Genomic DNA, 69,271 nt, shown 5'->3' on the forward strand with positions numbered 1-69,271 from the left:
ACTGGTGTGCTGGATCTGGTCACCCATCACTCAGGCATCAAAGTAGTACCCATGCGTCTGTGGTGAGCATGGATATAGCATCTAGCTGATCGTGGGTAACAGCTGGGTGATGGGGACATCCACATGTTAACGGATTCTAACGGAGGGGGCAGAAATAATATGCAGGGTGTGTATGTAGGTAAGATCAGAGTGAGCATTGGGTAATACTTTTAGTCTTGGAGCTGCTATCTGGGTGGGTGAGAGTAACACATATTTCTGTAGGCAATATCTGGAGAAGGGTAACAGCTACGTGTCTATAGGTAGTATCTGATTGAGTGTGGGTTGCCTGTAAGTTTAGGTAATATCTGAGTAAGTGTTGTAACATCTGAATGAGCCAGGGTCTGCAGATAACATCTCATTTTGTAAGTAACATCTTCAGGAAGCATGGGTTACATTCAGAGGTCTGTATGTGAATAGGGGAATATCCAGCTGACGGTGATCATAGCTGACTGAGCAGAAGTAATATGCAAGTATATGTGGGCAATATTTAAGTGAGTGTGAATATGAGATATTAACAGATTAAGATGTTAATCTTATTGAGTAAAATAACTGAGCGCCTGAGCGAACATAGGTAGTATTTGAGTCTTTGCGGGTAATATCTGAATATGTAAGAGTAATATCTATGACTTTATGGGTAATATCTGGAGAAGGGTTACTTAAGTGAGCATGGGTAATATTTGATTGTACGTGGATAATAATAAAACAAAAGCGAGTGTGTTTGATGGGTGAGTAATATCTGAATGACAGTGGGCAATATTAAAGTGAGTGTGGGTGACATCTGCTTTTCTGTGGGTAGCATCTGAGTGAACATGGGTAACGTTCAAGTCTATGTGGATTATGTCAGAATAATGTGAGTAACATCCATATTTCTATCGGTAACACTGGAGTGAGCCTGTGTAAGATGCGTCTGTCGGGGTAACAGCTGAGTGAGTGTGGCTAACAGAGTCTCTGTGGGTAGCTTCTGACTGCCAGGTGTCACATCCAAATGTGTGTGGGCAGCAACGTCTAGATGACTTGTGCTCTGAATCACTTCACATTCTGCTTTCTCAAGGTCCCTTACTCTATTAGCTAGCCCTGCTATCTTCTGCACTTCAGCCTTTCTCTCTCGGCCCATTCCCCAAAAACATTTTTAAAATGGCCTTATCTCTACAACACATACACACTCAAAAGACAAACTATGCATGAGTGAGCGTGCGCACTCACACACACGCACATGCACACACACCCTTCCTCAACCCCATGTTATCTTCCTCAGCCCCATGTTATTTCTAGCACTATTCTGTTTTCTCTTCGTCTCTCTCTCTCTCCCTACCAAACTTCTGGAAAGTTTTATCTGCACACCTTGGTTCACTTCTTATAACCCCTCCCCCATGGCCCAAACTTCTACCAACTGTAGCCACCCCCCTAACACCCACAGCTCCTCCTAAGACTTCCTTGTTATTGGATCGGAAGGATGCTGTTATGACCTTATCTGACTTATATGGGCAGCATTTGACATCGCTTCTCCCACTCTGCTTGAAACTTTCTTTTTTCCTTGCCTTCTTGTCTCTCTGATGGTCTCATCTAGATCTACTTCATGGACTCTCCTTCCTCTGCTTGGCTTTTAAAAATTGGTCTTCCCATGCAGATGGTCAAGAGACACACGAAAAGATGCTCAACATCACTAATTATTAGAGAAATGCAAATCAAAACTATGATGAGGGGCTTCCCTGGTGGCACAGTGGTTGAGAGTCCGCCTGCCGATGCAGGGGACGCAGGTTTGTGCCCCGGTCCGGGAAGATCCCACATGCCGCGGAGCGGCTGGGCCTGTGAGCCATGGCTGCTGAGCCTGTGTGTCTGGAGCCTGTGCTCCGCAACGGGAGAGGCCACAACAGTGAGAGGCCCGCGTACCGCAAAAACAAAACAAAACAAAAACAAACAAAAAAACACTACAATGAGGTATCACCTCACACTGGTTAGAATGGGCATCATCAGAGAATCTACAAACAACAAATGCTGGAGAGGGTGTGGAGAAAAGGGAACCCTCTTGCACTGTTGGTGGGAATGTAAACTGGTACAGCCACTATGGAGAACAGTATAGAGGTTCCTTAAAAAATTAAAACTAGAACTAACCATATGACCCAGCAATCCCACTCCTGGGCATATACCCAGAGAAAACCATAATTCAAAAAGACACATGCACCCCAATGTTCATAGCAGCACTATTTACAATAGCCAGGACATGGAAGCAACCTAAATGCCCATCGACAGATGAATGGATAAAGAAGATGTGGTATATATATACAATGGAATATTACTCAGCCATAAAAAGGAACAAAATTGGGTCATTTGTAGAGACGTGGATGGACCTAGAGACTGTCATACAGAGTGAAGTAAGTCAGAAAGAGAAAAACAAGTATTATATATCAACGTGGAATCTAGAAAAATGGTACAGATGAACCAGTTTGCAAGGCAGAAATAGAGACACAGATGTAGAGAACAAATGTATGGACATGAAAGAGGGAAAGCGGGGCTGGGTGGTGGTGGGATAAGCTGGGAGATTGGGATTGACATATATATGCTAATATGTATAAAATAGATAACTAATAAGAACCTGCTATATAAAAATAAATAGATAAATAATTTTTTTTTTAAATTGGTCTTCCTCAGGGTCCTGTCCCAGGACCTCTTTTTTTTTTTTTTTTCCCGTCTGACACAATCTCGGTATGATTTAATCTATTCTCATGGCTTCCGTTACCACCTCTAGACAAACACCTTTCAAGTTTGTATTTCTAGCTCATACCTCTCCCCTATGTTCCAGACCCTTGGATGCAACAGCTTACTGGGTAACTCCACCTGGATATTTTACCAGCATTTAAACTCAGTGGGTTCCAAATTGAATGCATAATCTCCTTCAAACCTGTTTCTGTTCCTTCGTTATCCTCATTATACAGCACCAACATCCATCCAATTGTCTAAGCCAGAAACCTAGATGTCATCCCTTGACCTCTTCCTCCCTCTCCATTTCTAATAAATCATCAAGTTCTGTTGATTTCACTTCCAGAAGTGCCTGTCAAATCCACCCAATTCTCTCCATCCCCATTGCCAGTAGCTTAGTCTACGCCAGCATCATCTTTCATCAGGACCAATGTAATATAATAGCCTTCTAAAGGATGCCCTTCTCTCCATTGGATTGTCCTCCAATCCACCCTCTTTAATACAGAACTAATCCTGGCAGTACTACTGAACCTTTCAGTAATTCCCATTGCCCTCAGGATGAAATCCATACTCCTTAGACAAGGTCCATAAGGCTCTCTGGAAACCCTTTAGGCTGGTATTCATCTTGAGTGTTCATTATTCCTCTCTTATGGTACATGTCTCAGGCACACAGAAACTATGACACACTGAACAAAAGGGCCATGGACTTAAACTCTGGCTGTTTACACATACTGGTCCTCTGCTCGAGATGCTTTTTGCTTTTTCTGCCCCTTCACTTGGCTGGCTTTCCCTCAGCTTTTTAATTTTTATTTCAATTTAGCCTTCACCTCCTCAGGAGGCCAACTCTGATTCCTAAGCCTAGGCTAGGCTAGATAGAGGTGCTCCTCTTCTGTGTTCCCACATCCCTCTCAAGGCACTTCCCACTCTGTACGACAATTCTCTGCTTACTTGTCCTTCTCCCCCACTGAACTGTGAGCTCCGTGAAGTAGGAGCTGTGTCAGTTTTGTTCTACTCCTGTCCTTAGTGCTTAGCAAAATCTCTGGCTCCATAAATATTTGTCAAGTGAAAGAATCTGGGTGTAACAATGAGAGAGTGTGTGACAACTGGTCTGAGAATGCATGCAATATTTTATGGGGGAAAATAAATACTTGAATTGCAATTTATTCCCATTTTCCCTTATAAAGCTTGGAATAATTTCCTTCTGCTTAACACTGTTCCCTCTCCTGGAATCCCACTTCTTCCTTTTCTGCCTACTGAACTCCAAATTCAAGGTTCCCTCTGTGAAGTTTTCAGACCCCATCTCCTTTGGGTGCCCAGAGTTTGGTCCCTCTTGTGGGAATTCCAGTGCTGACTGTGATTTTCCCATTGGTTTTCGTCTCCCGCTTGCACTGGAGATGACAGTCCAGACTGGGTCTAGTTCAGCCCTGTGTACCCGGCACCTAGCCCAGAGACTATAATAGCAGGTGTCCAGTAACCATCTAAGGAAAGAAAAGGTATAGGAAGGGGAAAAATAAGACTTGAGCTGGGTCGTTGAGAAAATGTGGATGTTGGCTGATGGGAGGAATGAAAGTCACTTTGGGGACTGGGTGAGTGGAAGCAGTCTGGTGGTGAGGGGGAGAAGGTGGCACAAAGGGGTGGGATGATGAATGGGGCAGCCAGGCTCTAGGAGGCTGAAACCTAAGGAGAGGCAGGTTGGAGAGGGGCTTGGAAGGGACCTGGAGACATTACTTGGAGACAGCGAAAGAGGGAGGGTAAAGACCCTTGAGAAAAGCTCCAACTTGGGAGGCAAGGGGATCTGAGGAAATGGAGACAGGCAGCTCTAGAGAGCAGCCCCTCAGTCCAATGTCCAGCCTAATTCAGGTTAGAGGACCTCTTTTGGGAAGGCAGGGGTTTGGGTGGGGGACACAGGAAATTATAACGCTAACTTCCCATTCGGGTCTTCCAGAGTGCCCCTTCCCCAACCAGGCCCCTTCTTTCCCCCAATCTTGCCTTCCTTCCTTTCTTTCCTTCCCCACTGTGGCTCCGTGAACTGGCTGCAAAAGGAAAGGAGAGACCTGGGAGGATTGGCTAGGGGAGGTCCTTGTCTTCCCACCGTCTCTGTCTAGGAGGCGGCTGTGTGTTAGGGGTGATCAGGAGCTCTGGGGGTGGTCAGGGGACCAGGGTGTGAAGGGGCTCTGACCAGGTAGTGTGAAAATGTAATGGAGTTTTATGAGCTGTGGGGGACACATGCGTCGGGGGAGCTGTTTGGGGACAGACGGAGTATACTATGAAGGGACAGCGTGGGCGTTTGGGGAAGCAGTGGGGGCCTCTGTGAGTGTTGCGGGGTGCAGTGAGAAGGAGCTCGTGGACGGGGCTCAGGGAGGCACCCACCTCGTGTCCCGGCTCCGCGGACGCGCGGGGGCTCACAGCTGAGGTTGCCAGTGCCGCTGCCGTTGAGGACGGGGCCCCCCGGGCGGCACAGGGAAGCCGCCGGCCCGGGTCCGTATCCCGGCACGCTCCGGTTCGGCTTCAGCAGCTCCATGGCCCCGGCCCATCCGCCGCCCCCTGCGCTCGGCCAGGCCGGCTCCCCGCAGCGGCTCCACCTGCTCCAGCGGAGATTCCGGCTGAGGCTCCCGCCCCGCCTGGTTCCCGCCCCCAACCCCGGCCCCCGCCCCTCCGCTCCTCCTCTCCTCGCCCCGCCTCGGCTCGCCTCCCTCCCAGGCTCGGGTCCGCCTCGGTCCTGCCAGGTGACTGTCTGCCCCCCTCTCCTGCTCCGGACCTACTCGTCCTCCCACCCCCGACCCCCACGACTGTCCTCGCGCCCTCCCTAGATCTCTCCGGTCTTCTCTTAGAGATTTCCTTCCCGCCCACTCCCCTTCGCCAGCGTCCCGGTTCCGGAGAATTCTCGGGAGCCTCCGTGTGTGTGTGTGTGTGTGTGTGTGTGTGTGTGTGTGTGTGTGTGTGTGTGTGTGTTGGCGAGGGTTGGGGAGAGGTTAGGTAGGAGTGGGTGGAGAGGCTGGGCAAGGGGGGAGCGTAAGAGGGACGGGGTAGAGCCCGGCTGCCGCGGTGTCTAGCATCTTTCCCTGGTGGGTCGGGGAACGTGGAGACGGGGCCGCATGCTGGGATCCCTGGCTGCAGCGCTGATGCCTTAGCCCGCTCGGAGCGCCACGGGTTCCCTACTTTGCCGCAGTGGCCGCAGTGACCGCGACATCATCGCTGGTAGTTCCCTGCAGCTCCTCGCCTCGGGGCTGGGGTAGCTCCCGCATCCTCACCTCTTACCTCAGGCCCAGTACCCACGCTTCCACCCGAAGCCCTCAAGGAACCCTTCTCAGCGGGCAAGGATGGGGAAGGGGCAGCATTTCCCCCCGGGGAACCCTGGCAGGGGAAAAGGGCTGCCTGGACGAAGAGTGACTTGGGGGTTGAGGGGCGGCCGGGGTAGCGGTGAGAACTGCCTGGGATAAACAGGAGTGGGTATGGTTCGGTTCCCAGGCCAGCACAGGCATAACCCGGGAGGAGGCGGCTGGCTTTCTCTGTGGTCTCCAGGCAGCGCCCACCCTCACCCGACACACTGACGCTCCCTGTTTGTTCTCAGCGCAGGTGGAGCAGCCTGTGTAGGGCGTCAGCTTCCCACGGGAGGGGGCTGGAAGAGGGCTGGAGCACCCGAGTGCAGCGGGAGCAAAACTGAAGAGGGCCTGCGCAGGCCTGCGCTGGGTTCCTTGGGCCGGACTTAACTCCTCTAATGGTTCAGCCCTGCTTGAGGTCATTCTTCTCCATTCCAAAGAAACTCTGATATGACCTGGAATTCCATTCTCTGGCCTCCAGCAGTAGCTCTCAGAGGTGGAAGTTATCAGTCAAAGAGAACATTAGACTGGGGATGAGGTCTGAGTTTATGGGGAATTCAGAGACTCTTAGCCAATCAGTCTTTTGGAGAGAACCTGGTCCAGCTAGCACTGAGTTTATAAGGGATGAGACAGTGAAGGAGGATTTAAGCCTGAGGTCAGTGGGAATGTTGTCAACCGCCCCCTCCCCCCTTCTCCTGGCACTACCTGCCTTCCCCACCATAGCAGCCTGATTTTGCTGTTTGTTCAGCTCCAGCACAGGTGAGGCCTCAGATAACCTGCTGGACTTTTCCCACACTGGATGAGGGTAAGGTGTGGGAGCAGGGAAGCAAAGGAAATGTAGGGGAAAGGGGAGTGGAAATAGGAGAAGTAGACGGGCATTTACTCATTCAGCAAAGTATGTGCCAGGTATAGGGCTGTACACTAGCTGTCCGATACGGTCTGTGCCTGAGTAGCTCCCAAGCGAGTGGGGGAAAATGACAGGTAAGCCAATTATGGCAACATACGGTCATAAGTGCATCCATCAGGATGCACAAATCGGACATTTACAAATCATCCTGAATGCCCTACTCCCTTATGCTCCTGCACCCCTGTGGTGGAGGCTGTGATGAAAAGCCCAGACTCCTGCCGAAAAATGAAGGATTTACTCTCCTTCTTCACTGAGAATGCTGCTGGAAGATAGTCCACAACTGTCAGCCCCTTTGGGAGTTGCCTAAGCTGAAGAAAGCTGGCTCATTTAAGGTCATGTTCCCTTTCTGGGGCATCCTGCCTACAATGACTGATCAGCAGAGAGGTATAAAGGTTCAGCTCCCTCACCCCGACAGAGGACAACTCTGAAAGATGTTCACAGCTGCTCGTGGGGTTGACTGAGGTCGTTGTTGGGCTGCTCAGCTTCTCCCTTTGCCCAATCCCACTTTCATCCTCTCTCTTATACAGGTGTTGACTCTGAGAGCACTCCTTAGTAAACATCCTCCACAGTAATCTCTGTCTTAGAGTCTGCTTCCTGGGGAACATAACAGGCTCCCTCCCGTGTTCAATTCATCACGAAGTGCTGTTGATTTTAGTTACTGCTCCACTGACGTTGCCCCACTGTTTCTTGTACTACTCTCCCAGCCTCCTAAGTGGTCCACATTTTACTGATGCCTCCTTACATCCACCCTCCACCTTATAGCCAGAGTGATACGTTTAGAATACAGATCTGATTATGCCACTCTTCTGACCTTTGCTTTGGAGATAGAGAAAGCGTTTTAACAGAGTCTATGAAGCCTGCATGTCCTGACTCCTACTGATCTCTCTAACCACCTTGTTTTGAGTCACTGTTGTTCTTGGTCTCTCCACTGAAGACACTGGCCTTCCTTTAGTCCAGTTTTTGGATGTATATCCTCTAGTTACATGGTTTCTGGGCATTCTCTCTGGAAGTTTTCCTTCCTTATTTAATTAACTCCTACTCATCCTTCTGATCTCAGCTCAAGGTCTCAGCATTTCTCAGGGGTGTTTCTCCTGGCTTTCCCTCCTGGGTAGGCAGAATCACAAGATGATCCCTAATGACTCTCACTCTTGTATGGTCTCCTTCCCTCAGGTGTGGGTGGAACCTGTGAATGTGATGAGACTCTACTCCTAAGATTATGGTACATGGCAAAAGGGATTTTGTGGATGTAATTAATGATGCTAATCAGTTGACCTCAAGATACAGAGATTATCCAACTAGTCCTAACTAAATCATATGAATCCTTTAAAAGCCACAAATTTTCTCTGGTTGGCAGCAGAAGCGGCAGTCAAAGAGATTTGAGGAACAAGATTTGATACACTGTAGCTGGCTTGAAGATGGAGGGGGCCATGAGGCAAGGAATGGGGGTGGCTGTGGTTGGCTTGAGGATGGAGGAGGGCATAGAACAAGTACCTGAGAGTGGCCTCTAGCTGAGAGCCATCTCTGGCTGACAGCCAGCAAGAAACTAGGGACCACAGTCCTACAACCACAGGAACTGGATCCTCCTAATCACAAGAATGAACCTGAAAGCAGATTTTCACCCAGAGCTTCCAGAAGAGAACTTAGTCTGGCTAGCATTCTGACTTCTGCTTGGTGATATCCTCCCTGAGCAAAGAACCCAGCCATACTACCTGTGAGCTAGTAAGTGGATGTTTTTAAGCTACCAAATTCATGATAATTTGTTACCATAGAAATAGAAAATAACACACCTCTCATCTCAGGAGGTAGCAAATGCAGACCCTTGCAAGGCGTGCAAGGAAGAAGTGAGGGCATTGGAAATTTGTTAAAATTTAGAAAGACTTGGAAATATTGTAGTGGCAGCTGGTTTGGAGAGCAACTTAAGGAATGGGACCAACTGGGAACTGCATAGGAACTGTTTGATAATCACCTACTATGTTCCAAGCATATTATCTTTAATCCTCACAAAGAACTACAAATTTGGGCACAAGATTATTGATCACTATTTTAAATGAAAAAACTGGCTCAGAGAGAGTTTTAATAACTTGCCCCAAGCCACAAAGCTACTAGGTGAAAAAAGCCACAATTCAAAGCCAGGGATTTGGGAAGTCAGAATTCAGGTGCTCCTAGTATGCTGCTTCCCAGTATAAGTTTTATTGTTTCTCTGGTCACCTTCTTTTTCTCTCATTTTACAAAATATATTTTTTTCAAATTTTCTTGACTTATAAAATCTCTTATTTCATCTCTTACCCTGTTGACAGCCCATATGTACAAACACACACACACACACACACCGTCCTTCAGTCACAACAAGTAACACGGCCTCCCACTTCATAGAGAAAATAGTAGCTATAAGACAGCAGCTCCCACCAGGGAATCTGGTCCATTTTGGAAACGTAAAGTTTCAGATGCCTATTAGACATCTAAGCAGGAATTCTAGTAGGGAGCTGAATAAGCAACTTGTATAGGAAGTAACGTAAACCATAGAATTAATGAGAGTATGTTGAATAAGGAGAAATGAGGAACCAGGTCAGAAGTCTGGAAAAGACCATTATTTAAAGGCTGGATAGAGAAAGACCAGTCTGTAAAAGAGACCAAGAAGGAGCATATAGAGGGGTGAAAGGAGAACAAGGGGAGCAAGGCATCATGAAAGCAAAAGGAGACATGCTGAATGGAATCAAATACTGCTCCTGCACGAAGAAAACAAGGATGAGAAATGTTCTCTGAATTCAGGGACCTGGAGGTCCTTGGCCACAGAAAGAGCCATTTTGGTGAGGTCCTAGAGACAGAAGACAGATCAGATGTACTGAAAGCTGAATGTCACGGGAGAAAGTGGAGCAAGTGACTTTAGACAAGGATTTAAAAATAAATTTTATTTAATTTATTTTTTTATACAGCAGGTTCTTATTAGTTATCCATTTTATACATATTAGTGTATATATGTCAATCCCAATCTCTCAATGCATCACAGCACCGCCCCTCCCCACTTTCCCCCCTTGGTCAGACAAGTCTTTTTGAAGAATAGTTATTAAGGAAAGGAAAGAGGGTAGTAACTAGAGGGGGATGTGGAATGCAAGATTTTAAGATGGAAGAAGTAGAACATTTTTAGGGGCAGATGGAATTACTGCAATGTGTAGAAAAGACTGAAGATACGAGAGACAGACAGAGACAGAGACACTAATGCAAGGTTCCTGAGAAAAGGCAGGGAAGTATGGAACTCAGTGCATGTGTGGAGGGTTCTAGTTTTTGATGGGAGTACAGATTCAATTGTAAGAAGTTAGCAGAAGAGAATAATTATAGATGAAAATGTCGTGGCAACCAGATAACAAGTATATAGATGAAAATGCCATGGCAACCAGATAACAAGTATATTTCCTAGACTTTATTTTTTGCAGCTAAGTGTGGCTTAATGACTACATTCTAGACAGTGGTTGTGGATGGAAGTCATAAGTGCAGCTTCCAGATCAAGTTCTTAAAGGAAAAGAGTGAACTCTCTCATCCTCGTTGACTTTTCTTGCAGGTTGACTGTGGATGTGGATAAGCCACTTTCAGTCATGCAGTGAAGTGTGCATCCCTCACACACTAGGGATGGCAGAGTGACAAGATGGAAAGGGCCTGGGTCTCCTACATGCTCAAGTCATTTTGCCACCTCTGGTTCTCTTGTATGAAAAGGAAAGAAACGACAATCTTAAGGCTCTACAATTTTTTTCTCTCTTTTATCATAGCATCTTGATCTGTAGCTTAAGGCAGTATGTGTTAGATTTGGTGAAGAGCTGTTTTTTGATAGTTTCTGGTTTCTCTATGAAATTGGAGATCTGTTTACAGTGAGTGGTGTGTTTATGTGTGTGTGTGTGTGTATAGGACTGAAATTTTAGGAGTCAAGATGGTTTAAGAGAACTGTATATAATGGGAAAGGGAAAGTGGACATCTGATGAATGTAATAAGATAATTAGGAAAGTGTTGAGGACCCACTTAAGAGTTGGTGACCGTGAATTTCTAGTGGTATCAGTTTCTCCAGCAGAGCCCAGACAGTTGGATGCAAGCATGGAGAATGTTGATGGTTCAGTTCCTCCTAAGCTGAGATTTTACCAGATGGGTGGGATGGAAAACAAAGGGACAAGCGTGAAATGATGGGCCACAAAATCTCAGCTGGACATGGAGAAGACAGAGCTATGAGGTAGGTGACAAAGCTTAAATGAGCAATAAGTAGGCTTTAGAAGGTTGGGAGTCAAAGAGTAGAGGTCTATTGAGAGTAAAGAAGCAGCATTGCGGAGGGCAGAGGATCCCCAAATCTGTGTACATGGATTATGAGAGGATGAGAAGCCACCCCTTTCTGTGAAGGATATACTATCCTTAGGGGACGGCTGGTTTTAGTTAACATGGGAGTTGAGAGGGTGTTCAAAGTTGAGGACATAGCAGTTTGCTGATGTTGGGAAAGGAGTTGCAGAGGACGAAACTCCTCTGAGAAGCTTTCCTTAGCCCCACACATCTGGGTTAGGTGCCTCTTAACCCATGTACTTCTGTAACACCTGTATCTTTCATTACAGTAATTCTTACAATTACGTGTCTTGTAATTGCCGTTTTGCTTGTCTATATTTCAAGGGTCTGGTGTCTGTCCTTTTCTCCAACATTTTCTCAAACCACTCCCCACGCTACTCTCATTTCTATCTTTTCTTTATGCTCAAGGAAGCTTGAGTTGTTTATTGTTTCATGGTGCTTTCCGTATTGTTCATTATCCACGTACTCTGCTCATATTCTCCCCTCTAACTAAGTGCAGTTGGGTGATGGGAGGTGAGGTCCAGGAGACGGTGGGTATAAACTGTTTCAAGAAGATGGTTTGTAAAGAGGGAAAAAAACCAAGTCATAGATACAGTGGGGAAAGAGGACATACCATGATCAGAGGAGGGAGGAGGAGGGATGAAAACGCACTGCTAAGAGGGTCAAAGCTCATTTCTCAAAATCAGGAAATTCCATCCATGCCAGAGTTAAGCCAACATTTGGAAAGAATGGGATTGCTTAGGGCCAGGAAACGGGAATTTTAGATGAGAGCAAGGAGGGAAATGCAAAGTCAATGCCAGAGGACAGAGACTTGGACCCTTGTTCCAGAACAAGTCAGAAACCTAAGAGGTCAAGGAAGCAAGTGCATGAGGTCCTGAAGTAGGGCCAGGTTCAGTCCTCAGGGAAGCTGCCTTTCTGACTCAGGCCTTGACCTGTCAATGTTGTCAATTTTTTGGTTTTTGGTGCCTGTGTGTGTGTTTGTCTTGCGGGGGGGTGCTGGCCCACCTCGCTCGACTCTTGTGGCTTAGAACAATCTACCTTTGCCTTGGGGAAGTCTCAGTCACCCACGCTACTGCCCAAGGTGGGCACATGATCTTTCTTTCAATATTCCGTATCACAGTTGAGATAAGAGGGGAATGTTTAAACAACATGTCAGTAAATGTGCAAGGGAAAGAACGAAAGACAGGAGCATATAGTGCCGAATGCACAGCCACATAACCTGCTTTATAAGGTAGGACCTATTTCCAGCTAGCTTGCAGGTCCGCAGAACATCAGCACTTTCCTTGGGAAACCCAGTGCTCACACACGGTGGTGTGAGGGTCATGAACACGCTCTGTCTCCACACCCCTGGCCTGGACACACATGCAGCTGGGATCCAGTATTAGGAGGGGAACCAGTCATTTAGTCCTTGGGGTGCCAGCTTGCCCACTGGCTCAGCCCCTCCCCCTGTGGCTGATCAGGTTGCCTCTTCCCCTCCCCGTTCAAGGCCTTCTTTTCTGGGCATTTCTGTGATGTGCAGATATTCTTCTGTGCTGAGCTCCTGCCCACGCACTCCCTGCCCACGCAGAAGCCCCTTCTCTTGGCATAATTCAACAAAGAGGGAATGGGCTGAGAAGACACACCACCTGGAGCCAGAGCAGGCAGAGATGTTGGCCAGAGGAAAGAAACCAGGGGCAGGAGCAGCCCTCCAGTGGCTGGCCTTATGCTGGGGAGAGCAGAGCATACACTGGGGGCTGGCTCCCGCTGGAGGGTTACATTTGGCTTCAGATGTGGCTCTCACAGGCAGACCAAGACAGGCCTGGATCCCCCAGGTCAGGGCCTCACTTGAGGACTAAAATGGCCATAGGAAGGCTCACCCAGGAAGTCAGATGGATAGAGGGCTTCCAGGAATACATTTGAGCCTCTGGGGCCCTGTGAAACCTACTGGTGAAGGGCAAGGCTGAGGGCAACAGGCCAAGGTACCGAAACCGGAAAGGCAATGCCAGACACGGAGAGGGCCCATGCATTCTGTGTGAAAAGCACAGGAGTTTTCAGGCTCCCGGGTAGGGGAGTCTTGAATGATCCCAGTCATTCCATAAGTGTAGATCCCACCACGTGCCTTGGGCTCTGATTTGGCACAGCTAATGTCTCTCAGCATCACCACTACTGCATTTTAGTTTTTGTTAAAGCATCTGAATAAGTTTTTTCATAACCCAGTCGAGCCCCCGATTCTGTCTCTAAGATTCCATTTCTCCCTGGGGAATTCTCCCAGCTTTGCAAGGCAATGCAATCCTAATGCCTGGGAGGGAGCTGGAAGGAAGGGAGGAAAGGAGAGCCCTGCGCCCTCTGCTGGCCAGGCCTGGCATTGCCAGCACAGCCCCAAGGCCCAGGGCCAAGCAGGGGGGTACAACCCGGCTCCTCAGGGTCCTCAAAGGCATAATAAGCTGCTAGAGGGATAGGAGTAATGGTCATAGCTATTATTCATTATTAAGCATTTGCTATCTGTCAGACACTGGTAGACAGTTTACATTTCTTATCTCATTTACATTTTAATTCCCCAAGTACTGCTTTCAACAACCTTGAACGATTTTGTAGGAGGTGAAGAGTCCCCCAGCCAGTAAGCAATGTTTCAGAACTAAAATCTGACTCTGACTGGCCTACAAGCACGTGATTGGCTCCAAACTCTTTCTTACCTGTTGTGCTTTTAGGCCAGCCTAATACCTGACCTGACTTGGGCCATGCCCTGATCCCAGCTCCAGTCCAGTTTGACCATCCATTTCTGATCCAAGCGTCAAGCCAAACCCTAGCTTCAGCCCCAAGCTAGAGTCCACCAACCTTGCCTCCTGTTCCTGGCTCCTAGTGTCTGTGCCAGATCTTCCCCGGGCTGGATGGCCTGTCTCGCTATGAATAGGATTTCCTCCCAAGCTTGATACTTTATTTCCATCTCTCTTTGGGGCTAGCAGCCAAACTGTCAGAAAGGAAAAGGTGAAGTACAAGGGCCAAAGAAGCTTCTGTGGGGGGAATAGCTAACTGGGAACACTGAGGAGGAGCGTACATCTCAAATCTTAGCCAGGCCAAGGTGTCCTGAGGTTAGTGACCCAAGGAGGGAAGTGGGTGAGGCCCTAGATCTTGCAGGAGGGAAAAGAGGTAAGCCAGAAGCAGCTGGGCTCTCAGCAGGAGGGCCCTTGAACAGTTCTGACACCCCTGTAGGAATCTGGCGGTGACTCCCCAACACCTGCCCTCCTCCCACAGCTGCATGTGTGCGGGTAGAGAGCTGGAATTGGCAGCTCTTCTCCAGAGCAGTGGGTGGTCTCTTGTCTTTGGCAGTAGCCCTGAGATCACACTTCAGCACACTGGGCAGGCTTGCTGGTGATTCACAGGTTCTGCTCTGCACCACTGGCTCCTTCTCCTCTAGTTACTACTTGTTATCACCATCACAGCTTGCAACAGTCATTCTCAAGAAAAGAAGGAGCTTGCCTGGCCTTGACCTCAAGCTGAGGTAGTCCCTTTACTTATCTCCCTAAAAGAAACAGTAAGACAGACCTCGGTTTCTTTCCATGTGACTTAGGGGCCCTGAGATACTGGGCAAGTTATCTAATCTCCCAGAGCCTTGGTTTCCTCATTTCAAAATGGGGAAATAAGAACATCTTTTTCATAGTTGTAAAGATTAATTGAGACAATGCACTTAGCCCAGGACCTGGCATAAAACAGCTTTACAATAAATCATATGTAATATTTTTAGTTGCTCCATGGGCTTGTTTCCTGATTTGGAAAAATGAGCATAAAATCATCTAAATTTCCTAATATTGCTAATTTAAATTGCCAAATGAGATAATTTATATAGAGCAGTTATAAGTGATTCTGTAACAGTGTGTTAAAAAATTGGACATTTCCTTGATTCTCTAAATCAGACAATTCTCATCTAAGTGTTTAACCACCTACCTTACAGAAGATTTAATCTCACTTGTGTTTTGTGACTTTCTTTCCATTCTCTCTTCCTCCAAATTTAGGGTCTTATAAAAGTCTCTGGGGGTTTTATCTTGGACAGAATAGCTGCAGAGGGGGAGGGCCTCTGTCAGTCAGACCATGTTGGTTATGAAGGTATGCACCTCGCTCAAGCCTGTGCTCCCCCTAAGGGTGCTGCTCTGAGGCTCCAGTGTGAGCTGGGGCAAGGTGATCTTTCTCCAGTTTCCAAAGACTCAATTCTTAGTGTTCCCTATTCTGGGCCTGCGGTGAAAGTGGGGTCCAGGCTGCTTTCCTTCCCAGAAACCCTGTGATAGGTAGAATTTTTACTTCCGTTGTCTTTGCCCTCTGGTGTTACTTCTCCAGAACTGTGAGATAATAAATGCGTGTTGTTTAAAGCTCTTAAATTTAAGGGCAATATGTTACAGCAGCATAAGAAAACTAACAAAATGCTGAAGAATCCCATTCCTTTTCTTAGTCTTGGGGAATCTCCTTCCTCAGAAGTCCATAAGCTTCCGCTTCCTCAATTCTCAGTCCTCGCAGACAATCGGGCACAATTCACCCCTAGGTGAATTTTTTGTGAAAACCTCGGAGCTCTGATTTTCACAAACAAAAGCTAGGGCAGAGAGTTTCTGAAAATTTATATATGCTTTTAACTTTTTGTTTTAAATTGGAGTATAGTAGATTAACAATGCTGTATTAGTTTCAGGTGTACAGGAAAGTGATTCAGTTATACATATTCATGTATCTATTCTTTTTCAAATTCTTTTCCCATTTTGGAAATTTCTATTTTTGATGCTGCAATTCAAAAAGCTTTAAGTCAAGGGGATACAGAGATTTAGGTACTTTCTTATGATGAGAGGAGGGATAAAATGAACAAAACCCAAATGAATATCTCAGTGAAGTTTCTTGCCACATATATAAGTACTTAGCCTAGCAATTGACACACAGTAAATAACATTCTTTGGGCTAAAAGATTATTTTTGTTGTTGTTTTGTTGTTGTGATTCCAGGAACTTAAAATTGTGTTCGCTTCTGCCCATCCTGACTCAACTCTATGCAGCTTGATCCCAAGTTGTCGAAACACTGTCTTCCACACAGAAGTCACTCCACAACTAGAGGACCCCAGCACGGTATTGCTGATATTCAAGATGTCTTGTGGTATGGTGGCTCTACCGGGAGGAATTTGATCCCCTCATCCTGGAAAAGCAGAGGCAGAGCAAGATGCACAGCTGACTCCAGAAGAATTTTGTTTCTGCATCCAAGATAGGCAAGATGGCCAGTTATTACCCTCCTTGTGCTGTAGACCAGGATTCTATGGGGTGGCAGGGCCACCTGTTCTAAGAGAGCCTTCTCTTGGGACAGGTGTGCACCTTATCAATGAAAAGCTTATTCTCAGCACCCCAAATCCATCAGGAACCACTAAAAAGGCCTTCATTACATACCCACCCATTCTATGTCAACATGATTTGAAGGTAGAGATGGTAGGAAAACCTCTTGAGAAATTGACACTCGTCTTCCTCCAATGTTGGGCCTTTACCTGCTTCGACTCCCATCTCTTTGGTTGCCAAATATATATATTTAGGTACCTACCATATGCCAGGCACAGTTTTGGCTCTGAGGATACAGTGATAATCAAGACAGACAGTGACAATCTGATGGATCTCATAATTTGTGAGGAGGCTATCAAAAAATAACCACACATTTTAAAATGACTTAATGTGGGGTTTCCCTGGTGGCGCAGTGGTTGAGAGTCTGCCTGCCGATGCAGGGGACGCGGGTTCGTGCCCCGGTCCGGGAGGATCCCACGTGCCGCGGAGCGGCTGGGCCCGTGATCCATGGCCGCTGGGCCTACGCGTCCGGAGCCTGTGCTCCGCAGCGGGAGGGGCCACAGCGGTGAGAGGCCCGTGTCCCGCAAAAAAAAAAAAAAAAAAAGATTTAATGTGCAATGACCCTCATAATCTCTCTTGACACCCTGGCTCCAGCCACAGCCTCAGTTTCTATGGCTGTTTGAAAAAGTTGTGTTTCAGGTCCTTCATATCTGAGTCCTGCATCATATCTAAAAGGTTGATCAGCTTAGAGGACCCCAACAGCTCTGGGGAATGTCTCCATGACAACACATTAGCAGATGCTCCCTACACATCCTGCCCTCACAGCACTGGGGGCCCTACCCTACATTCTTTTGTACTACCTGTAATAATCATTCTTGATATTTTGTAACTGATGATTCAACATCTTGAAATCATGAGAAAATTAATGACCAAAGTTGTTTGCATCTCCTCTGTGATCTGACTTTCATGGATGCTTGAAAATCATATTGCAAACACTTCAACCACAAGACCCCAAACTGTGTTTCACTTCTACCTAATAGGGGATGTCCCCACCTAAAAACTTGCTACCAGTATAGAAATAAAGGTTCTTTTACCCATGTTTTCTTCTTGTTCCTTCTGCCTCCTGACCAACGCTGGTGCTTCCCCATGTGGCCCTGCATGGCACAGTGTGCCCCCTCCTGTTGAGGACTCTAAGTAATAAATTCTTCTTTCAATGGCATTGATCTCTGAGTGTGTCATCACTCATCAGTGTAATATAAATTTATCAGTTTGATATTGATAAATTAAATTCCAGGCACATTTTAAAATACCACCTGGCACAGCCCACACCCAAAGACTTGCCAGGCCCTGGAGGAGCTAGAGTTGTGGCAAGGGTGAACCTGATTCAGAGATGACACCTTACTCTGCTCCACAGACCCCATAACACCTCTTCTGCCCCAAACCTGCAGACCTTCTTCTAAGTAAGTAAAAGTTTTTCCAAAACTCCCCAGACACTCATCTCCTGTTGTCCCCAGTCATGATATCCCACTCCACCTAGTCTCTATTCTCCACCCTATATCTTGGAATGTATAGAGGAGGAGGACTGGGTTTCTGACAGGACAAAGGCCAGCTCTGAGAACCAGCATGGTAGGACAGGGCCAGCTGAGTAGTCCTGGGAACTACTCTCCCCTTGGAATCAGTCCCGAGAGCAAGGTAGCCCTGGCCTCAGGTTCCAGGGCTGAACCAAAGGAAGGAAAAAGGAGCAGAGGTATTTCCTCTGGCTTACTAAGCTAGATCAAACCCTTCAGAGCTCATGAGGTTGAGGACACAAACTCTGCTGTGAGATGCAATGGTCAGTGTGTATATGTGAAAGTGTCTATGAAAACATGTGCACACTTATAGCAGTGTGATGCATAAGTCTGCTTTGCCTTGGCTCAGTGCTTCTTTTTTTTTTTTTTTTTTTTTTTTTGCGGTACGCGGGCCTCCCACTGTTGTGGCCTCTCCCGTTGCGGAGCACAGGCACCAGACGCACAGGCTCAGCGGCCATGGCTCACGGGCCTAGCCGCTCCGCGGCATGTGGGATCTTCCCAGACCAGGGCACGAACCCACGTCCCCTGCATGGGCAGGCGGACTCTCAACCACTGCGCCACCAGGGAAGCCTGGCTCAGTGCTTCTTGATTCATCAGGTACTCCCGCCTCTTTGAATCCAGCCCACCAACTCTACACAGCCTGTGCCCCTTGCCCCTGTAACAGAGAATTCAGACAGAATTCATCCTGGACCACATTGGCTTTGATTTTTCCCATCAGCCCCATAAACGCTTAGTGAGGAAGCAAATACTTATTGAAGTGCTACTTGCAGGGTACACTTGTGAACCTCCCATATGGAGGGGCATTTAAAAGATATCTTGGAACAAGAGGGTTATGGGAGTACTTTTGTGTGTTCACAAGTGTGTGCAAACCTGTGGAAGGCATCTGTGTGTACTGATGTGTGTTTCTCAGTATATGTGTGTTTATGAGGTGTGTGACTGAATGTGCATATATGATGTGGGTATAAGACGTATCTATGTGAGAAAGCATGTGTGCTCTGAGAAGGGGAACTCCAGAGCATTTTATATGGATTTCACAGTCTCACGGCCAGTGTGGATATATGCAAATAGGTGTGTGTGCATGTGTGTGTGTGTGTGTGTGTGTGTGTGTGCTGTGTGAGCAGGGGATAAATGTGTGCTATACTCCTGCATCTCTAGGTGGTGCATCTACATACCCAATTCACTCCCATCTCTGTAACCTAGCAGACTGGATGGCAGAGTTTCTGCAGGCAGGCTTTCCTACAACTCTGGATTCAATTGGTGGTGGGGGTCTGGGGAATGGCCATGGGGTCCCTCTGGGCTTGGGGGTCCCTCCTGGCCAGCTCTGCCCTCTCCATCCTTGGACGTTCCCTCCCCAGGTTCGCCCTCATAGTCGGCCTCGGCCAGTTCCTCAGGCATTGGCCACTCCTGAGTCTGCCACTCCAGCCGCTCGATGTGATAGGTGATCTTGAGTGCACTGGACTCCAGCTCAGCCAGGAGTCGTGAGAACTTGGTCTGCAGATCATCGAGTTGCTGGTCGAGGCCTCGCAGCTGGGCCTCCGTGGCCTCCTGTAGGGCTGTATCAGCTGCCTCGGCATTTACGTCCAACTTGTTCATTTTGAGCAGGATCTCATGGCCCTTTTCCTCCATGACGGCCTGGGCCTGTGGATACTCGCTCAGCACTTCCTGCAGGTCCTCCTTGTTCAGGCAGAACAGATCCGAATAACCTAGACTCTTGATGTTGGCTGTACGGCGGTTCCCAGACATGTTCCCTGTGGCCACGGGCAGACATGAGGGTGGTTAGTCAGGGTGGGCGTGAGGGGGCATCTCCCTCTGGAACCAGGACCCCCACTTCCACATTTGTGCTTCCGAGCCTCTCTTCCTGCCTCATTAATTCTCTCATCCAGTAGAGTACTGGGTAGGGACTGGGCCCTGTGCTGGGTGGGTATCAGTGACCTGCCTCCAAGAGTTCACAGTCTAGAGGACTTAGACATTTAAGGGGATAGTTATGTAACAGTATAGCCAATGCAGCGTAGATGTGCATCTGGTACTGTGGGAAGACAGGCAAAGAGCCCCTGACAAGCTGTAAGGCAGAGAATTTAGGGAAGCCTGGAGGAACTGATGCCTGGACTGAGTAGGAGGTAACTAGGGGAGGGGGTGGGGAGGGCAGCTAGGCGAGCAGAGGGATGGACTTAGGAAAGAGTCAGGTGGTTACAGAATACAGTAAGCAGTCCAGGGAGGCTGAAGTTCAGGGTGTGGGGAGAGATGAAGAGAGCCAGGTCATGCTGGCCTCGTAGCCCTGGCAAGGAGTCCAGACCTTGTGTTGAGGACAGTGAGAGAAATATTTTAAGCAGGAGAACTGTATCGTGTCATTTGCATTTTAGAAAGACATTGGTGGGTGGTGGGTGGGAAGATAGGTTCATCTGAATGCTGCAACGTCTCAGAGGTAGAAGGACCTTAGAAGGGGCAAAGGAACTTACCGTTTGTTGAACTCTTGCTATGTGCCAGGCATTGCACTGGGTGCCTCACTCATAGCTCATTTAATCCTCCCAAATAACTCTTTGGGTTTTTAGTATCATCCCTCTTGGGTAGGTGAGGAAACTGAGGCCTAAAAGAGGGAAGTGACTTGTCCAAAGTCAGGTAAACAGTGGCCAACTACATACAAGATGTGGGTCTTGAGGGGGTCCTTGGAGGAAGATGTGAGGCATTTAGGACATCCCTCTGGAGAGTGGGATCCCCAGACTGAGAGCACATCCAGTGCTCTCATGCCCTTTTCAGTCTTTCCCATCTCCTGTGGCCTCAGTGTCTTTACCTGTGATTAGGTATAACAACTCCTACTGCACAGGCTGATAGGAGGAACAAATGAGCCAGTGTGCAGTACCTGGCCTGGACTGGAGCTGACGCAGTAAATAGGAATTCCTTCCTTCTACCTTCCTTTCCACTTGGCTATGAGATATTTGTTTCTTGTACTGTTCCCAGGAGTGTATACTTATTACCTGTGTGACCTTGGACAAGTTCCCCAAACTCTCCGTGCTCTGATTTCCTTACCTTTAAAATGGGGATAATAGTACCTACTTTATAGAGCTGCTGTGAGAATTTGATGCGTTGGTACATGTGGAGAACTTTGAACAAGGCATGTAGTAAGCAGGCAATAAATATTAACCATTATTATTATTATTATTGATTGTTATTATCTCTGCACTTTCCACTGATCTGTTGGTGCCTTGGGTGGCTATCCACAGAGCAGGTCTACTCTCTCTTCCAAGGACCCACCCTGCTCATTGACCTTGGCACAGCCTCTTCTCAGGGAACAGAGCCTCCTTGTCCTGCTTCTCTCTTGAGCCCTCTAGTGGCTCAGGCAAGGGCCAGGTGTCCTTAATCTGTAGGCTCTGAAGTACCACCTGGTCTCAGCATGGGGTTCTGCTGTCCCCATTCCCCTCCCCTAGCCCTGTCTCCGGAACGAATGATGGCGTGCCCACCTTTGATGTTGATGATGCTCATCTCCCCAAAGTAGAGCCCTGCACCAAGCACAGCATACTGAGTGACACCATCAACGGCTACCACAGCCAGCTGACCCTCTAGGATGATGTATATCTCTCGGCCAATGTCCCCCTTGCGGCAGACATATTCGCCTGGTGAGTAGGTCTGGGGCTGCAGCTTCAGCACTGGCTCCTCCAGCAGGCTGGCCTCACAGTTCTGGAAGATCTGCACCCGGTTCAGAGTAGGCAGGTGTACAGACACGGCCACTTCTGCCCGCAACCGCTCAGGCGAGTGCTGTAAGATGGCTACCTCATTGGTCATCTTCTTGTTGATCTGCAGGTGCTGGTACCTGGAGGCAAGGTACATCATCAGTCCTCACCAGCCCACTACATACCTCCCTCTACGTCTTCCATCAGGGCTCTCAGCTCAGCCTCAGCCAAGAACCCAACCACACCAAGTTCTCACAGGGGTCATGGGAATACTTGACAGTTGGTTGATAAACATCTTTAATGCACTACCTGCTGGTCAGAGATATGTTTTGACAGCTTCTCCCTCACCCAGGGCCTGGAAGCCTCCACCAGTGAACAGTGACTAGGATACCCTTTAGCTCTTGTCAGGATCTACTCACCCACCATTCAGTGATGTCTTGTACCATATCACTGATATCTACTTCAGTCACCAAGCCCCATCTTCTTTAGCGATCCTCTGCTCTAGGTCCCCAACTTGGTGACACTTCCCCTTGTTCAGCCTACAGTATGGACTCCATAACATAGTCAACCGTCTTGTTGTTGGCCATCCCCTGAGGAGTATTGCTTTTCCCTCTTACCTCTTCCAGGACCTTCTGAGTCCTACCAGGTGGTGGCAGTTCCCATTCCCTTGGTTCTGGGTTACCCTTCCTTGTGTATGAATTCCTCTCCCTGTCAATCTTTTACCCAACCCCTCGCCCTAAGTCCATATCCAATTAGTGGAGGAAATCCTTTTCCAAGTCCCACCCAGTGAACCCTCCAATGAGCCACATCCTGAATGCCCTGCCTGACCCACCAGGCAATAAGAACCCAGCCACCTTCCTCAGATTCTATCCAGTACACCTCTCCCTGTCCTGGTCTGGAACCCCAGCATCCTCACCAGTCAATGACTCGCCGCTGCCGCCTGCGGTTGACGTGATGCAGCTTCACGTATTTCTTCACCAGGGCGTGGTCTGGGTAGAAGGCTGCATCTGCAGTGTTCATGTTGTAGATGACAGAGCTCATGCTACCCATGATGGTGGCGAAACCCATGACGGCCAGTAGGAAGTCTCCCACCATGAAGAGGTACTCCTCCTCCCGGTCTGGCAGCGGTGTATCGCCCACGGTGGTCAGGATCAGCGTGGAGAAGTAAAAGCTATAGAGGTACTGGCGCCGCAGCTGCTCAAAGCCAGGCTGCGCGGGGTTGGGGTACACCCAGGCGTCACTCCCGAAGTCCAGGTACCGGGACGGGGCAAAGTATAGGCAGCTGTTCCAATGGATGACAGCAAAAACGTAAAGCATCAGCTTGGCGATGCGGAAGGCATTCGGGTGAACTGTGTGGGTCTCCATGCGGTCAAAGGCCTCAAAGAGGCAGGGCACCCGCAGAAAGCGGTTCAGCCTCAGCGTGGGTGTGTGCGGAGCCAGACTCACATAGGCCACTCCCGTGGGTAACAGGGAAGCCAGGTCCAAGAAGAAGCTCCAGGTGCGAACGTAGCGACTCGAGATCCTACCCTTGTCCACCACCAGTATGCCTTGTTCCAAGAATCCTGGTGGGGGTAGTGGGGGCCGCCGTGGGTGGTGTCAGATATAGGGTGGAGTTAGGGCATCTGCCTGCTCCAGAAACGAGGTTGAGGGTGGGCAGGCCAGGGCAGGCCAGGGAGACAGTTACCAGGGACAGGGTGGGGGCCGGCTTAACCCTGCTCCAGGGTTTCTTGGGTGAGCCCAGGGATACCGTCAGGGAGGGGGTCAATTTCTTGTCACTAAGAGGCTCTCTTTAGGAAGGGAACATGGAAAAAAAGTCAGTACTGAGACTCACTGACCAGTGTGGAAGCGCACCACGATGTCCAGTAGGTAGAGCAAGTCACTCGTGCAGTCCAGTACTAACCAGGCCACCAGATAATAGCGCTGCAAGTCGGGGAAGCAGGCTCTGCATGGCAGGGACAGAAAGGAGTGGCTTAAGGGCGCCCTCTGTGTGTTAGGTGTTCTCCCGCAGCCGCTAAGCATTAAGCGCTGGGCTCTCCTATAGACGCCGCCCCTACACCAGCCCCGTGCAAGGGACCCGCCCCTCTCCTGGGCCTCACTCTTTAGCCCTGGTCTCTGCTTAAGGCCTTTCCCATAGCGCCAAACCTGCACACGACGATGATGAGGTTATACATTACTGGGAAGACCATAGTGTTCAGCCACCAGTAGTAGTAATCCCCAGATGGGTCCAGGACAGGCAGCAACTTCCTGTGGGCAAGAGGGGAAGTTGTGCTTCACTTATTCACCGTTCAGTGCTGCGGTTGTGACCGGAAGCAGCAAAGAAGGATCAGGCTCCATCTGGTGAGGCAGACAGATCTTACACAGGGGACCAGGATCTCTCACCTGGCCTTGGGTGGGGCAGAACTGCTGGACTCTGTCGTCTTCACTTTGCTGTCCTGGCTCATGGTTCTGTGGCCTGGTCCCTGAGTGTAAGATACCCAGGGCCTCTGCCTGCAGGTGGCTTCAGGAGGTGGGGGTAGTGCCAAGCTTCCCTTGGTCTCCAGGTGCGATTCCTCCGTCTTTGGCTTCTAAAGCTCTTAGCAACACAACCAGGGCCAGCCGCTACTGAAGGAATGGAGGCAGTGTGGCTCCAGCGCTCCGCCCCCTCTCCTAGGGCCTGGGCTTACACCTGCCCAACCCAACTAAACATCTCTAATGGGGTCCCTGGAGATGGTGGAGGTTCATGCCTCAGACGTTAAGGCTACGCCTCGTCTCCCTCCGCCTTCCTCAAAGTTGAACTACACAGGGGCCCTCTAGTCAGGACACCTGTGTGTCAGTGTAGGCTCAGAAATTCATTCTGTTTTACCCTGTGCAAGTTCCCTGCTTGCATCTCATTTTTTATTCATTGAACAACTATTCACTGAATGGCTCATTTGTGTCAGGTGCTGAACTAGTCTCCAGGGACAAAGAATGCCTGTCACATCAGATATGAGCCCTGTTTCCATTACCTGCACCCTATCCTTCCTGCTGGATGAGTGTGATGGGGGCCATCCTGTGGCATTTTTGCCCTCATTCCCTTCTTGTTACCTCTCATGCCTGATCTCACCCGTTATTTCATGTGCTTTCTAGATCCTCAACCTCTTTCAGTTTTCCCTTTCTGTGAACATGCTTAAACCTCCCATACCAGAACAAACAAAAAAATCCTGAAAACTCTCCCTCAACTTGATGTCCCTTTCACTACTATCATCTTTCTCAGTCAACAAGTCATAACCAGAACACCTGCTATGTGCCAGGCCAATATTGTGCTAAGTATTGGGGATAAAAGATGAATGAAGCACATTCCTTGCCCTCCAGAAACTCACAGTCTGGTATGGGGGAAGAGTCAGGTAGATAGGCAATTACACATCAGTCTGATGGGTACTCTGTTAGGTGGGTACACAGAGGGTTATTACAGTACATAGAAAGGGTCCTAATTGAGACTGGGTTCTGTAGGATGAATAGGAGTTAGTCAAGTATAAGATGGAAGAGTGAAGAGTACTCAGGCAAAATGTATAGAGTATGCAAAGGCATAGAGATTTCAAAAAGCATGGGTGACTGGGAGAACATCACTTGGTTTTTGTAGTGAACCTGAGAGGCTAGTGGTAAAAGATGAGGCTGAATGGTGGACAGAGGACAGCTCAGGGAGAGCTTTGTCAGTCATGTTATACAGCTAGGATTTTATCTAAAGGCAATGAAGAACTCATGAAATGTTTTGCACAGTTAAGCGATATGGCTAGATTTGTGTTTTCAGAGAGTTTCTTGGAAGGAACATCTATAGTTTCCAACATTTTATTTTATTTTTTTGAAATCCTCTTTTCCCATGGCTTCTATTGATACCATAATGTCTTGGTTTTCTGCTTATTTCTTCTCAGTCTCTTTCATAAGCCCCTGTGTCCACCCTTCCTGTTTTGGTGTTTCTTTGGACTCTGTCCTAGGCCTTCCTCTCTTTGCATCCTCCCAACTCTCTCTGGTCAGTCTTGGCCACCCACAGGATCTCCTTTTGCATCTAATGTCTCCCAAGAACTCTCTTTGAGCTCCAGACCTACCTATACCACTAATTGCTGTCTGGATGTCCCCACTCGGACATTCCACAGTCACCTTCAGCCCATTGGCTCCATAATTGAGCTCATTATCTTCCCCCATCTGCTCTTTCTCTTATAATCCCTACCTCTGGCTTATCAGCCAAAATACCTAGCACCAGTATTTATTATTATTACTATTGTATAACATTGTGGCAGTTTTCAAAAATAGTCACAAATTCTTTGATGCTCCTTCCTTGTGGCTGTTCAGTCAATAGAGTATAGCAGGAATGATGTTGTGTGACTTCTGAGACCAGATCATAAAAGTTCATGCAGCTTCCTTCTGGTTTTCTTTGAACACTCACTGTCTGAAAGCTCCCTCTCAGGATGCTCCCTCTTGGAACCTAGCTGCCACGTTGTGAGAAGCCCAAGCCACAGGAGGAGTCAGGTGTCTGTACTTTGTTTGACAGTCCCAGCTCAAGCATCAGACATGTGAGTGAAGAAGCCTCCAGATGATTCCAGCCACCAGCCTCAAGTCACCCCTCACACGTTTGAAATTTCTAGTTGAGGTCCCCCAGACATCAGGGAATAGAGACAAGCCATTCCTGCCATGTCTTGTTCAAATTCCCAGAATCTGTGAGCAAAAAAAATGGCCATTTTTTTACACTATTAAGTTTGGGATGGTTTGTTACACAGCATAGTAACCAGAACATACATAGAGAAAAGTACATATTTCCTAAGTACACAGCTTGATGAATTTCACAAGGTGAACACAGTCATGAACCAGCACTCACATCAAGAGCCCCACTCTGTCCTCTTCCAGTCAACGCTTTTCCAAGGGTAATCACTGTCCTGGCTCTCAATCCTGTAGTTTAGTTTTGCCTGTGTTTGACTTCTATAAACTAAGCGTCAGTTTTTAATCCTTCCTCTTATTTTCCTTTCATATTCATCCAGTCATCAAGCCCTGGTGACCTAATAACCACATATCCACTTCTCTACATCCTTACTATTCTAATTTGGGCCTTATCAATCTGATCATAAAATTCTTTATAGTTCTCTATTATCCCAAGGATAAAAATCTAAACACATTAACACGGTCTGCAAAGCTCTCTGGTACCTGACCTCTGTTTGTGTCTTCAGCCTCATCTCACAGTGTTTCCTCTGCACGTTTCCTAGGCTCCAGACAAGCTGTACTGATTATAGTTTCCAGAGTACCTCCCACATGTTGTCCATTCTTTCTCACCTTGTTATGTGCTGATCCTTTGGGCTGAAACTTCCATTTCTTTTTCTTTTTAAATACTTTTCCTTTTGAACTAATTTTAGGCTTACAGAAAAGTTGCAAAAATAGTATAAAAGTCCTTGTAAACTCCTTACCCATGCTCCCTTGTTATCATCTTATATAACTAGAGCACAGTGATCAAAACCGGGGAATTAACATCGATACAATACTTGCAACTAAACTGCAGACCTTATCTGAAACTTCCATTTCTCAGTCTTACTCTTGCTTGGTTCTCAAGACTGCTCAAACATCACCTCCTCCTGGATGGCTTCCCTAGGCCCCTTCGCTCTTCTTTCCTCTCATCTTCTAAACACACATAACACGCTAAGTGCTGCTCCAAGATGGCAATTACACTACGTTGCAATTGTCTACCAATAAGGGCTGAGGTCCTGGAGGGCTGAGACTGGTTTTAATTGATCTGGAATCCTGCCTGACAAAGAGGACCTTACTCCATGTTCCTTGGGTTGACTGAAAACGATAGTGCCCAAGGGATCACAAGGCCTCAGGTGTTGGCGAGCCAACGAGGGGCGGTCATCGCCCGGGTACTATCCAAGCCGTTCGTGCAGATGGTGCAAAAAAGGAACTAGACCTCTCGCTGTCAGCCCTCTCTAGGGCTCTGCTTTTCCACAGGCCCCGCCCACCTACCGACTCCTCCCCTCAGGCCTACCCTCTTGTTATCTCCTCCCCTTCCACGCCCCCTCTTCCACGGTCGGCACAGCCAAGATCCGTGACCCCGCCCCTATCACGTTAGCCTCACTTTCAGCCGGATCTCTGTCCTAAGCCCCGCCCCCCGGTCTTTCCCTGCCTCTTTAAGTCGCGTCGCTCTTTAGGTCCCTCCTTCTGCCCTCCGGTTCGACCTTTCTTCCTCAGGCTCCGCCCCCGCCCCGCGGGCCTCCGCCTCCCCAGAGGTCTTCCCCTATGACACGCCAGAGTCCTTCAGAAGGGCGGGGTTTTCAGTGCGAGGGGGCGGAACCTGGGGGAAGAGGCGGTACTCCTTGCTTGGAATGCCGTCGGCGACCCCGCCCCTGCGCTCTGCCGTTGCCAGGAAACAAGCATCAACGCTCTGGCTTTGGCCGGGCCCAGCCAATGAGCTGGCACGCCGCTGCCCAGCGGTGCGTCGCTGGGCGGTTACGTGTGGTGCGCGGGGGCGCGGGTTGCGTGTGGCGCGGGGCGGGGCGCGGCTGGTGCGCCTGAGGAGCGATGGCGGCCTCAACTCACCTAGCACCGCGGTGGCGATCGGGCCTGCTCAGGGTCGGAGTTCTGTGACTGAACAGTAAGTGAGGGCCGGAGGGCGTGTGAGAGGGGAAGAGGGGCTGGGGAATGACGGCACTGGGTTTGGTGACTGTCCTGGTTGTGAGGGGACAGGGTGAGGGGCTGGCATGTGGTGAGGGGCCAGGTGTGAGTGTCTAAGGTAGGGGAGCAGGGCGAGAGCCTCGGGGTGAGTGGGCAAGTAAGGAGCTGGGTTGTATGAGGGGCCGGGATGCCTTCTGAGGGGCCAAGTGGAAGGGACTTGTGAACACGATTTACTGAGGAGCTGGGGCTCCTGTGGGCAGGCGTGAGGGACAACCCTGGGACCAGAGTGAGGGGCTGAGGCCTGTGCGGGGAGGGGGAATGGACAGGGCGAAGGCGGGAGCATGCGGGCTGGTGGTGAATCGGGAGGGAGTTGAGACTAGGGCATGGGGGAAGGAATGAGGGTTGTGAGACTTGGATAAAGGTGAGAGGTCGGTTCTGAGTGGAGTGTTCTGCCCAGTGAGAGCAGTAGTTTTAGACTGAGTAGGACAGCTTGGGTGGAAGTGTTGTGCTCTTGGCTCTTCTGCTGCATGGGCTCTACATATTTTGGAGGATCAAAAATGACAAGCGTCGTGGGCAGTAGTAACAATGATAATGGAAATCATTTTTTAGGCTTACTCTTCAACAGAGTCATCATTGGAATCCCTCGTTCCCTCAAGTTCCTCCTTGGGACTGCAGACTTGAAGATGGTCCCTCTCATGGAGATTTTTTGGCTATGACCGCCTATGTTTGTTGTCTTTCCACCTGCTTCTGGGCAACCTTACTCCACTGCTGCTCCTTACCTGTGCTGAGCTGTGGGGCTTTGACCGTTGCCATCTGTATTGGACTAACCACTTACAGCTGCTAATTCTACTTTCATGGAAATCATATGGTTTGTTACATACAACGCTGTATTTCGACTCCCAAACAGGATGGCTTTGCTTTCATTTTCTTACAGTTAAATTAAAAAAAAAAAAAAAAAGCGAACTTATGTACAATAAACTACTCATATTTAAAATGCACATGTTTGATGAGTTCTGACATACGTTTACATCTGTGAAACCATCACCACTTTCAAGATACTGAACATTTCTCCCACCCCCAAAAGTTTTCTCCTGTCCCTTTGCAGTTGATTCCTCGCTCCACGACATGTTATTGGGTTCACTTTATTAGCATTTTACAGGTCCCCTTTTCCCTGCCAACCCATATGCACATGGAAATTTTGAATGTTCTAGAAAGCTGGGTTGGCCCTCAGATAATGGCTCCTTTCACACCACTAAAATTTCCTCTCTATTGACAGTCTGCCACAGAGCAGATACCTCCCCCAACCTCAGGAAGAGGTAGACCTTCCCTATCCAGACCATTCTTTGGGAATTAGGGGCAGCCCAAGTCCCCATTCTGTTCTAGAGTCTGAGCCTCAGAACCAGCTGTTCTGTCCTATGGTATGTTTTCATTGCTTCTCTCTGGAGGCTGAACAGGTTTTCATGCTGGTGGAACCCTTGGCAATCTGCCCAGGTGGTCAGAACCTTATAGAACTTACATGTGTAATGAAAGAGTTTAGAGCAATGATTCCTGAACACTGGGCCAAGGACAGTGCCAGTCCATGATAAAAGTTTTTTATCTATTCAGGGTGGAAGGAGAGAAAGGCAACATATGGAACATGAGTTTTCCATAAAGATAAATTTATTCTTAAATTATCTTTCCTATTCTTTTGGTATTAAAGTGCTCTCTCACTGGTAAAGTAATGGTGCCAGCGGATGATGGGTTTTAAAAAACGGATCTATTTGCCAAAATAAAAAGTAACAATCCTATTTAAAAATTTTTTAAATCTATTTCTACTGGTTCATGAAATCCAGGAATTTAGGGTGATGATAGTGTGCCTGCTGAATTATGTTGAGGAAGCATCCATTTATACAGTAGAATTACTGTCTGACATCTAAATTGCATTCATGCATTACACAGCGATGTCAGGTTTTACTGGAATTACATAGATTCCTTGTGAAGTATGCAAGGGCAGGAATTCTTATTTTATAGATGGAGAATCAAATCGAAGAGCCAGAGACCACATAGTGATAAAGAGGCAAAGCTGGACCCAAAATTTGGTCTCAAGAGAGTGACAGTGACTTGGGAAAAAAAAGTTTGTAACAGAGAGTGAAGGTGATGTGGAGTAAAAAGCATGTGATATACAGGAAGGGTTGTGATGACATGGAGGACGTTATCCTGGCAAAAAAGTCTTTTCTATGATTTGTAATTGTTCTGTTTCCAAAAGAGGTTAAAGAGACTTTGAGGGTGACACGGGTTTGAAGTTTTTGTTTAATAATGTGACAAAAACATAGGAACAGGTGTACATAATACCTGGATCACATTGTGATAGGTGAGTCAAGTCACATGTCCGATGGTTCTTAGGGACTGTCCAAATTCTTGGCTGATCTGGAGAAAACACTGGGTTTCGTAAGCTTCCTGTTTGCTATACTGAATTCTTTGTTGAATAGTAGTGCATTAAGTATAATGGATTTTGCTTTATGATATATATAGCTGAGTGGTAGATCTGAGGAGATGAAACATAGATGTAGATGATGATGTAGAGATAGAAACATGCTTGGGGTGCTGTGTGTAACCATCTATTCCATATCTGCTATGTGCCAGGCACTCTTATAAGTGCTGGGAGGACAAATTCATTCATTCGTATAGTAATTCATTTATTCATTCAGCAAATACTTTAGCATATAGTCTGCCCTTGTGATGCTCACATTTTATGAGATAACAAGATAGATAAGATGTGGTCCTGTGAAGTCTCAAGGAATTTTCAATCTGGTTGGGAGAGATGGACACATGAAAAGATAATTTCAGTTGAGAGAGAGAATGTGAAATATGAAGGTATATCATAATGAGGTGATTACTTGTCTGTATCTAGTCTCAGTCTCTCTCTATGTTCCAGTCATATTTACTCAGTGATCTAGGGTATGTCTCCACAGGTATCGCAGTTAACGTGTCCAAAACAGAACTCATTGTCTTTGCTTTGAAAGTCTGCTTTTGTACCATGTGTCATATCGCAATCCAGGCAAGGACTTCAGTGTCATCTTCCATCTTTCTGCTCCTTCACCCCCTGTATGTAGTCAGTCTCGAAAATCTTAATACATTTCCCTTTATATTATCTGTTTTCTTCATCTCCACAGCTACATCTTCACAGTTAAGACTTTAGTTTACTACCTCCTCATCTCTCATCTGGATGTTTTTCCCCAGACAGTCTCCTGCCTTCAGACTTGCTCTTTTCTCATCTGTCCCTGGAATGGTCTTTCTAAAAATGCAAATTTGATCATGGAGCTCCTCTGCTAAAAACTTTTGGCTCTTTGTGTTCTGTAGGATAACATCCAAATTCCTTAATATGGCATCATTTGGCCTCAACTCACCTCTCCAGCCTCATCTCGGGCCACTCTCTCTCTACTCTGTGTTCTAGCTTGAATAAATTGTTCACAGTTCCCTGACAAACATGTTACTTTTTTGAGCCTTGAAATCTTTGTAATAGCTGCTTCCTCTACTAGGAATGCCTTTTCTTCTCTGCCCAGTGAACTTTCCTCATCCATTAGGATCTAGTTCAGTTTCACCTCCTCTTTGACTTCCTTGTCGCCCTTCTGCAAAAGGGTGGAGAAAGCTGTGTGTGACGTGGGGATTTACTGTTGTAAAGGGGAGTCACTATGCAATAGAGTTCATGCTGTGAGTTATGAGGGCTTTGCTGGAGTGAGGTGGGGAGATCCCTGCAAGAAGCAGAGGTAGTACTGGGGAGAGGGGAGGGAGTGAGTTAGCACCATACACTGATAACCCGTTTGTCTCATACATATAGGCTGAGGGATAGACAGGCAGAGAGGATATGTCTGAGCTGAGCTCTAGATCGTAGGCTCCTATGAGGTGGGGTTTGTTTATTTGTTTTTCCCTTTTGTATTACTATGAAGTTTTAATCAGATCTTTCTACTTTTAGAATCTAGGGTAAGAACCCATCCTCTTACGTCAGTAAGAGGAAGAGCCATTGTAGGGGGAGAGAAGCCTCAGAACTTCACTGACCTGTTCTTAGAAGGTTGTTTTGGTCTCTCTCTGTCTGCTGTAGATGTTGCAGGTGTATCCCTGCCCCCACCTTCCTCCCTCTTTGCCTCTCCCAGGGCAAAGGTTCATAAGTGAGACCGAGCCATTTCCTGCCTCGTGCCTGCTATTCCGAGATTGGTGGACACCCTTGCTGAGTGTTCCTATAAGGCTGTATTTCGGGCCCTCTGGTGAGTGCTTGACCATGACCATTTTGGGGGGTCTGAAAGATCATCTCCTTCTCTTTTCCTTGTGGCTGAGCCTGTAGGTAAATTTGGGAAGAGGGATCTACTTTTCTCTAGACTTTGCTGTGGGAGGAAAGGGCACAGTAATAGGGTGGTGATCCCATTCTCTTCTGTCTTGTTCTGAACTTTTCAGGGTTAACAGGGAGTGAGGGAATCTTAGGTGGGTGACAGGAACACCAAGCTGTGGCTTTCTTTTAGATTTCTGAAGTACGTGAAGAGGGTCCAGGTTAAGTGTTAGCTTTTGGGTTCTGAGACAGTGATTTCAGTGTGGCTTTTCTCTTTGAGGTCTTTGAAAAGAAATGGGGGTGGGGTGGGCAGGGAAAGTCCTGGAGGCCAGTTCCCCTTGGGTCTGTGAGCATTGCTCTATGTTAGTCAAGGAGTGGAGCAGAAGTGGGCGCCCCAGGTACATCCCAAGGTAGAAGCTGTTTGTTAGTCTTTGGAATTGAGTTCTAGAAGCTGGAAGCAGTTTAGTTGTGGACATGTTAAGGCCTTACTTTGCTGAGACTGGATGCTTGGCCCTTCTTCAGCTCCCCTGGGGTATGAGTGTGAGGTTAGGTCTCTCTTTGCTCCACCATATGTTGCTATCTGACATATTTTTAAAGGCAAATTTGATCTTGTCATTTCCTTGTTTATAAACCTCCTTTATTCCAGGGTGTTGATAGATAAAACCCAAAGTCCTTAGCATGATATTCAGTGATATTTATAACCTTCACCCATGTTTACCCTTCAACTTAATATTGTATCTCTCTTCTCTAAATAGTCTGAGATTAAGTCACACCAAACTTGCAACTGTTCTTCAAATTTGCTATGTTCTTTCACAGTGCCATATTTTTGAACATACTGTTTTTAATATGAAGAAGGCCTTTCCGTCTGCTTTCTTTGTGGCCAGTATCTCGTTGTTAAAGATTTAAATCAGATATCACCTCTTTTCTGGAATCCTCTTATAGTTTCCCAGGAAGATTTAGTTGCTTTCCTTAGCACCCCCATGACATTTTTGTAAGTACCTCTGTTTATAATATCTATTGGAGTTTTTGTTTATGCTCCACCAACTGTTTTTATCCATTTTTGTATTTCCAGTGCTTACCTATTATTAGCACAGTGTCCCAGCACTTATCAGTATGATGTACACCGACTTAATCAATGAGTGAGCCCTGCCCGCTGTTTAGGACTGCTCCCACCCTTTATAAGACTGTCTTTTGAAAAAAAAAAAAAAGACTGTCTTTTGTTCTCCAGAAGGTTTTCTTAAGCATAGTTGCTATCTTCCTTTAGTGTGCGCTGATAATGGTGAGAGGGAGTGTATCTGGGTAGAAGGGGTGGTGGTTAATATAACTGGAGGCCAAATGTGGGCCTGTTGCCAGGTCTCTGGGCTCCTTTAGCCTTATTGAGTGTAAAGAGGAAGGACAACTGAACCACACCTTTCCTCTGAAGTTTTTTTGTTTTTTTTCCTCTGAAGTTTTTATACTTGTGAGATATTGTTGACAGACAGTATTGTTGAGTGGGTGGTAGATGTGATGAGAAGGAACTGTGAGCCATGGCCAAGGCCAGCAGCTGTTTTGGTACTTTTCCCCATTCTCTAGTGAGGGTGTCACGTCATGTCCCCAGGAGTGAGTGTTGGATGCATCTGACAGGAGTGGGTATATGTGTGTTTATGGGAGTGTATCCTTGTGTTCTTTGCTAGAATGAAAATTCTTTTGCTGTTTTGGTTGGCTCTGAATTTTTACCTCTTAAGATTATTCAGCCAGTTAAAGGTCTATTAGTGTATTTCCTCCTGGGTGGGCTTCTAGGGAGGGACCTGTAATAGTTAGAAAAAAATTTCTTCCTCAACACTCCCAGAGGGCCGGAGCCAGATCAAGACTGGATTTCCTGATTGTTCTTTGTTTGTTCATTCACTCATTCACTTAAGCATCCGTACATTCAGCAACTATTTATTAAGTCCCTAGGCACTGCTCCAGGTACTGGGGATACAACAGAGAAACCTTGCCCTCAATGAGCTTCATTGTAGTGGGGAAGATAGACAAATAAATAGGCAAATAAATATTTTTAGAAAGTAAAAAACTGCTAAGAAGAAAGGATTAGGAAGCTAGAGAGTGAAGGTGGGAAGATGTGCTATTTAGATAGAATTGTTAAGTAAGTCCTCTCTGAGGAGATGGCATTTGGAAAGAACTGAGCGATGTGAGCAATGTGAAGATCAGGAAAAGTACACTCCAGACAGAGGGAAGAGCAAGTATTCAAGAAGCCTTGTATGAATAAAGTATGAGTGAGGAGGGGTATGGTAGGAGGTTATACAGGTTAGATTATGTAATGCCCTAGAGACCAAGGTAGAGAATTTGGATTATTACCAGTGTGATAGGGAGTCATTGGAGGGTATTCAGCAGAGGAGAGATGTAGTATAATTTATGTTTTAAAACTCTGGTTGCCATGTGGGGAATAGATTCTCAGAGGGGCAAGACTGGAAGTATGAAGACCAGATCGGAAGCTATTGCAATAGTGAGACACGTTTGGAGGGTATAGATGATAGGCTGATGAACTGGATATTAGAAGTAAGGACAAGAAGAAAGAAGGATGATGCCTAGGTTTTTGGCCTGAACAAGTAGGTAAATATTGGTATCATTTATTAAGGTGGAGAAGTCTGGGGGAGTAACACAGGTTTAGTGTTGGAATGAGTTCTGTTTTAGACATGTTGAATTTAAGGTGCTGACTGTGTGTGTGAAGTTCTCAGTGGAGTGGTGGTTCTGAGTTCTTCCTGCTGGGCGGTAGAGAGAGGCAAACTTCTATTAACCTCTTCCATCCTTTCTCTTTGAATTAGATTTGTAGGTCTGGATCGGGCAGTGACCTGTGAGCTCACTACTCCAGCCTGGTATATCTTCTGGCTCCATGGACAGTTACTGGCTCCTACAGACCGGATGAAGCAGACTAGAGACACAAGTAGAGAAAGCCTCCGGCTGGCAAATTCTCAGAGTGTGGCCCTCTGGCCACTGGCCCTGCCCGGCCTACCTCATGGAGAGGATGAACTGGCTGAGCAGACTGGCCTCCCGGGGCCCTGGGCATCGTGTACCACAAGGGGCCAGTCTGCAGACTCCTGTCATGGCTGACCCTGAGACCTGCCTCATGGTCTTCAAGAATCACTGGTCCCAGGTAGGAGACTATATGCTAAAGGTCCCAGTCTGCTGGCTGCCCAAGTCCTAACATTCTTTGTTCTCTCACCTTGCCATCTAGTCACCTGATCATCTTAAATTTTTTTCTCTTATCTGTCCTGATTCCCCAGGTGGTGCGAATTCTGGAGCGGCAAGGCCCTAGGGCAGCTCCTGGGGGAGCCGACGATCTCAGTGCTGTGTGCAACCACACTTACCAGATGCTGACACTGCTGGTGGAGGATCATGCGGTGCCCTCGGCTCCCACGGCTCCTGGGCCCCTGCTGGAGTTTGCTCTGCGCGAGGATCTGCTAACCCGTGTGTTGACGTGGCAGCTTCAGTGGGATGAGCTTGGGGATGGGGTTGAGGAACGGCGGGCTGAGCAACTGAAACTATTTGAGATGCTAGTGAGCGAAGCTCGCCAGCCACTGTTGCGGCATAGTCCCGTTCGTGAGGCTCTGCTGATCTTGCTGGATGCCTGTGGCCGCCCTGTGCCCAGTAGCCCAGCACTGGATGAAGGCCTGGTGCTACTTCTCAGCCAGCTGTGCGTGTGTCTGGCCCGGGAGCCTTCATTGCTCGAGTTCTTCCTGCAGCCACCACCTGAGCCCGGAGCTGCTCCCCGTCTTCTCCTCTTTTCTCGCCTTGTACCTTTTGTCCATCGAGAGGGCACCCTGGGCCAACAGGCCCGTGATGCCCTACTCCTGCTCATGGCTCTATCAGCTGGAAGTCCCACTGTGGGCCGCTACATCGCAGATCACTCTTACTTCTGCCCGGTCAGCACCTCCTGGGATGGGGGGTAGGGTATGGTGTAGGCACGGGAGAGCACCTTCCTGTCCAGGAGTTGTGGAGGGACTATGTACCAGGGCCCTCTCCTTCAGGAAGCAGCCCCCCCGGGTTTGAAAGCAGCACCTGGAGTTGGGGTGGGGATGAAACATGGGCTTAGGTGGATAAGGCAAGTATGAAGGCTCTTCACGGGCCAGTGTTCCAGGTGATGTGCTGGCACGTTGGGTGACTAAATATGTGCTCTGGTAATAGCTCTAACCCTACTCGCATAAAAGCTCTGGGTTAATAGTTCCCTGTTCCCCTTTTCGTATCGTCTGAGTCTTTGGTAACCTGTCCTTGGGGCTGGCCCCCAGGTGCTGGCCACAGGGCTGAGTGCCCTGTACTCTTCACTGCCCCGAAAGATTGAAGTTCCAGGAGATGATTGGCACTGCCTGCGACGGGAGGACTGGCTGGGGGTGCCAGCCCTTGCTCTCTTCATGAGTTCCCTAGAGTTCTGCAACGCAGTCATTCAGGTGGGACTGGGGTTCCCAGGAGGTCTGGCCTTTGGTCATTCTGGGGAGATGGGGTGGGGGGGGTGCATTCCCTGGAGTTCTGGTTTTCTTTCAGCTTGGGGGTAGGGTGCCTATTTGTATTTACCATTCTGCTCCCTTCCTGACAATGGCCCCCTTCAAAATCCTCCATCCTGTGTCTTGCACCCTTACAGGTGGCTCACCCTCTAGTGCAAAAGCAGCTGGTAGATTATATCCATAATGGGTTCCTGGTGCCTGTCATGGGCCCTGCCCTGCATAAGGTGAGAGTCATGGGTGGCAAGGCAGATTAAGGGATTAGGTTGAGGGGTGGTAACCTCAATGCCAGGACCAATGTGGGTGGCAGTGGGCTGGGTACTCCTCCCTTTTTCCCTCTCTGCTCCTGGTACCTCCTTAGAACTTAGGGAAAATGGCTTAGCATATGTGCGGGGAAGCCCTAAATTTCCAAACTTTCCCTTTCTTTGTCCAGACCTCTGTGGAGGAGATGATTGCCAGTACCGCTTATCTGGAACTTTTCCTACGGAGTATTTCAGAGCCTGCCTTGCTCCGTACCTTCCTGCGATTCCTGCTATTACACCGGCATGACACCCACACCATCCTTGACACCCTTGTTGCCCGTATTGGCAGCAACTCCCGGGTATGGCCCCTACCTCTGTCCTGGCTTACCTGGGTGAGCCATCTTCTCTCTCCGACCTTTGTTCTGGGAGGGTGTTCCTGCCCTTCTTTGGCCTTTGTCTCCAGCAATCACTTCAAAGTTAGGTGGCATTTTCTTTCTAGTATTAAACTTTTAACTGTTTTGGGTACAATTTTAATGTGGCCTCCTGCTTTTGTAATATACAAATCTAGGACACAGTTACCTTTTCTGGATGACTTCGGCTGCTCGTCACGGCTATAGGTGTTGCCATTGTGTGACACTTGTTATGTAGCGTTGACCTGAGGTTCTCTTCAGCTGTGTAGCGCTTTGTGACTTGCTCTGGGTGACTTGAGATCACTTCTTCAGGCTTTGTGTCCGCTTTGATAGGTGATCCAGCTGCTACTAGTACGTTTACCTTTTCTTCCCTCTGGATTTGCTGTAGAGTTATAGAACTTGGGGCACCCATTTGCCCGCCTACCTACTTACGTTCCTTCTTTCTGAACATTTTGATTGAATGTTCACTGTATGTCATACTGTTCTCTGGTACTGAGGATATAATGGTAAGCAGTGGTTGCTGACTTCATGGAGCTTCCTTCGTAGAGGAGGTAGACAAGTAAACACATAACCAAAATAATTGAAAATTGAGGTCATTGTTATAAAAAGCCCAACAGGGTGCTTAGAAAACAGTAGAGTGGTCAAAAAAACCATTCTGGTGACATTGAGTTGAGACCTAAAGGTCATGAGGTCATGAGGGAGTTACCCCATTGAAGAGCAAGTGGAAGAACAGTCTAGGCAGAGGGAGCAATGTATGCAAAGTACATAAGTGGGGAACAGGAAATGAAATGTATTTGAGGAAATGAAAGACCAGTGTGACTGGAGGTATAGTGAGCAAAGGGGAGAAGGGAAGGAGAGGTGGGTGAGTTCAGATCATGTGTGGCCTTGTAGACCATGGTAAGAAGTTTAGATTTTAACCAATAGAAATGTATATAAAATAGGAGTAAATTGTTTCTAAGTCATAAAGACCCGAAGTCTTTCTGGGGGAGTAAAGCATTAGTTTAGCCATGGACTTTATGGCATTTATTTTGGCTCCGTCAACCATTTTTGTTTCCTTCTTTTATTATAAATAATTGAAGTTCTCTGGGTCCTTGTGTTTAAAATAGAAGTTCTTAGATCACTAAAGGTTCTAGAAAACTGTTCTAGATAACTGAGGTACCTGGTAGTAGGGTTCCAGGTAAGTAAGGTTCCTGGATAGCTATGTTTTGTATAGTTGAGGTTTCTGAAGCTACGTTAGGGTGTATATGAGATATTCTAGACTGACTCTGATTTGACCAGTGTTTCTGAACCAAGTGTACACTTTAGAATTTGAAAATGACAGTAACCGTAACAACAGATTCTAGGTTCTGCCTTAGATTTCTTGAGTTATAATCTTTGGGAGTAGGCCCAAGGCATGTGTACTTTTCTAATACTCCAAAATGTAATTATGATACATGCCTTGGGTTAAGAATTATTGTCATAAACTGATAGGGAAGAGATGTCAAAGCTTTAATTTTACAAAGGCATTGAAAAAGTTTTATTTCTCATTATGCTGAAGCTTGACCAAGGTCTTAAATCTGTTTGGCCTCATGGAATGTCCTGTTCATGTTTTGGGAATGTTGATTTCCTTCCTAGGATTTGATTTTTCTTCCTGTATTGGGCTCTGTCCGTCTTGCTTTTGTCTTAATCTTGTCCTAACTTCTTTGATTCTCCCTCAGTGTCTTTAGTCTTCAGCATATATTTCTGTTAGTCTTTCATTTGGTTCCCTGGTCTCAGGAGCCTTTCATGGTTTTGGGGTATTTATTCTTGGCTCTCAGTTCTTGGAGGAACCAAATCTTTTCTGATTTTAGGATGCCCATGTTAAACATGCAGGTGCTTTCCTTTCCCCTGTTTAGCCCTTTTAAGCTTGATTCTGTTGGCCTGACTTTGTAACTGCTATAGTCCGACTTTTGTGGCTTAACGTGAATCATGCTGGCTAGCTAGCCTGAGTATCTGTATTAGTTTCCTATTGCTGTCATAACAAATTACCACAAACATAGTGGCTTAAAGCAACACAAATTTATTATCTTACAGTTCTGTAGGTCATGTATCTGACACGGACCTCACCCCACTAAAATCAAAGCATCAGCGGGGCTGCATCCTTTCTGGAGGCCCTAGGAGAAAATCCGCTTCCTTGCTCATTGGGATCATTGGTCGAATTTACTTAATTGTAATTATAGGACTGAGACTCCTGTTTTCTTGCTGGCTGTCAGCTGAGGACCATTCTCATCTTCTAGAGACCAACTAAATCCTTGGCTTGTGATCCCTTGTTCCATCTTCAAAGCCATCAGTGGTGGATCGAGTCCCTTTCGTGCTTCAGATCTCTCTTCTTTTTGACCCAGCTAGGAAAGGTTCTTGGCTTTTAAAGACTCGTGTGATTTGAGTGGGCCTATCTGGATAATCCAGGCTACTCTTCCCATCTTAAATTTTTTAATAAACTTAATCATACCTGCAAAGTCCCTTCTGCCATGGAAGGTAACTTACAGGTTCTGGAGATTAGGACCTGGACATCTTTGAGGGGCCATTTTTTCTACCTACCACACAATCTTTCAGTGAGTCTGAATGTTTTCATTGCTAGTTAAAATGGTCATTTAGGATAAACATCCATGCTGTCTAAAATGGGAACTGCTATCTTATCTCTTTCCCACCATGATTGGCTTTTGTTTGGTTTTGTTTTGTTTTTTCCTTAAATGTATGTATGTATGTATGTATTCATTTATTTATTTATGGCTGTGTTGGGTCTTCATTGCTGTGCATGGGCTTTCTCTAGGGGTGAGCGAGGGCTACCCTTCGTTGCGGTGCACGGGCTTCTCATTGTGGTGGCTTCTTTTGTTGTGGAGCATGGGTTCTAGGCACGCAGGTTTCAGTAGTTGTGGCACGTGGGCTCAGTAGTTGTGGCTTGCGGGCTCTAGAGCGCAGGCTCAGTAGTTGTGGCGCATGGGCTTAGCTGCTCCACGGCATGTGGGATCTTCCCGGACCAGGGATCGAACCCGTGTCCCCTGCACAGGCAGGCAGATTCTTAACCACTGCGCCACCAGGGAAGTCCCATGATTGGCTTGTAATTCCCCCACAGTCATTTAGTTAATGATGAGCACCTAGACTGTGCAGGTAGTGCCCTGGACTAAGACCCAATAGTTGTCTTCAGGGTGCTCAAGGTATACTTGCCGTAAGGGAAGTATAGAGAAAGTGCTTCGGGGATTCATAGGAGTGAGGGAGTGCTTACATGTGTCTCTTCTCTTCATCTAGCCAGAGGTGAACCACCCTTTTTACTTTTCTAAAACAAAAGTTTCCCTTGTTCTGGACCCACCTATTTTTTCCTTTTCCTGTCAGCTGCCCTTGAACTTTTCTTTATCCTACCTTCTGAGAGAGACACTGGTGTTGGAGAGGTGACTCAGACTCCTTGTTCACAGCCCCACCCACTTCCCAGCTGGGATTCTTCCAGGTTCCCTCTGGTTTTTTGTTGGTAGGCGTTCAGTTACTATGCTGCTATAGTCTGTTGACAGGCATTCCCTTAGTTATCACGTTGCTGTTGTCTCCTGTTAGTCATTCACTCAGTCCCAGTATTTCCTGGGGTCTCTTCATGGGTATTCATTCCATTTAAGTATTGCTGGTATCTCTGCTGCCAGGTATATATATCCAGAGAGTTTGCTGACATGTGTATGGTCTATAGAAATACATTAAATCTGACATGTGGTTCGTTCCTATCTGTGAATAATGAAGTCTTGACCACAAAGATCATGTGATCATTTATTTAATATTTGAATGATTGTTTTGTGCCAGGCCCTGTGCCATCATTGCTCCAGGAGAGGTTGGTTGGGCCTGGGGTTGGGGAGGTTTCCATTTGGTAAACATCTTGGAGGGTAGAGAGCTCTTATGGTGACTTCCCGCCCCCCCCCCCCCCAGCTCTGCATGGTCTCTCTGAGTCTCTTCAGGACCCTACTGAACCTCAGCTGTGAGGATGTCCTGCTGCAGCTGGTTCTCAGGTACCTGTGGGGGCAGGGCTGAGGAATGGCTGATCCTGAACCCTCCGGGCCCTCAGGGCCTTGTGCATTGCTGGGGTGATGGGTTGCATTGGGGTTGCTTGTGTGTGTGTCCTCTCGAAGCCTGGCTTAGCCATATAGTTCCACTGATGTTCTCCCAAGCCCTGTCCTTCCTTCCTGATCTATCCTGTGTCCCTTTTCTGCTGTCTTTCCCAGGTATCTTGTCCCGTGTAACCATGTGATGCTGAGCCAGAAGCCAGCTGTGCGCGATGTGGACCTATATGGACGAGCAGCAGACAAGTTTCTCTCCTTAATCCCACGCTGTTGTCGGCACCGTGCCTCTAGCCCACCTCGTCCAGAGCATGCCTCGTGGGCACGAGGTGGGCCTAGCAGAGAGGCAGGGAGAAGGGAGGACACGACGGGTATGGCCCGGGTTCTGGGGGAGCCTAGCAAGAAGGTGGGAGGAGGGAGGTGGCCATGAGTGGCATTCCATCTTTGGGGAGGTTGATGAGGGGTGTTGTAGGGTGGATCCTTAACTCCACCAAAGAAATTTAGCTTCTGAGCAAAGCTGTTCCTTTTCTTCACTCCCGTTGTACTCTTCTATTTCCGTTGTTTTTGTGGTGTCGGTGGTAATGAGGAGGGGGTGGTGGATGAGGAAAAGCTTAATTTGAGGAGTGGAGAGTCAGCTGTCTGAATCAGTCCCATGTTTCTTCTGCTTCATTGCCTTCTCTCTTAGTTACCCAAGGTGTCTCATCCTTCCTCCTGCACCTCTGGCTCTTTGATCTCTCTTATGTGTTTTCCCCTCTGCAGGCCCTGGAAGCCCAAGCGTTGACTCCTCTTCTGTGGTGACGGTACCCCGGGCCTCCACGCCGTCTCGTCTGGCCCTCTTTCTGCGACAGCAGAGCCTGGGTGGCTCCGAGTCCCCAGCCCCAGCTCCTCGCTCACCGGGGCTTGCTGCATCCCCAGCCTCCAGCCCTGGCCGACGGCCCAGCCCTGTGGAGGAGCCCGGTGAGCTGGAAGACAATTACCTGGAGTATCTGCGTGAGGCGCGCCTTGGTGTGGACCGCTGTGTCCAAGCCTGCCGTACCTGGTCTGCCCCCTATGATGGCGAGCGGCCCCCTCCTGAGCCCAGTCCTGTTGGCTCCCGGACTAAGAAACGCAGCCTACTGCCTGAGGAGGGCAGGGGCCATGCAGGGGAAGGGGAGGTGGAGGAGCTGGGGAGGGGGGCGCTGGCTCTGGGTGTGAGGGAGGGCCCTGGCCACCTGCGCCCTCCCCAGCTCAATGGGGTGCCAGGACCGTGGCCTGAGGGGGCCAAGAAGGTTCGTCGGGTGCCACAGGAGGGAGCTGGGGAACTACTAGAGGGCACCTCCGAGGGCGTGGCAGGACTAGAGAGCTTTGGGCAGGAGCTCCGGGAGCTGGAGGTGGCGTTGAGCAATGGGGGCGCTGGCTCAGAGCCCCCTCTAGAGCCTTCACTACCTCTTGAGGAGGAGGAGGCCTACGAAAGCTTCACCTGTGCCCCTGAGCCCCCTGGCCCCTTCCTCAGCAGCCCTTTGCGGACTCTCAACCAGCTGCCAAGCCAGCCCTTCACTGGTAAGCTACTTAGCCTAGGTCTTCTCCTTTGTGTACTCTTTGCATGTTCTCGACATGTTTGTGCTGGTTTCTGAGACTTCTTGCCCATGTCATTCCTGTGTACTTGCCTAGCTCCTCATCCATTTTGCCTGGGTCCCCTCCAGATACATATCATGTCATACTTGTGTCTCAGTGTCTGTCTGTAGTCTTCCATGCTTGTGCTGGTTTGAGTATTGACTTATGTCTGAGTCTTGTATGTCTGTCCTTTATGCATGTTCCTCCTCTTCCTCAGTCTGGCCATTTTCTGGGATGTGTGATTAGGATGTTCTGTGTTTGGTGTTTCCTGGTGAATCACAGCAATCCATCTGAACCATGTGGAAGACATACGTGCTGTCCTGTATGTGAGGCACCTATAAATCATGCTGTTCCATGTTGTTCCCACCAATATATCTGTCTGGGTGTTGGGTCTCTTGTCAGCTCTTCTGTGGCCCAGGGTCAGCTCTCTGGTATACTTCTCTTCTTCAGCCCTGGCCTCCTTTCTCCCAGCCTCTTTAGAGAAGGGCTCAGTTTCAAGTTTCTCCTGTTCCCTATCCTTGCACCTTGTTGGTTGCCCTGACTGCTCAGTAAGACTTTCTAAGGGTTTATGGTTAGTGGTAAGAACTGAAGCAGATAGAGTGAAATAACTGTCTCTGGGTAAATTAGATCAGTGAAATACCTCTATCAGGGCAAATGACAAAGCATGGCCCTGAGCCCCCTGGCTAAGTTCTTTTGGTCTCTCCAAAAGACCTTGGAGCTAGATCTGGCCTGAGTGGCTGGGCTAACTCCTCTTTGTTTTCGTCTGAGAGCCAGCTTTACCCAGCCCAACCCTCATCTGGCTCTTGTCCCTACTCTACACCCCATGCTGGGGATTGGTGGGGAGGCACTTCTGGGAAGCTGTATAGTGCTTTGGACTAGACATACCTTGAGTTAGCATTCCATCTATGTCTTTGTTGCATGTAAATCACTTACTATGATGCTGGTACATTGTGAGAACTCAGCATGTGGTAGTTTAGGATTATCATCTCTTGGGTGCATGGCGGATACAAGTTGACCAAGGTACCCGCATATCTTCCTGTTGTTTGTAGTCAAGTTATCATGCATTGATCAGTACATGCCCTAACTGGGCCTTGCACAGCATCAGGCCTTTTGCTCTGGAGTAATGACAACTCTCTTGCAGACTACAGAAAATATGTCTTTTCATTTATTTAGGCTTTGCTCTGCTCTTTCCTTCTCTAGACCACTAGAAGGTGGTGTGCAGGTTTTACCACTTTCTTGAAGCGTTATTTGAAGTTCTGTCCTTTTTCTTCTTCTAAACTCATCTGAGCTTTTTCTCTTGCAGAAAAGTCCCTGGAGATGAGAAGGACAAAGTTATGGGATATCTTAGGACCCTGCTAAGCTAGAGTTGTTTTAGAGCTAAGGCTAGTCATGTGCATGTGGAGTAAGAATGTTCTAGGATCTTTCTCAGGATTCAGTGTCTCTTGCCCTTCATTGTTCTCCTGCCTCAAGTCTTAGTGCAGTTCCTAGGCACACTCCCTCTCCCTGACAAATCCCTGACCAGACAGACTGTGATGGTTCTACAGTCCTAGTGTTGGTTATCTGGCTCAGTTGAGGCCAGTTCTCCCGGAAGATCATTCTAATCCCTTCTGCCATCCTCTTTTCCACCAAAGAGTCTGTCCTGAATCAGTTTTCTCTGGCCCTGAACTAAGCTCTTTTTTCCCTACAGATTCTATTTCACCACCTTGGTTCCCCGCTCCTGAACAGACCTGATTTCTTTTTTGGTTCTCCAAAGATTCCTCCCCTAACTTTAAGTTGACCAATCTAGTCACCGTCTTTGCCTTCACTATGCTTTCTTCTTGCTTTATTTCTGACTCAGGTCTAGTGTTATCCACTGTCTTGTATGTAACCTGATTTCTTCTTTTGGTCTAATCACTTTCTCACTTGTTCTTTCTTCAGTTGTCCTCTTGGGTGAAGCTTTTTAAAAAACTGAGAAATATTACATAGCTTATGGTTATTATTGAATACTTATAATTTGCTAGACTTTGTCCTAAATGCTGTGTATCAGTATCTCTTTGATCCTCTTAATAACCTTATGAGGTGGGTGTATTTTCTTATTTTACCAAGTAGGAAACTATGCTTGGAGAGTTTTGATTCATCCAGTAACTTAACTAGTAAATGGTAAAGCTAAAATTTGAACCAAGTCTGTCTGATTCCAGAGCCTGTGGTCTGGCCCTTCAGCTAGAATGTGTATAAAGCTGGCATCTGGACCTCTTGTGGGTCCATGTGGTGTCTGCCATTTTATCTCCTCCAGAATAGGTGGTCACAGGATATTTAAACATGCAAATCATTTTCTGACACAAATAATTTTCATCTAGTGGTGGTGGGGGGTTTTATTTTGGGGAGGAATGCGTGTGATGTGCATTGTGTTTAGGCCTTGTATCCTTGTGCCCACCCCCCCCCACCCCAGGCCCCTTCATGGCTGTGCTCTTTGCCAAACTCGAGAACATGCTGCAGAACTCCGTCTATGTCAACTTCCTGCTGACGGGGCTGGTGGCCCAGCTGGCCTGTCACCCCCAGCCCCTGCTCCGCTCTTTCCTGCTCAACACCAACATGGTCTTCCAGCCCAGTGTCAAGTCCCTGCTGCAGGTGTGCGATGCATGCATGCATGGGTGCGTCCAGGCTCCATGGTGGGCCAGGCCCACAGCTGGAGTGGCCCTGGGGGGGCTGGGAATAGGCCCAGCGGGGCTAGAAAGGACTGTGTCAGTCTAGAGCCACCCAGAAATGTCATGAAGTTGTGCTTCATAGGTGCTGGGCTCTGTGAAGAATAAGATTGAGAGCTTTGCAGCCTCCCAGGAGGACTTCCCAGCACTGCTATCCAAAGCCAAGAAGTACCTCATTGCCCGTGGCAAGTTGGACTGGACGGAGGGCCCTGCGGCAGGATCTGCCCCCCGCCGGTCTGATTCCCTAGGTGAGGCCTACACTGCCACCACCTCCCTGTCCTCCCTAGGCAATTAATTAGCTCAGGTTAACTGAGTTTCTTATTAAGGTTGAAGCCTTGCACCGGGAACTAGGGAGTTGCAGAGAGTAGAGTCTTGATTTTGTCCTCAGGTTTCTGGGCAGAGGAAAAACATAGTTCTGTCCACTGAGAGCCAAACCAACAGTACCAGCAAAAACTACTCTAGAAGTTGGGGACGGGCAAGGGGACAGAAGAATCTCTAGGTTGAGATATTGTTAAAGCTTGGTAAAGGACATGGCATTTGACATGGGCCTTGAGAGATGGGTAGGACTTGGGTAGGCAAAGGAGTGGGATGGCTTTATTCTTTTGCTCAGGGGACAGCATGAATTGTTTAGTTGGAGCAGGGGATTTGGAAGTTGGTGGAACAGTTGGTAGTAAGGTTGGAAAGATTTGGTCAGAGCAGAAGGTTCTCAGCATAGAAGTTGGGCTAGGCAGAGGTTGTAAACTTTTAGGCAGTGAGAAACCATTGGAGGTTCTTAGATCTGGGAATGGAGAGATAAGTGTGTTAGTTCATGTGCTAGTTGCACTGGAGCTAGGAGAAAATGAAGTCAGAAGAGCAATTGGGAGGCTTATGCCATAATGCAGATGTGACCTGTGAGGCTTGAATTAGAATAGTGGAAATAGAAAGGAAGAATTTGAAAAGGTGGAAATGGGAAGGAAGTACTGGCAGAGTTTGGTGAGTGGTTGTGGGGTATAAGGAAGAAGGAAGAGTTAAATATGACCATGATATTCTAAATTTAGATCTTTCATCAACAAGTATCTGAGTGCTTGCCATATGTGCTAGGTGTTGTCTGTGATACAGGGGACTCAGGGAGGTACAAGATGTGATCTTTGCTTTCAAAAAGCTGATAGTCTAGTTAGTGACTAGAGGATTGTCATAACTGAGGGAGCAAGGTCCTGAAGGTGGTGGAAGTAAGTGGGATCCAGAGCACAGGAAAGTTTTTTCCCCCTTTGAGGCAAATGAGGAGAGATCAAAGGAGGAAATGTTATGTACAAGTGGAGTTTTGAGGTGTGGAGGGAAGTTTTAGGCAGTTGTAGTCATCCTTTATTTGCTAATTGAAGTAGGAGGCAAAATAATATGCTGAGCAAGAGAGCAGAGGTGAGATGGGGGCTTAAGGAGGAAAGTGTATAGGTTGGGAAGAGAGTACCAGAAGGGTTATTAGATAGCTGTGAAGGCCCAGCTGAAGTTCCTTAGCATGATTTCCTCATGGTCCAGTACCAGGAATTATTTCTTGCTTCCACAGTCCTGGTACTATGTTCACTGTGGAGGGCCCAGGGATATAGAGATAAATAAGACAGAGTCCAAGCCCTTAAACTCACAGATTAATGTATGAGGTAGAAGACATGAGAACAAGTTATTAAAATGCAATGTGATAGAGCAGTGAAATGGGAAGTTAGTGGAGGGCAAATTAGAGGAGAGGTAGGGATGGGGAAATTAGGCCAAGGATGAAAACATTGAGGAAAGCAAAATTAAGGCAGAAGGGGCTACAGAGGCATGAAAGGAGCCTGGAGGGTTCCAGGAGGAGCACATAGATGTGGATGCCAAAGCAGGGAGAGTTTCTAGAAGAGGTGGGAGGAAGTGTGTAGAGAGTTTCTAGAAGAGGTGCGAGGAAGTGTGTGAACCTGGTTGTAAAGGGCTCTGAACGCCAAATCTAATATATCTGTTTAGCATATCTCCGTAGCCATTATTAGAGGTCGAGAATGGGAATGGTATCATGATCTAGAGACTAGATCCCTAGAGTCTAGGCCCTAGGTCCTGGACAGGTCCAAGAACAGATCCAGAGCCAGCAGTCTAGGAGGAAGGAAATTAGAGAAGAGAAGGCAGTATTTTAAATGGTTCATTTGAGTCTAAGCTGACATGAAGTTGTCTGGCCACAACCAGTGGGAGGGTGGCTTTGGTGGATGTAGGAGAGGGATTGGTGGAAGGCCAAGTGGTGGCACAGGAGAGCAGAACTTGGAGGGACAGTGGTGTGTGACAGATCTGATAAAGTCACTGAACTATGACTGCATATGTAGCACCTGTGGGTATTGAAGGAGCAGGGGTGTGGGTGAGGTGTTACAGATAGGCAGGGGAAGGAGGAAATGTCTAGAGGATTGACCCATCTAGTATAGGAGGGTGCTGGGCAGCAAGAATAAGGGCATGTTACAGACTGAGGAGAAAGAGCTTGGTGATGGTAGAAGAGTGATTGGAAAGGGAGGCGCAGTAAGAGAACCCCTCAAGGTGAAGGGGCCTGGAGGAGGGAGGGGTCTTGTCTGGGAATGAAGTATCTGAAGGGTTGACTGCCTAAAGACTGAGCACGATGGTTGGCTGTTGGGGAGGTTGGGTAGAGGGAAGGAGGCTGGGCAGGCAGCACCTTGGTGTTAAGAGTTCTAGTGGAGAGGTCCATGCCCCTGGGGGAGTGGGGGTGCGTGGGGAGGGGAATCTCCTCTCCCAGGCCAGGGAACTTTGCCTGACGCCAGCAGCTTCACGACACTCCTGTTTGTTCCCAGTGAAGAGCCGGAGGCCATCCTTGGGGGAGTTGCTCCTGCGGCATGCACACAGTCCAACCAGGGCTCGGCAGGCGGCACAGATGGTTCTTCAGCCTGGGAGAGACGGCACAGGACTTGGCCTAGGTGGGGGCTCCCCTGGGGCATCAACATCGGTCCTACCCCCCCGGGGTGGGGCCCCTGACCGCCAAGGTGAGGCTCTGCGAGTCAAGAATGCTGTCTACTGTGCAGTCATTTTCCCTGAGTTTCTCAAGGAGTTGGCTGCCATCTCCCAGGCCCACGCTGTCACCTCGCCTTTCTTGTTGGATACTTCAGAGGAGGGATCTGGCCCTCCCATCTCAGGCTTTGGGCCCCTCAATCCTTAACTTTCTTCCATGGACAATCAGGGCCTTGAGTGGCCTGTGCTGGGGCCAGGGTATAGGCTCCTTTTTATGTTTGGAGGCAGTGGCAAGAGGACTTTTTAATTTATTTCCAATGAATGTTTTCTGGAGAACTTGTTGCAATATGTATAAAAGGGAAATCTCTATTCTGTGCTCATTCTTCTTTCCCACCCTTTTTCTGTAGGGCTGGGGCCCCAAGAAAGTTGTACATGGATGGGGAAGTGGTCAGGGTGTTTCCTCTCTGGCGAGGACATGATGCCAAGGTTTTGAGGTACTTCTTATGCCTTTCGAGGGTGAGGGGACATGAAGCCTGGGGGAACGTTGGGGCTTTCCTCCTCCAGACTCCTACAGGAAGAAGCACCGTGGGCCCAGGATGGCTGGGGGAGCAGCAGCTTATGTTTATTGTCAGATCTTGGGGGCCTGGCCCCCTGCATCTCTCGCCTCAGCTTCATTCGTCGTCGCTGTCGAACTCCGAGGACAGACCCTGCAGCAGGGGCAGGGACATGGAGTGCCGCTCGGGGTCCCCAGGGCCCCCACCCTGGGCTCCTGGTGCGGGGCTTCGGGGGCTGAAGAGCCAATTCTCTGCCAGGGTTGGGGATAGCCACAGCTTGACTCATGCCCTTGTCTTTCTGCCGCCCTGGTCCCTCCCTCTGGTCTTCTGTGCTGTACCCACCCCCTCACCAGGACCATGCTTCCATCTCGCCCTGCCCTGGCTCCCTCACTCCATCCCCCTCACCAGGGTCCAGTGTGGAGTTATGGGTGCCCCACACACTCCTGGGCTCTACACCCCACGCCCTTTCCCTCCACCTTATCCCATCCCTCTCATCTTCATTTCCCCTAGCAGTACCTGACAGCATCTGGGGCCCCCTTCGGAAGGGGTTTCGGCCCTTGTAGGAGAATCTGGGTGGTCTGCCCTCTGGCCCTTCCTGGGGAGGTGGTGAAGGTGGGGCTGGGCCAGGTGAGGGCACATCAGCAGCTTCGGGGACATCGGCAGGGGCTGACATGGGGGCCGGAGGTGGCATGATGCTGAGGTCGGGTCTGACCCAACTGGCCCCATGGGGCAGTGGGTCTTTGATCAGGGGCTTCTGTGGTCCCAGCACTCCCTTGGGCTGCAGTGAAAACTTGAGGCAGGAGAAGGCAATAGGCAGTGACCGCTGTAACCGGAGCAGTTGGGGCTCCCGGGCTGTAGGCAGCAGCCCCAGCTGTAGCCAGGAACAGGAGAAGACCTGGTAGATTACGTAGATGCTGTGGGTGCTTCGGAGCCAGGGAAGAGTCTGCTGTAAGCTCACCTGCCCTGGTGGCAGCAGCAGGAAGGCCATCTTCTTGCGCAGGCCACCCATATGTAAGCGGATCCGGCAGGGCTGCCCATCCAACAGTCGCATTTCTTCATAGGCTGTCTCTGCCCGGCCGTTTGGTGAGTATTCTCTAGTGCAGTGGGCAAAGGCACCTTCAGAGCCTGCCTGCTCCAGGAGGTTCGGTAGTGGCCCCACTGGTTGTAGTGCCCGCCGGCCCTGCCGACCTGGCAGAGCCAGGCGGGTGTGGGCTGGGCGGGACTGTTTCACTAGCACACCCAGTAGGTCAAAGCAGGCTGCATCCGACAGGAAAGGTACTGCCACTACATTGGGCCCAAAGCGCTCCTCTGTAACCTGCAGGTGGCCAGTTTATAGGTCAGGGACTGAGTTAGGGTCAGAGTTAGGAGTTACCTGGTAGCCTACTCTAGCTTGACCCTCCCACTGTCAGTGCACACTGTGCTCACACTGTTGTGCTTCCTGCTTGTCTCCCAGTCCCCTCTAGCTAAACCTGAATCTCTACTATGTGCCAGACTCTGCTAGATACTGGGAATGCATTAAAAACTGAGACTTTGTTCTTGTCCTGATATAGCTCAGAGAGCAAGCTGTGGAGCAGATGAGATGTGATTTAACAGCCTTTGTCTTTGATAGAAGAGGATCAAGGATAGTTTCTAGGTGGTAATGCTTTAACTTTGAAGGAATTAGCCAGGTAGGAGAATGGTCAATCCAGGCAGAGGGAACAGCCAGTGAAAAAACTTGAACTTACAAACTAAGAGGGGCATAGTCAGGAAAGTATACTTTCATATTACTTAAGTGTAGGGTGTGGAGAGGGACAAGCACACAGGAGCTTGATTATTCAAGGCCTTGTGTGTGTGCTAAGTGATGGGACTTTTATCCTGAGGACAGTGGGAAGCCACTTGAAGGGTTCTGGTTAGGAGGGGCACAATTCAGATAGGCATTTTAGAAAGTTAATTTTGAATAGGAAGGCATAAAATAAAGAGAGAGAGAAAAAGTCAGTTAAGAATATTGTAAAATTCCAGGCAAGACATGGTGAGGCCCTGAACTAAAATAATGGGGGAAGGTATTTAGGTTATAGAATTAGTAGAACTCGGTCACTTAAGGGTTGTGGGAAAAGGCATCCTCAAGGATTAGGGTTACATGGGTGATGTCATTAACCAAGAGTGGTTACACAGAAATAGGTTTGGAAGTCCACACCGCGTCTATAACATCTTAGTATACACCTTCTGCCCGAGCTTCAGAGGGTAGTTCTCTTAGGGATTTGAGGCCTCATCTTTGTAATGCTAGTTCCAGTAGGCTTTCACAGATTACAGTTCCTCTTGGTTTGGTCCTTCTGGCCTTTTTGTGCTGGGTAACCCAGTTCTGGAAAATTTAATTTCATGACCAACTGGGAAGCCCTGTAAGATCCTCTCTAGTAATTGTACTTAGTTATGATCTTGACTCATCCAAGATATTGTTGACTGAGACTTCTGGCTCTGTGTTTTGCTAAGGAGCATACACAGTTCCCTCTTTGGGCCCCTTTCACGTTAGAGTCCTATTCTTAAAATGCTGTGTGCTCTACTTCCCTCCGCCAGACCCCCAATCCCATGTGTCTGTGCCCCTGCTGATGGCATTGCCCACTTTACTGGCTTTCTTGTAGAATTTACCAATGGTCCCTTAAGGTTGATCTGCTTTTTGCTACGTAAAGCTGTTTTGGAAGTGCTGCCCCTCAGCGTAAGGGGGGCATAGCTAGTTGTGTCTGGACTTTACACAAGCTGAGATAGCTTGTCACTACTGTCTTGTCACCTAGCTAAGGAAATAACTGGTGCTCTTTGTTGATCTGCATGGAAGAATTTCCTATCATTCCTTCTCCTTTGTTTCACTAAGATATGGGACATTTAACTTTTGGGTGGGGGCATAGGTCTGAAGAACAGGACCCTGAGAAGAACAGTTGGATTTCCAGGGGTGAGAGCAGAGCAATGGTGGGTTAGCATTTTTGTATAGAATGCTCTGCCTCATGACAGTGAAAGCATAATCATCAAATATAACCTCAGAATCCCAGCCTAGCTGCTCCTTTGGTGCCTAGGATTCTGCACAAATGAGACGAATTGGAATGTCTCCAGGAGAGGTCCCTCTAACAGGAGTGTGATGTTTCTTATGGTCTAAATTTCTGCTAAAAGGTGATTAAGCTGGAAACTCTCTTTCAGAATATAGACATGAATTTGCCATGGAAGTTTATTAGGCCCTTATTCTTACCCTGAGGGCCCCAGTGGTTATCCTAAAGCAGGAAAAATAAAGCACTCAACTCTATGCTAGGGTGAACGTGTTCTTGGCAGTCACCATTTGAGACCACGACCTGCTTCCACTGCACTTCTGGGTAGAATTTCTGAGGACTTAGAGGCCTGCAAATTCAGCTCTCCCCGGGGCAGCCCAGGAAAGTGATGGTGGAAGATTATCTTCCTGGAGGTACCTTGGCGGGTTTGAATTCTGAATAGGGAGCCCTTGAGCCACATTCTGTTTTTCTACAAAGTGCCCAGTAAATCAGCAGTTCCGGAAGAGGAAACCAGGTTACTCAAAGGTATCCTACTTCTTGAACTTGTCACATACTACCAGTGATTTATCCTGAATGTCCCTACCCTGACTTTCCTGGCAATTTTCCATTTAAATAGGACAGGGAGTTTTTCTGATACTCAGAGATGGTGTAGCTTTTTAATAGTTAAAGACCCCATTTACTTCACCCTAATTCTGATTGATCTAGTCCAGGACCAACCTCTAACGCTGCTGAGACTAGTTGCTCTCATTCTTGGGAGGACCTTGGCTCTTCTCTTTCTGCTTCCTTGGGAAGCTGACCTTTGTGGTGAGCTGCTACTCCATTGCAGATGGGAGCTACATGCCATTAAGGCTGCTTTGAGTTTGGTAGGCACTGCTTTAAGATGATTGTTTTAAACTTGGTGGGCTGCTTCCTGCAAATGCTTTAAATTCACTCTCCTTCAGATAGCCTGACCAGAACCTGATCCCTAAATTCTCTAATATCAGAAATTAGTGTCCATCTAGATTTTGTGGGATTTTCTGGACACCAGCAACTCAGAGCTGAGATCTGCCTGCTCCTGGAAATCTGTATATTTGGCTCAAAACCCAAATTTCTCATTCTGTGGAAGTTAAGCTGGAGGGAATATCTGTGAAGAGGTCAAAGGTAAAGTTCAGGTTCTTTAGAAAACGTAAAAGGCCTTTCACCGTCAGCCCCTATACCTCTTCTTCCTCATTTTCACCACTAATTCTTTGAACCCTGTTCTAGAGGACTATTTGTAGTTCACTAATTTACATTTTTCTTTCTTTCTCTCTTGGCTTTTGCATATATTCTGCCTTTAACTAGTACACTGTTCACTCACACACACACCCCGCCCCTTGCTCATTAGGTGTTTATTAAGCACCCTTTATGTGCCAGGTATTCCTCTTCCCTCCATGTGAATAACTCCTATATGCCAAGCTAGAAAGTACTCACTCCAGGAAGCCTTCCTGACCTCCTAAGTCTACCCCTGACTTAGCACTTCTCTTTTCTGCTCTCATAGCTCCCTATCCATTGTCTTTCAAGGAACCTTTCTTACTGTTTTTGCAATTGTAATTAAATTGGACACTCTGTGCAAAGCACTTAATGCAGTGCCTCACACATAAGCCAGCACTGAGTAAATGTTAGTTATTATTGTCTTTAGGCTTCCAACTCCTTCCAACTTATAAACTGCTCAGACCCATCTAGGTCCCACTTCGTTACTTCCTCTTTAGCCCTCTTTACTTACCTACCTTATCTTTGATGAGGGTCCAGGTAGCATCAGCTTCATCCAGTGTCAGCAGGTGAGGGGTACCAACCAACATGATGGAGTGTGGGAGGGGTTAGGTAGGGCAGTAGCTGCTGCAGAAACTCCAAGCTGCCCATGGAGGTGAGGCCCCAGGCCCTGGACTCTGACCTACTACAGCATGAGGTCATAGAGGTCCTGCCGGGTGTTGGGGCCTTGGGTGGGGAGAGGGCAGTCGCTTTCATAACCTCACTGTACCCACCACCTGAGTCCATACTCTTTAGTCACCTATTCATTCTCCTGCTTTAGGGGAGGTAGATGCAGGTTTCCATTAGGGTGTGTTTGTATATGTCTGTATGTGTGTGTATATGTGTGTGTGTGTGTGTGTGTGTGTGTGTGTGTGTAGTTCTTTGTCTGAGTTCTTTAAGGAAACAGTATCAGGCCTTTCCTCCTTAAAGCAATTTGCTATGCTATCTTGTCAGTTGCAGATGACTTCTTTGTGAGGTTGGATTGGGGTCCTGAAGGACATGGGAGAAGCATAGATCAGGACTTAAATTGAGAACAAAGCAGTGGCGCTCAACCTCGGCCATACTTTGGAATTACCTGGAAGCTTTAAAAATTACTGGTACTTGGGTCCTACTCCCAGAAATTCTGGTTTAATTGGTCTGGAGAATGCCTGGGCATCAGGATTTCTAAAAGCTCCCCAGGCAATTCTCATGTACAGCCTAGGTTGAAACTCATTATTAATGAGTGGGTTACAGTTGCAGTGAGAACCAGGTGTGTGTAGGAGGGTGCCATGCTGAGTGGTGACAATGTGGAGGATAAGAATCGAATTGGGATAATGTTGCCTTAGTAACTGGAGAGAACTTTCAGGAAGCCAAAATTACCCAGCTAAATTTAAGGAAATTTTTCTTCATCCTCTACTTCCTTTCCAAGGCTGCTTTGTATCTAGTGGGTACTCTTCCTTTATGGCCCTAATCTATGTGTGGCTTTCACTTGCGTCTCCATCCAGAGATCTCAACCTGGTGTTTTGCTGGAGAAGAGTGGTTTTTCCTTGGAGAAGAACCACTCTAGAGAGTCCTTCTAGTAGCTGCTTTCCCACTACACTCCTGTGTGCCCACCAAGACTCCTTGTGTGTGTGGGGAGCATCCTCCCCTATCCTTGCCCAGCATGTGGAGTTATCCCACAAAGTGGGCCATTGTCTGAGGTGACATGAGCATGAAGCACTGGGAAGGGTCCTACCGTGGTGGGAGAGAGTGTTACCAAGAAAAGTTTCTTCAAGGAGAGGTGACTGGCCCCAGGAGAGGGCTGGTCTTCCTAGAGAGCTGAGAGTTTGGGTATCAGGTCTTTGAGCAAAGGTTTGGCAAGTGAGCATGGGCCTGTGCTCCAGGAGAGGAATTAATATTCAAATATTTGTTGAAATTGAATGTGTTAGGGGCTATTCCAAACACTTTGAATGCATTATCTTAGTTAATCCTTTTAGTAACTTCTTGAAGTAGGAACTATCATTTCCCCATTTTACAAGTGAATTAACAGGCTCAGAGAGGTTAAATAAACTAGTGCAAGGCATACAGTGAGTTAATGGAGGATCTGGGATTCACATCTGTGTCTGCCTGATTCCAGCTTTAACCATTAACCAGTAGTTCCTTTTGGTGAAGGGAGAGATCAACACGTTCCTTCTGCTCGCCTGAGTGTGGTGGGAGGGGTGTGTGCCAGGTGGAAGTACAACGTGATGTGGTGACAAGGAAATGGGCAGGATGAGAGAAGAGCTGCAACAGACCAAACCGGAAACCCCGACCTTCCTGTTACGTGAAACCAAGTCTCTTCCTCCTATTGCCCCTTTAGCGCATTTTTTGTTATTGTTGACAAGGAGAGGTCACCTGGTAAAGTATAACTGGCACCTCTGTTCCCTCAGAAAGGAATTCTGAGTGAGGTAGACAGAGACAAGGACAAGAGACACAGACATGGGGCAAAACTGACCAACAGTGCAAGGAGACAGATGCAGAGGGACAGAGACGTTGAGACAGAGTGATGCACTTCTGTATCCTGAAGGGGGTCCAGAATGAGAAGGGGGTGGTTGAAATAGGGGTGCAAGGATGATGAGCTGTTGGTGAAATCAGATGAGGCTCTCTTTCAGATTTTTGTTCATAGAGGGAGCTTGGAGGGGAAATTGGGTGCTGTTGAACTCCTCGACCAGAAGCCCATACCTCTGTCTTCTGTCTTTTGTGGTCTGAATACCATGATTCTCTAGGCTCCCTAAATTCCATCCTGCCCTTCTCTAAGTAAGTCCGTCTTTCCTTTCAGCTCACAGAGTCTGAGACTGAAATTTGATGAAGGAAAGCACATGACAGCTGAGTTCTAGGTGGAGCTGATGAGCCCAAGGCCTGGGCTCTTTGGGCCATATCCTGTTCATGGGTTTTGCCACCATGGTAGCACGTTCTGGCGTCTCCCTGGGAAAAAAGGCACAGCTTATCAGCATATCTGAGGAGTGACCAGAGTGGAGAGCACAGGGAAACAAACAGGTAGGGGCTGTTATCCGGAGAACATGCTGCTCTCTGCAAGAGCCTCCAGGGCAGTACAGAATGGTTTGGATAGCAAAGACCTCAGAGTGATCAAGAGCCCTAACAAGTCTCTTCACTTCTCTCAGGCTACAGGGATAATCCTATAGGTCCCTAATCGCTTATTTGAAACCTTTTGGGATGGATGTGTTTTGGAATTCAGAATTTTTCAGATTTTAGAAAGGGAATATTGTGCCTTTATGATATATAAAGGAATACCCCAGTGAGATTGAGGGCGGTGCCCTGTCATCAAACCCATCAATATTTCTGTAGCTAAATGTATGAATATTCACACTAAGTGAGATAAATAGTATAAATATGATCATGACGGGTCAGGCCAGATTTTGGGTCAAAGTTATGAAAAAACTATTGTTTCTTCAGAGATGTTTTATTTTGTAATTATAGGTAAGGGATTATGGGCTTATAATTGTTCTCAGGTGGTAGTGAGGAGTAAGCGTGCCGGAAAAGCCTTCTGAACACACTGCATGCTAAGGTATGTATGCGATCTCAATCCAAAACAAAAGGTAAATGTCTGCGTGGGTGGACTTTTGGCTTAGCAGTGAACAAGGTACAGCTTTGGACTCAGCTGCCTTGGGAGTTGTGCACAACCATGGAGTGAAGGTGCCTTAGCAGAGAGGCTTCCTGTGGTGGGAGGGAGACAACTCACCGCTTTTGAACATCGGCTGCACATGATTTCCCTTTTCACGTACCAGAGGAAAGACAAAAAATGGTGTGTGTGACACATGACTGTCACGCATTTCTTTATAATAATGTTGTAATAAGTATCTTACTGCATACATCTTTGTTCACATCTCTGTTTTGTCAGGATAGATTTATTGAGGAGGAATCACTAAGAGAAGGATGTGTACATCTTAAAGACTCATGACCCATTAGGATTAGAATTTTGTCACAATTATCTGTAAAATCATTGCCTGGAGGGCTTTTTAACTTAGAACTTCATGAAAAAAGATTAGCCTTGAGAATGACTGCGCCCACACTTGGGTTGAGGAGAACCGTAGATTTCCTCCTCATCCACTTGGCTTCAGCATTAACACCTCTGAAAATCACACTGAGCTCCTGGGCTATCTCTTTAGTTCCTTGTTAATGAGGACCTGGTGAGACCCCACGTGGCTCTGGAGATGGCATCACTTGCTTTTTCGGATCTGCAGCCCTCCTGTGTGATATCCCATGGTGCTTGGTCCAGCCGTCTGAGTGGTCCAGATTGTACTGGGCTTCAGGTCTTAATGGTCTTCAGGTCTTAATGGCTAACCCTAATACCCACGGTTATGATGGTTTTCCCAGAGAGCTTGGGTCTGCCTGTGCAGCCCATAGCTTTCTCTGACCTCATAACAGTGATTCCCTGCCTTTTGTCTGATAATATTCTCATTCTGGATTTTATGCTGGCATGAAAGATTTTTTTGTGCAATGTCCTTGCAGTGTGGAGTCTTTTAGCAGAAAGTGAATCCCATGTTGGGCAATACCACGACGCTTCCTGTTTAATATCTCTGTTCTCTGGAAGCCACAACAGTGTGAAATATTCCTATTTCATCATATTGCACCAGCATCGTGTGCTACTCGTGATGTTGGCCAGAACAAATGGGGGTTCTATTTGATGAGGATTTTTTTTGAGAATTCTACATTCTGGCTCAGGATGCACAAAAGGGCAGACTGGTAAGAGACCATAATGCCTCGACCTCAGGCAAACAGGTGAAATATTAAATACAACGATTTTCTGGGATATCAAAATTTCTTTCAGTTGGACCCCTGGCCCCTGAAGCTGCAGGCCCAGGGAGAGACATTGTAGCCATTAACTCCCGAGACTTGGGCAGCGCAGTGAGGGTAGCGGGAATAGTGATTACACATGAGACCAAGAAGATTCTCTGAACTGAATATGTCTTAAGGATCAGGGTCTTTAGACAAATTTGGGACTCCAGGGCACATTATCCAGATTCTCAGAAGGTGGGGAATAAGCCTGTTTAGCTCCTTCCCTAAGGACAGACTGAAAACAGCATCTGGCTCCAGGCATAGAGGGCTGTCATCCCAGACAGGTACCCAAGCACTTGCCTCCAGAGGCAGTGTCAGTCTTCCCAGGCTCCCGGGTCCAGGATCTGTAGAGGAGCTTTTGTGTGGGAACAGGGGCAGACTTAGGTTAAAATGATGGGGCAGAGTAGGGGGAGGAGGAGGAGGGTAGTCTTCTTTAAGTTAAATTGTGTGTACTGTGATCCCATGATAATTCCCTGGTCCCTTTTCTTATTTTCTCTGCATGGTAACATGTGGTAGCCTGTCTCCTGCCTCCTCCTAAGCAGAATGCATGGCTAGGCCAGGCTACATATGCCAGTGGTACACACAGTAGAGCCTTCACAGCAAGTAACTGTTGAGTGATTATCACAGTCATAGGCAGACCATGGGACGAAGATGACATAATCCATACCTCCAGACCCCAGACTCCTCTGAATGTCCCCCCACTTCCACCCCCAGCCTCCGTTGTTTTCACTGCCTATTAGAACTGGCTTTTTCTGAATGCAAAGGTTTCTAGGAGCTGGTCGCTGATCTGCTTGGTGCGGGCCCCGTAGATGAGCGGGTTGAGGGCAGATGGTAGCAGCAAATAGTTGTTAGAAAGAAGGATGTGCATGGGCTTTGGGATGGTGTGATGACCAAAGAGGCGTGTGAGGTATGAGAAGAGACCAGGCACGTAGAAGGCTAGAATGACACAGATGTGGGAACTCCACGTACCAAAGGCCTTGGCACGGGCTTCCCGTATAGGCAGCCGCAGCACAGCGTGGGCAATGAGCCCATAAGAGCCTGTGATGCCTAGAATATCTATACACCTGACACGGCCAATGGAAGCGCCAGCCCATACAAGTTGCTGGCCCGAGTGTTACCCCCGACCAGCTCCACAACCGCCATGTGTGCACAGTAGGCGTGGTCTGTGGTCTTGGCTCAGAAGTGCCCAAATTGTGCAACCAGCAGAGGGAAAGGCACAACAACTGCCACGGCTTTCAGTGCCAGTGCCAGGGCTGCATAGCCCACATGGGCTTTGGTGACTAGGATGGGGTAGTGCAGTGGACGCCCTACTGCCACAGCACGATCACAGGCCATGGCCAACAGTACACCAGATTCCACGGCCATTGGTGCATGAACAAAGAACATCTGGACCAGACAGGCAACGTATGGCACAGGCTGGGGCCCAAGCCACAGCACAGCCAACAGCCCTGGAGCTATAGATGTGGCTAAACCCAGGTCTGTGGCTGCCAGGGTGGCCAGGAGCAGAAACATGGGCTTGTGCAGTGTAGAGTCTATCTCCACCACTGCCAGCAGTGCTGCATTGCCCAGCAGGGAAAGCAGATACATGGGCCCAAAGACCAGTGTCAAACGGGCCTGGGCCCCCCTAACTCTGGAATGCCAGTCAGTATGAAGAAGGTTGGGCGTGAGAAGGTGGAGTTGGACTGTGGAGCTTCTGCCATCCTGTGGGGTCAAAGCTTTAGGGCTCATGGGGGCATCAGTCCTGATAGGGGAAGGACAAAGGGAGAGATGGGGGTGTCTCAGTGGCATAGATCCATCCAGGTACGTGTAGGAGTGGTGCAGGGCTGGGAGGATTGCAGTGTTATAACCTTTGACTGTTTTGGATGGATAATCCAGGTCACAACCCTAGCTGGGATGGGAGAATCCTTGTGCCTGAAAGTCCATGAGTATTGCAGGGGGAGTAATGGGAGACAGTGGTAGTGAAGTGTGGTGTCACTGCTGCAGTGGCTAGTATAGCTGGAGCCCTCCATTTGGAGCTCAGCTGAGAGTGGAGCGGAGATGAAATGTTTTTCTTCCTAAGGGTCCAAGTAGAGTCAATTTCGGTCTTGTAGATGCGGAGAAGGCCAGTGCTGGGTGGGGATCAGGTCTCAGTCTGGTTTTGTCCCTGACTGTGTATCCTTAAGCAGAACTCCTGGGCCTCAGCTTCCTCAGCTCTGCAGTGCGGGTGAGCGCAGTGATCTTAAGTGTTGCCCAGCTTTAACATTCTGGGCACCAACCCACAAGAAGAAAGAAGGAGAGTAGAGAGAAAGGGAGAAACAGGAGGAGGAGGCAGATGGGACCTGGAGTGAAGGCTGATGTGACAGGAGAAAACCTCGTGGGTTTTTGGGGTGTGGGATGTGTATTTTATTCTTAACTTGATGCTGAAGTAGTGAACTTGAACGTGGGCTGGAGAATTGATGCTGGGCCTGGGAAGCAATGGAGAAAGAGATGGCAGCAAAAAAAAGGAACTTCTCTGTCTTCTTTCCTTCTTCACGAACCAGAAGGGGGTTACCCTCGAGTTTCATTCCTGGGGTCCCAGAGGCAGAACAGGTGACAGAAGGGGAGGAGATGGCACTCAACCCAGAGCGGCAGCCAGAAGAGGAAGAAGCATCTCTGGTGTTGGAGGAGGCAGGATGAGTAGAACCGATTCCTCCCAGAATCTAGCCAATGGCAGAAACTTAATAAAGGTTGGATGGATAAATGAAGGAGGAAGAAAGCACTAGCAGAAGACTTGACTGGGGAAAGAGCCTAAGCACTGTGTGTTTGCAGCTTCTCTTCACCTTGACCAATGCCTGTGGGGCCCTTTCTACCCACTTCCCTCAGGACCCTTACCCCTCCCACCTGGGCCACATTAACTCTTCCCTGTTCTGCCTCTGCTAGCCTGGGTAACTCAGGAAGTAGAGTAAGGAGACAGGGATGGGGGCAACAAGGAAAGAGACTGACTTTTGGCAGTGGAAAGGTCTGGGTTCGAGGAACACTTCCTCTGGGAGGTCTTTGCTGACTTCCTGAAGTCTGGAGAGAAGACCTTGTTTTCTTTATTCTTTAATAGCATCAGTTCCCCTCTGTTGTAATTACTTGTCTCTCTCTCCCCCACTAGACTGAAAGAGTTACAGGCAGTGCTTATTAGCCTCAATATTACCACTGCTTATCACAATGCCTGGTAGTTAGTTGTCTATAAATAAATATTTATTGCTCTTAATTGTGGGACAAAATTGCTGGCCCAAACAGCCACGCAAACAGCATTTGCTAACAGGGGCTCCTACAGTTTCAGAAGCCTTCAGTATCCATGGAAATGAAAAAGAGTTATTCACCATCATCCACACGTCCACTGAGTAAAATTCTTTCTGCTATAATGAGACATATTCTAAAAATCACCACACTATGTAAGATAATATAACGAAACCACAGGGTCTATGGGAAAAATGGGAGTAGGGGCACAACATTAACAACTTAATCAGTGACACATTTAAAAAAGGATGGGAAGCTAATAAAAGTGGTAGTACCATTTTACACATGTTAAGAGGTTAGAATGTAACCTGTGGGATGAGTAAAAGCAGTTCTAAGGGGGAATGTTATAGCAATAAATGCCTACATTAAGAAGCAAGAAAGATTCACAAATAAACAACCTCACTCTATACCTTAAGGGATGTAGAAAAAGAAGAAGAAACTGAGCCCAAAGTTAGCAGAAGAAAGGAAATAATAAAGATTAGATCAGAAATAAATGAAATAGAGAACAGGAAAATGATAGAAAATATTAACCAAACTAAGAGTTGATTCTTTAAAACGATAAACAAAATTAATAAATCCTTAGCTAGACTAACCAAGGAAAAAAGAGAAAGAGACCAAATCAACAAAATTATAAATAAAAAGGAGACATTAGAATGGATATCACAGAAATTCGAAGGGTCATAAGATGCTACCGTGAATAACTGTACACCAACTAACTGTACAACCTAGAAGAAATGGAAAAATTCTTAGAAACATACAATTTACAGTTCAAGACTGAATCAGAAAAAAGTAGAAAATCTGAATAGACCAATGACTAGTAAGGAGATTGAATCAGTAATCACATTCTCCTGGTGAAGAAAAGTCCAGGACCGGATGGCTTCACTGGTAAAATTTTACCAAATATTTAAAGAATTAACCCCCAGCCTTCTCAAGCTCTTTGAAAAAAGAGCTTGAATTTGAGTTTCTTTGAAACTCAAAGAGTTTGAGTTTCTTTGAAAAAAATTGAAGAGGAGGGAACACTCCCAAACTCATTTTACAAGGCCAGTATTCTCCTGATAACAAAACCAGAAAAGGACACTGCTAGAAAAGAAAACTACAGGCCAATATCCCTGATAAATATAGATGCAAAAATTCTCAATGAAATACGGCAAACCAAATTCAAACTATTCTCAAACTATTCCAAAATACTGCAAGGTAAGGAATGCTTCTGAGCTCATTCTATGAGGCCAGCATCACCCTGATATCAAAACCAGACAAAGAAATTTAAAAAAAAAAGAATTACAAGTCAATATCACTGATGAACATAAGTGCAAAAATCCTCAGCAAAATATTAGCAACAAATTTAACAATACATTAAAAGTATCATAAACCATGATCAAGTGGGATTTATCCCTGGGATGCAAGGATGATTTAACATACACAAATCAATCAATGTGATACGTCATGTTAATAGAATGAAAAAAGAATCACATGATCATCTCAATAGATGCAAACAAAGCATATGACAAAACTCAACATCTATTCATGATAAAAACTCAACAAATTAGGCATAGAAGGAACATATCTCAACATAAAAAAGGCCATATACGACAAGCCCACATCTAACTTCATACTCAGTGGGGAAAGGTTGAAAGCTTTTCCTCTAAGATCAGGAACAAGACAGTGGTGCCCACTCTCAGCACTCCTATTTAACATAGCACTAGAGGACTTCCCTGGTGGTCCAGTGGTTAAGACTCCACACTTCCAAGGCAGGCGGTGCGGGTTCGATCCCTGGTCAGGGAACTAAGATCCCACATGCCGAGTGGTGTGGCTAAAAAACAAAACAAAACAAACAACAGAAAAAACACCCCCACATATCACTAGAAGTCCTAACTAGAGCAGTCAGGCAAGAAAAAGAAATAAATAGGTATCTGAATTGGAAAGGAAGAAGTAAAATGGTCTCTATTTTTAGGTGACATGATTTTATATATAGAAAATCCTGAAGAGTCAATCAAAAGACTATTAGATCTAATCAATGAATTCAATAAGGTTATAGGATACAAAATTAACATGCAAAATTCAGTAGCATTTTTATACACTAATGACAAATTTTCTGAAAAATAAAAGAAATGATTCCAAATCATTTACAATAGAATCAAAAACAATAAAATAATTAGGAATAAATGTAACTAAGGAGATGAAAGATCTCTATTCTGAAAGCTATAATACATTGATGAAAGAAATTGAACAAGACACAGATAAGTGGGAAGGGTATCTTGTGTTAATGGACTGGAAGAATTAATTTTGTTAAAATGTCACTACTACCAAAAGCCACCTATAGATTCATATGCAATCCCTATCAAGATTCCAATAGCATTTTTTTTCACTGTAGTAGAAAAAAATACTCCTAAAATTTATACAGAACCACAAAAGACCATGAATAGCCAAAGAAATCATGAGAAAGAAGAACATAAGCGATACTCTAAAGCTATAGTTATCAAAACAGTATGGTGCTGGAAGAAAAACAGACAAATAGACCAATGGAACAGAACTGAGAGCCCAGGAATAAACACAAGCATACACAGTCAACTAATATTTGACAAGGGAGCCAAGAATACTTGATGGAGAAAAGAGAGTCTTTTCAATAAATAGTGCTGGCATAATTGGATATTCACATGTAAAAGAATGAAACTGGATCCATATCTTACACCACTCACAAAAATTAACTCAAAATAGATTAAAGACGTTAGTGAATGAACCCGAAATTATGGAACTCCTAGAAGAAAACATAGAAATAAAGTTTCTTGGCATAGATCTTGGTAATATTTTTCTTTGGATATGACACCTAAAGCACAGGCAACAAAATAAAAAATAAACAAGTAGGACTACATCAAACTATAAAGTTCTGCACAGCAAAAGAAACCATCAACAAAATGAAAAGACAATCTATGGAATGGGAAAAAAATCTTTGCAAGCCATGTATCTGATAAGGGGTTAATATCCAAGATACATAAAGAACTCATACAACTCAATAGCATAAAACCAAATAACCAAATATAAAAAATGGGCAAAGGACCTGAATAGACATTTCTTCAAAGAATATGTGTGAAAGGCCAATAAGTACATGAAAAGATGTTCAACATCACTAGTAATTAGGGAAATGCAAATTAAAACCACAATGAGCTATCACTTCATGCATGCTAGAATGGCCATCATTAAAAGACAAGAGAATACAAATGCCAGCATGGATGTGGAGAAAAGAAGAACATGTGTGCACCACTGGTGGGACTATAAATTGATACAGCTACTATGGGAAGTAGTATGAAGGATCCACAAAAGATTAAAAATAGAACTACCATATAATCCAGCAATTCCAATTCTGGGAAACAGTTGACCCTTGAGCAACATGGATTTGAACTGCATGGGTCCACTTATATGTGAATTTTTTTTCAATAAATACATGCTACAGTACTACATAATCCACAGTTGGCTGAATCCATGGATATGGAGGGCCAAATGTAAAGTTTATGTGGATTTTCGACTGTTTGGGGTTTGGGGGGTCTGTGGCCCTAATACCTGCATTGTTCATGGGTCAAGTGTATATCCAAAGGAAATGAGAACACTAACTCCAAAAGATATCTGCAACCCCATGTTCATAGCAGCATTATTTACAATAGCCAACACAGGGAAATAACCTAAGTGTCTGTTGATGGATAAAGAAGTTGTGGTATATATATGAGGAAATCCTACCGTTTGTGACAACACGGATGGACTTTGACGGCGTTATGCTAAGTAAAATAACTCAGAGAGAGAAAGGCAAAGACTGTATGATCTCACTAATATGTGGAATCTAAGAAAAAAAAAAGATGAAGAAAGGAAAAAACCCTAAACTCATAGGAAAAGAGATTAGACTTTTGGTTACCTGAGGAAGAGGGTGGAGGGAGGAGAAATTGGAGAAAGGTGGTCAAAAGGTACAAACTTTCAGTTATAAGATAAATTATTACTGGAGATGTAATGTAAAACATGATGACTATAGCTAATGTTGCCGTATGATGTAGGAAAGTTGTTAAGAGAGAAAATCCTATGAGTTCTTATCACAAGGAGAAAAACTTTTTCCTTTCTTTTCTTTTTATTTTATCTGTATGAGAAGATGGATATTAGCCAAGCCTAGTTGGTACTCATTTCACAATATATGTAAATCAAATCATCATGCTGTATGCCTTAAACTTATACAGTCATGTATATCAGTTATTTCTCAATAAAACTGGAAAAAATTTGCTTAGGTTTGTTTTATGGTTCCTAATAAGGTCTATCTTGGTAATTGTCCATGGGTGCTTGATTTAAAAAGATGTATGGTCACTTGTTGTTAGGTGGTCTATGTATGTCAACCAGATCCTGTTGGTTGATTATGTTGGTCAGTTCTCCTATATCCTTGTTCGTTTTCTGTCTAGTAGTTCTATCAGTTGCAGAGATAGAAGAACTTCAACACTGAGGGGGTTTTGAAGTACTGAATTATAATTGTGATTTGTCTATTTTTCTTTTCAGTTATTTCAGTTTATGCTTAATGTGTTTTGAGGCTTTGTTGTTTGGTGTATACATGCTTAGGATATATCTTCCTGGCGAATTGATGCTTTTATTATTATGTAATGTGTCTCTTTGTCACTAGCAATTTTTTTTGCTTTGTAGTCTACTTCATCTGCTATTAATATAGCCACTCCTGCTGTTTTGATGAATGTTTGTATAATTATATAATTATATATATATATATATATATATATATATTCCTTTTATTTTCAACCTATCTATGTCATTGGATATGAAGTGAATTTCTTAACAGCATACGATTGGGGTGTGTTTTCTTTTCATCTACTTTGCCAGTCCCTGTTTTTTTAACTTGTGTGTTTAGACCATTCATGGTTCAGGTAATTTTTAATATATTAGGGCTTAAGTCTGACATTTTATTATTTGTTTCTTTGTCTCAGTCCTCTGTTTCTGTTATTTAAGTTTTTTTTTGATGTGGACCATTTTTAACGTCTTTATTGAATTTGTTACAATATTGCTTCCGTTTTATGTTTTGGTTTTTTAGCCTCAAGGCGTGTGGGAGCTTCGCTCCGCCACCAAGGATGGAACCCATACCCCCTGCATTGGAAGGCGAAGTTTTAACCATTGGACCGTCAGGGAAGTCCCTCTGTTTCTGTTTTCTTGCCTTTCTGTGGGTTACTTGAAGATTTTTAGCATTCCTTCTTGATTTATTTGTAGAGTTTTTGAGTGTATGGCTTTGTATAGTTTTCTTTGTGGTTGCTCTATTAAAATATACATGTATGATACACAGTCCACTGACAACAATATTTTACCACTTTTAATGGTAAAACCTTAGTTCCATTTAGCACCTTTACTCTTCCCATTTTAAAATATTATTTCTTGAATGTCAGATGGTGTAATAACTTTCATTTTAATCATTGCATGTGATATAAAAAATTCATGGGAAGAAGCATTTACCCATATTCCTACTCTTCATTACTCTTTATTCTTTCTTGATGCTCCAAATAATCCTTCCTCTGACGTTTGTAGACACCCATGTAACCCACACTCCTCTCAATATATAGAATGTTTTCATCAGATAAAGTGCCTTCTGCTTCCTCCTACCCCAGAGGCAATCACTGTTATGATTTTTATCACCATAGACAGGTTTTTATCTGTGTGGAACCTCATATAAATGGAATCATGCAGTATATAGCCTTTTGTGACTGGTCTATTTCATGCAACATAATGGTGTTGAGTTTAACCTGTGTTGTTGTATGTTTTAGTAGTATAAAAATTTTATTTTATATTGGAGCATAGTTGATTAACAATGTTGTGCTAGTTTCAGGTGTACAGCAAAGTGATTCAGTTATACACATACATGTATCTATTCTTTTTCAAATTCTTTTCCCATTCAGGTTATTACTGAATATAGAGCAGTGTTCCCTGTGCTAAACAGTAGGTCCTGGTTGGTTATCTAATTTTTCTTTTTAACATCTTAATTGGAGTATAATTGGTTTACAATGTTGTGTTAGTTTCTGCTGTATAACAAAGTGAATCAGCTATACGTATACATATATCCCCATATCCCCTCCCTCTTGCGTCTCCCTCGCACCCTGCCTTTCCTACCCCTCTAGGTGGTCACAAAGCATTGAGCTGATCTCCCTGTGCTATACAGTTGCTTCCCACTAGCTATCTATTTTACATTTGGTAGTGTATATATGTCAATGCCACTCTCTCACTTTGTCTCAGCTTACCCATCCCCTTCCCCGTGTCCTCAAGTACATTCTCTACGTCTGTATCTTTATTCCTGTCCTGCCCCTAGGTTCTTCAGAACCATTTTTTCTTTAGATTCCATATATGTGTGTTAGCATATGGTATTTGTTTTTCTCTTACTGACTTACTTCACTCTGTATGACAGTCTCGAGGTCCATCCACCTCACTACAAATAACTCAATTTCGTTTCTTTTTATGGCTGAGTAATATTCCATTGTATATATGTGCCACATCTTCTTTATCCATTCATCTGTCAATGGACACTTAGGTTACATCCATGTGCTGACTATTGTAAATAGAGTTGAAATGAACATTGTGGTACATGACTTTTTTGAATTATGGTTTTCTCAGGGTATATGTCCAGAAGTGGGATTGCTGGGTTGTATGGTAACTCTATTTTTAGTTTTTTTAGGAACCTCCATACTGTTCTCCATAGTGGCTATATCAATTTACATTCCCAGCAACAGTGCAGGAAGGTTCTCTTTTCTCCACATCCTCTCCAGCATTTATTGTTTGTAGATTTTTTGATGATGGCCACTCTGACTGGTGTGAGGTGATACCTCATTGTAGTTTTGATTTGCATTTCTCTGATGATTAGTGATGTTGAGCATCCTTTCATGTGTTTGTTGGCAATCTGTATATCTTCTTTGGAGAAATGTCTATTAAGGTCTTCTGCCCATTTTTGGATTGGATTGTTTGTTTTTTTGATATTGAGCTGCATGTGCTGCTTGTAAATTTTGGAGATTAGTCCTTTGTCAGTTGCTTCATTTGCAAATATTTTCGCCCATTCTGAGGGTTGTCTTTTCGTCTTGTTTATGGTTTCCTTTGCTGTGCAAAAGCTTTTAAGTTTTATTAGGTCCCATTTGTTTACTTTTGTTTTTATTTCCATTTCTCTAGGAGGTGGGTCAATAAGGATATTGCTGTGATTTATGTCATAGAGTGTTCTACCTATGTTTTCCTCTAAGAGTTTTATAGTGTCTGGCCATACATTTAGGTCTTTAATCCATTTTGAGTTTATTTTTGTGTATGGTGTTAGGGAGTGTTCTAATTTC

General features: G+C 46.6%; 5 protein-coding genes across 9 annotated transcripts in view; 1 reads left to right on the forward strand and 4 right to left on the reverse strand.

Annotated features, from left to right (window-relative positions):
* CCKBR (cholecystokinin B receptor) overlaps nucleotides 1–5,484 on the reverse strand; it is a 12,035-nt gene extending 6,551 nt beyond the window's left edge. The window contains 1 exon segment of the mRNA XM_089915225.1: nucleotides 5,107–5,484. Within this exon segment, the coding sequence (XP_089771351.1) occupies nucleotides 5,107–5,257 (151 nt within the window). The 5' untranslated portion in view covers nucleotides 5,258–5,484.
* Nucleotides 5,485–16,048: 10,564 nt separating this feature from the next.
* Nucleotides 16,049–24,319, reverse strand: CNGA4 (cyclic nucleotide gated channel subunit alpha 4). Its single transcript, XM_022563255.2, has 6 exons — nucleotides 24,162–24,319; nucleotides 23,925–24,026; nucleotides 23,618–23,724; nucleotides 22,699–23,344; nucleotides 21,573–21,922; nucleotides 16,049–19,865 (listed from the first exon to the last, which is right to left on the reverse strand). Exons 1-6 carry the CDS (start codon nucleotides 24,221–24,223, stop codon nucleotides 19,354–19,356), a joined length of 1,779 nt encoding a protein of 592 aa, XP_022418963.2. The 5' UTR covers nucleotides 24,224–24,319; the 3' UTR covers nucleotides 16,049–19,353.
* On the forward strand, nucleotides 22,857–49,444 carry FHIP1B (FHF complex subunit HOOK interacting protein 1B). 5 transcript variants are annotated; one of them, XM_089915229.1, is made up of 13 exons: nucleotides 28,274–28,368; nucleotides 32,467–32,629; nucleotides 35,490–35,818; nucleotides 35,949–36,587; nucleotides 36,951–37,109; nucleotides 37,301–37,387; nucleotides 37,594–37,761; nucleotides 41,734–41,813; nucleotides 42,027–42,190; nucleotides 42,621–43,400; nucleotides 45,883–46,061; nucleotides 46,221–46,383; nucleotides 48,922–49,444. In XM_089915229.1, the coding sequence occupies exons 3-13, from the start codon at nucleotides 35,681–35,683 to the stop codon at nucleotides 49,281–49,283; spliced, it is 2,919 nt and encodes a 972-aa protein (XP_089771355.1). In that variant the 5' UTR covers nucleotides 28,274–28,368; nucleotides 32,467–32,629; nucleotides 35,490–35,680; the 3' UTR covers nucleotides 49,284–49,444. The 5 variants fall into 5 exon arrangements, with proteins under 5 accessions (XP_089771354.1, XP_089771353.1, XP_089771356.1 ...); XM_089915226.1 differs by having other exon boundaries at nucleotides 28,275–28,368; nucleotides 42,027–42,232; XM_089915228.1 differs by lacking the exons at nucleotides 28,274–28,368; nucleotides 32,467–32,629 and adding an exon at nucleotides 22,857–22,961 and having other exon boundaries at nucleotides 42,027–42,232.
* A 229-nt stretch (nucleotides 49,445–49,673) lies between these two features.
* Nucleotides 49,674–54,454, reverse strand: C7H11orf42 (chromosome 7 C11orf42 homolog). Its single transcript, XM_022563260.3, has 3 exons — nucleotides 54,383–54,454; nucleotides 50,146–50,944; nucleotides 49,674–49,880 (listed from the first exon to the last, which is right to left on the reverse strand). The coding sequence occupies exons 1-3, from the start codon at nucleotides 54,452–54,454 to the stop codon at nucleotides 49,747–49,749; spliced, it is 1,005 nt and encodes a 334-aa protein (XP_022418968.1). The 3' UTR covers nucleotides 49,674–49,746.
* Nucleotides 54,455–59,423: 4,969 nt separating this feature from the next.
* OR52W1 (olfactory receptor family 52 subfamily W member 1) lies at nucleotides 59,424–60,464 on the reverse strand. Its single transcript, XM_030762637.2, is given in 3 exon segments — nucleotides 59,424–59,754; nucleotides 59,757–60,322; nucleotides 60,325–60,464. Coding segments are annotated over 3 exon segments (960 nt in total). The 5' UTR covers nucleotides 60,398–60,464; the 3' UTR covers nucleotides 59,424–59,433.
* Between the last annotated feature and the right edge of the window lie 8,807 nt (nucleotides 60,465–69,271).

Source organism: Delphinapterus leucas, chromosome 7, assembly GCF_059928025.1.
Source record: "Delphinapterus leucas isolate spDelLeu-1000000601 "Yukka" chromosome 7, BTC_Dleu_Yukka2, whole genome shotgun sequence".
NCBI classification, from domain to species: Eukaryota; Metazoa; Chordata; class Mammalia; order Artiodactyla; family Monodontidae; genus Delphinapterus; species Delphinapterus leucas.

Bases quoted from the DNA above. Each gene is read 5' to 3' on its own strand.
- CNGA4 (XM_022563255.2), bottom strand. From the start codon at position 24,223: ATGAGCCAGGACAGCAAAGTGAAGACGACAGAGTCCAGCAGTTCTGCC. The intron at 24,027-24,161 runs GTGAGAGATCCT...TCTTGCCCACAG, and splicing joins TCTGCCCCACCCAAGGCCAG to GAAGTTGCTGCCTGTCCTGG. The intron at 21,923-22,698 runs GTGAGGATGCTG...CCTTGCCTCCAG, and splicing joins CAGCGGCGAGTCATTGACTG to GTACCAGCACCTGCAGATCA.
- FHIP1B (XM_089915228.1), top strand. From the start codon at position 35,681: ATGGAGAGGATGAACTGGCTGAGCAGACTGGCCTCCCGGGGCCCTGGG. The intron at 42,233-42,620 runs GTATGGCCCGGG...TCCCCTCTGCAG, and splicing joins GAGAAGGGAGGACACGACGG to GCCCTGGAAGCCCAAGCGTT. The intron at 43,401-45,882 runs GTAAGCTACTTA...CCCCCACCCCAG, and splicing joins GCCAAGCCAGCCCTTCACTG to GCCCCTTCATGGCTGTGCTC.
- C7H11orf42 (XM_022563260.3), bottom strand. From the start codon at position 54,454: ATGTTGGTTGGTACCCCTCACCTGCTGACACTGGATGAAGCTGATGCT. The intron at 50,945-54,382 runs GTAGGTAAGTAA...GGCCACCTGCAG, and splicing joins GGACCCTCATCAAAGATAAG to GTTACAGAGGAGCGCTTTGG. The intron at 49,881-50,145 runs GTACTGCTAGGG...CAACCCTGGCAG, and splicing joins GGGGCCCCAGATGCTGTCAG to AGAATTGGCTCTTCAGCCCC.